Source organism: Falco cherrug, chromosome 2 (genome assembly GCF_023634085.1).
Source record: "Falco cherrug isolate bFalChe1 chromosome 2, bFalChe1.pri, whole genome shotgun sequence".
Classification (NCBI taxonomy): Eukaryota; Metazoa; Chordata; class Aves; order Falconiformes; family Falconidae; genus Falco; species Falco cherrug.
In genome coordinates, this window is record NC_073698.1 from 114,402,844 (window position 1) to 114,463,791 (window position 60,948).

The 60,948-nt window shown below is 43.8% G+C and overlaps 3 protein-coding genes across 3 annotated transcripts; 2 read left to right on the forward strand and 1 right to left on the reverse strand.

Moving 5' to 3' along the window:
• The first annotated feature begins 7,059 nt into the window (after nucleotides 1–7,059).
• On the forward strand, nucleotides 7,060–18,847 carry MAEL (maelstrom spermatogenic transposon silencer). The gene is given in 13 exon segments (XM_055702424.1): nucleotides 7,060–7,191; nucleotides 7,907–7,993; nucleotides 10,159–10,261; nucleotides 12,230–12,385; nucleotides 12,894–12,935; nucleotides 13,778–13,905; nucleotides 14,770–14,824; nucleotides 15,406–15,547; nucleotides 16,658–16,720; nucleotides 18,318–18,450; nucleotides 18,701–18,765; nucleotides 18,767–18,801; nucleotides 18,804–18,847. Coding segments are annotated over 13 exon segments (1,185 nt in total).
• Nucleotides 18,848–30,199: 11,352 nt separating this feature from the next.
• On the reverse strand, nucleotides 30,200–40,945 carry GPA33 (glycoprotein A33). Its single transcript, XM_027814328.2, has 7 exons — nucleotides 40,567–40,945; nucleotides 35,795–35,946; nucleotides 34,662–34,872; nucleotides 33,974–34,132; nucleotides 31,600–31,713; nucleotides 30,955–31,078; nucleotides 30,200–30,327 (listed from the first exon to the last, which is right to left on the reverse strand). The coding sequence occupies exons 1-7, from the start codon at nucleotides 40,613–40,615 to the stop codon at nucleotides 30,246–30,248; spliced, it is 891 nt and encodes a 296-aa protein (XP_027670129.1). The 5' UTR covers nucleotides 40,616–40,945; the 3' UTR covers nucleotides 30,200–30,245.
• A 7,204-nt stretch (nucleotides 40,946–48,149) lies between these two features.
• On the forward strand, nucleotides 48,150–60,343 carry STYXL2 (serine/threonine/tyrosine interacting like 2). Its single transcript, XM_005445462.3, has 5 exons — nucleotides 48,150–48,262; nucleotides 50,659–50,753; nucleotides 52,246–52,477; nucleotides 53,241–53,458; nucleotides 55,632–60,343. Exons 1-5 carry the CDS (start codon nucleotides 48,153–48,155, stop codon nucleotides 58,472–58,474), a joined length of 3,498 nt encoding a protein of 1,165 aa, XP_005445519.1. The 5' UTR covers nucleotides 48,150–48,152; the 3' UTR covers nucleotides 58,475–60,343.
• Nucleotides 60,344–60,948: the final 605 nt, after the last annotated feature.

Here is a 60,948-nt window from a genome sequence, read left to right on the forward strand (position 1 = left end):
TTCCTCGTTTGCTTTGTTACACTGGAATCTCTTATTAATCGCTGATAGCTTCACAGCAAGACACTGCTGAAATATATGCACTCTGTATATGTTGTTTTTTTCTGAGCTGCCTGGGCTACATCTGACAGCACAATAATACAGAGCTTTTATTTCCCATTAACGTCAAGAGTGAGTGATATGGATATATAAACTGCTTTTGTTCTTAACCGTGATGTTTGTACCAACAAATGTTCAGAATATTTAATGGAGAAATTTTACTTTCTCATTCCAATGAACCTTGAGTTCTGTAATATGAATTCAGCATCCCAAAACCCCCAAGAGAACAGCATTTTTCTATAGTACTCACTCCTCTGTATAAATTTCCTGTGCTGCTCCTGATTCTGTTTCAGACATCAAAAATCATAGTGTACCCTTGCTACACTTTCAGAGGGAAACAAATTTTCATGTAAGTAAAAATGCGTATCAGCAATAAGTCTGTGAAGTTACTATATAGGCACTCAGTTGTAAATGAATCATCCCAGCTCACAATCTTTTGTGTGTCATTGTGCAAAAATACACTGAATAGGAATAAGACAAACTCTGATTGCATATCTACAGATAACGAGCTGATAAACCCTCTATGGTTTTGGCTGCAGAGAAACTGTGGGCAGCACAAATACCTTCAGGGAGCTGGAGTTCACAAACTGGACTTTTGTGATTGTCTAATACAAGTTTCTTAATAAAAGGCCATATCACTTCACCACACTTCATCCTGTTTTAAACTACAGCATATTTGTTAGAAAAAGAATCACAAAACACTTCGGGTGGGAAGGGACCTCACACTGCCCCTAATTTCATCTAACTTCACTTTCTAGTACTGCCAAGCTAGATGGAAGGGCTGCCTTAAGGCATTTCTGAACAGAGGTAACAGACAGACGATGATCACAGCACCCTTAACATTCTCTCTGGAAGTTCAACAGACTGTTATTTTGCTATATTCTTGAGCTAACACCAGATCTGGAGAGAGCATCCCAGGCACAGTTGCTAAAAGCATGAAAGCAGAAGTACTACAGCATCATCACTCCTGCTTAATATTTTTGTTTATCCTTCCAGGGATCATGCTGTTAGTCCTTTTGATATTGCATCACATGGGGAGCTCCTCTTGGTGGAGATCCCACCACATTACTAACTATTCCCTCAATCTTTGTATCATTCGCAAGTATCTGTGATGACTGTGTTTCCTTCAAAGGTACCAACAAATATTTAGTAGTATGCAGCCAAAAAATTACCTAAGAAAGAACAAGGTTACTGAAAATGTGCAGTTACAATTCCTCATTTTAAATTACATTTTGAGACATCCTAAGCTAATGTTTTAACTGGGGTCTGGATGGTCTCTGTACCGTTGCATTTCTTTGATTTAGTGTTGTGTGGTCAAGTCACGTGCCTCACGTGTCTGAATGCATTACCTTTAGTAACCACACTTATTATCTTTTTGATGCAATTACAAACCAATGTGACAGGACCTATTCTCTGCAAACCCATGTTGATTGGCATTAATTATATTACTTTTCTTTAATACATTATTGAAGCAACTCCTGTATCAGTGATTCTATTCTTTCGCCTGGGATCCCTGTCAGTCTGACAAGTCTATAATTACCCAGGTCATCCTACTTAAGGCCAGATCCAAAACAAGACTTTGGAAAATTTTTGGTACCTAACATGTAGAAGAACAGCAATGTAAAAAACCCTCATTCAGCAACAACGTGAGACTGAAAATACACTGTCTGAAAATCAACTGTCAAAGCTGACTACATGCTTACAGTTTTGCTTCTCTGCATGCCCAGATAGTCCCAAGCACACAGATGTCTAACAAGTACCTAAGCTAAGGCTTACATACATCCAGGTTGTCCCAGCCAAATCCCTGTTTTCCACCTGAAAACCAAGCCTTATCAGATAGTAAAGATTTTCTAGTATTTGTCGAGGATACTGGAACAATGTGATGGTTTTATTGGAGCCACAGCATTAAAGATATTTGAAATTTATTGAATAGAGGGGATTCAGCTGTACCATACACAGGTAGCTGGTTGCCACTTACCTTTTAACAGGTTTAGTGGTTCTGGGACGTGCTGGTCAGCAGGGTTACACACTTGCCCAGCAAGTCCCATCCATCCCACAACCCCATGACCTGCTGTACTGCAACTCCCAGCACAAACACAACTGTTTCTGAAGAGCAAACAGAAGCACAGCAGCTGTCACTCAAGTTCCCCCAGAAACTTGGAAGAAACATGCTGATACCACCTGTGAGGCCTGATCCAGGACATTCACAATAAATCTAACACTCAGCAAAGCCTTGCAAAGATAGGCAAGGGAACAGGCAGGGGGATGTGGCTCACCTTTTATAAAAAGGCCTCCTGACTCCTAGGTGTTCAAAGTTTCAGCCTTAATCACACAGCTGAGAGGTAAGGCACTCCCCGCTCCTTTTGCAGTCGTGGCACTGTTCAGAAAGAAACCCAAGATTCATTAGGTGAAAAGGAGTGCAACCAAGAGAAAGCTGATGGCTATAGCTTAGTGGTTAAGTCATTCACCTAAGGAAGGGGAAGCCTGCAGGTTCTGATTCCTGAAATGGGTATGCGTTACATATGAAACAATAATAATTACTGGACTGGAAAGGCAAAGTTCCCACTTTGTATCACACTCCAGGGAAACCGTAGGTTTAAACCCTCTATAACCAGGCTGAGAAAGACATCAGCTGTGCAATTATGTGATAAAAGCCTGGTTACTCACCCTCAAAGGGGTGCAGAGAGACAATGGCATGGAGGTAGCCTAGATAATACCCTGCCCTGGCTCCTCCAACCTATCACAAGAGCCATTAGCCCACCAAAAGCCCATCTCCACAAGTCCAGAGGAGCACAGGGACACAATGACATACGGGAACCCAAACTAAGGACTCAGAGGAAGGGAAAACCTGTCCAGGCCCCTCCAAGGGCTGTCCCAGGAAAGCCTTAGCCCCAGCGTGCAGGTATGAAGCCCATCAAGATGAGTCAATACCACAGCAACTTTAGGACTGAGAGGGGCTGCAGCCTACAGATACAGGACATGTTACAGGACGTAAGGGAAGAGCATTTTGGGATTGCATAGGACTTCTTATGGGATGGTTAGGGTGGGAATCAAAGGCAAAGAAAGACAGAGATCTAGGTGATTTGGGAAGGAGCAAGTGTGGGAAAATAGAGGTATAAGGGGATAGAAAGGTCAAGTTGTATATGAACAGTTTGCTTGGTGATGTGCTTATCTGCCATGCCCTGCACCTGCTCAGCACAGCCTGTTCTTATCTTACTAAATTCATTTATAACTCTTCTTCTCAGTGAAGGACTCTCTACTTCAGGTGTATGTGTGTGTATGGGGATCTAAGCACCAGCCTCTAGTCAAGCCATGAGTTGGAGAGCCCATGTGCCTGGGTGACACTGACTGGAGAGACAGGAATGGGTCGACTTCAGTGCTAGCAACTGGAATGGGACTGCAGGTCACAGAGGGCTCCATGTATCCATGGGGCCAGCAACTGGAGTGAGAAGCTGGACTGGGACCACAGGCACCATGTCCCTGGGTGCCAGTGGTTGGAGAGACCCAAGTGAGTGACAAGAAGTGGTGTCCACTAGAGTGGACCAGGGGTCAGAAGCCCTTACATCAGTGGTGCCAGGGGGGAGTGCACATACAAGTGTGTTAGCATTAGTAATGATCAAGCTGGAGTAGCTGGTGAGAAGGTGATGTGCCCTGAAAGCCAGGGAGGGGGGTGCAGATGGTGCATCTCTAATGGAAAACCCACAAGAGGAGCTGGCACATTAGACTGGGAATACACAATCGACCTCCCTTCAGTTGGACCTGGGAGTGTGGATCTGCATCAGCCTCATGTCTCTTGGGCTGATGGATCTGGCCTGACTCCTCTAACGTAAACACTAAATATTTCACTTTGGGGGAAAGTGCTGTAGCCTTAGACCAGCAGATTAGCGGGTAGCAGCAGATGTAGTCGCTGCCATATTTTTAGAATAACTTTGCTCATTCTTTCTGACAAACAACTGTAAGACATACCTTGGAAAGATTATAGCCATGAGTCCTGAATGAAAATACGTTACTGGCAGAATAGTTCCAGACAGTTTTTCTCTCTACATAGTACTAGGGTGCATAGACCCTATTTTGAGATATCTGACAAACTCCATCCACAGGCCCCTAAATCTGGAGCTGGGTTTCCAAGGCCAGGTACCTAGGAGTTAAGTGTTGGCATATCGAGTCATTTAATTGAACTAAGTGCTTTAAAAAAAAAAAAAAAAAGTGATACATAAATACTGGCACAACACTTGCTTTTATCTGCTGGAATGGCCCCAGTGCTACAAAAGTTATTTACAAATCAGTATAAATGGTCCAAAGAACTCCTTTGCCAACTAAGTTAAACAATGGACAATCAAAGAGTTAAAACACAAGTTCCTTCAGAGATGCTGGGCTCTCCTCAGAGCCCTGGGGAAGAATACTGATGATGTGATGTGATGCTCTGAAGATGATCTGTTCCCTGTTGTTTCTCTGCCCCCCACCCAACATAGGAAAATCTTTTCTCTCTCCCCTGCTTACGAATTTTGTTTTCCAACCACACCTCTAGCCCTAGGAGAGCTATTAGTGGAGCCTTGTGTTTTTCAAACAGTTGAAGCACACATTATCTGAATTTCTTTAAAAGGAAGGGCTGCTAAAGGGTAGGTCCCAAAGCTGCACAGGAGAGAAAAGAACATGATGTGAAGTAAAACAACAGTGAACAGACACACTCCTAGCAACAGCTCTTACAGTAATAGAACAGTAAATACTCGCCTTTCTGCCTAAAAAACTAGGCTCTGTGCAGAAGTTTGTATTTACAAGATACAAGTTATTTGTTGCAGTCCCTCCTCAGAGATTAATTTATCAGGAACTAGACTGGAATATGAATGATTTTCCACAACAGTGAAAGTGACTTTAAAAATGCCCAGCTGTTCTCATTGAGTTTACATCACTATTTTATACATTTTTAACACTGTGATTGACTCCTTCTGTATGTTTAACAGCAAATTTAATAAGTGGTTCACAAACATAAAATGAGCTGTTTCACTGGATTTGATCAAGACAGAACAGCCTTCAGAAGACTAAACTGAGCTAGGGTTTAACCCTCAGAGAAACCAGCCACCAGTGAGATGCAAGAGCAGTCTGATCTGACCTTACCTGCCAGCAGTTCCAGCAGTGACAAACATAATCAGCTAGGCCAAAGATTTAAGCCTAAACAACAGTACCTCCTTTAGAGCTAAAGACGCTATCTAGAAGATGAAAAAAGCAGCTAGACTGAGGGGAAGAGGCAGAGTTTTCCAGTGATGTAGAAATACATGGCGGTGTTTTATTGCCATTTTTATCCTCATGTCTCATAGGTTTACAGTAAATTCTAGAGGACTCTGGGATAGACGATTGGAAAGAATTTTCCAAGTCAGGGCTACATGATTTGTTTCTATCGAGATTGTCTAGGTAACTCCATTGAAGATGGCTGCGTGAGAAGCAGCATGCTAGCTCTTGTTCTGCTGTACTACACAGAACTGCAACCACATGCAGGAGATCCCCCAAAAGACGAGGGGAACTGTGAGGAATGGGGGAGACATCACACAACTGGGACAAGCAAAACCTGGTCAGGATTTAATTAGGGCCTATGGCAACATTGCCAGTTCAGTAACCCTGTCTCGTGTCAAATGTAGGGTCCTCTGTTCCAGGCAACCAGATTTCACACTCCCTTCTCTAAACTGATTAAACTTTGTTTTAAAGGCAGTTGTGGTTATTGCCCTGCTAATTTCCTTTTATTTATTTATTTTTTTACTATGGCCAGTGAAGATCATTTGGTTTTTGAGAGAGATGAATGGAAAGCTTAAGGGAGGAAACAACTCATGTTGCTCATCAAGGTGATGCAGATGAGACTATTTCCAGCCTTTATCTTATCTGAACTGCTGCTCAGGATGCAAACTTTCAGTGAAGGAAGTGTCAGTTATGTCAATGAGATAGATGAAAGGGGAAAAAAAAACAACCCAAACTCAGAGTTTTGTATAACATGGGCTCCCAGTGTTTTTAGTAAGCAAGCCTGTCTTTCCAAGCACATGCATGCTTTTTTACCTCCTCTTTTCTACGACATATCTCAAAACCAGACCCAGGCCTATTAACTTAAGTCAGTCCTCACTTCCTCCCCCACTCCTTCCTGTATCTGCTGGGCCCCTACCCCCTTATCTGTCAGCTCCTGTTCTCACCCAGGTCCTGAGAGCGCTTTGAGTCCTACCAGAAGCTCGGAGTAGGCCCATCACCACGTGCCTTGTCTCACAGCTCCAGCCATCAGCGAGCAGCGGGGGCCAGGCCATTCCAGGAGAGCAAGGCCGGAGCCAAGGGGTCATGCAGGCAGCAGGGCCCCTCCGGCCTAGATGGAGTAGCTGTAAGCGATGATCTAAGTGTCTTCAGAAATCCTACATATATGGCACCTGTACATGTACTTCAGATATGGAATTCCAGCTGATCGCTGCTTCTATTCTTCTTGTTTGCTTATACATATGAACATATCTATTTGCATAAACGTAGGGACTCTTTGTAAGTATTTTACTAAATTGCATACATAACCTAATTCAGATTGAGAGGATATAGACCTCTCAAAAAGCATGATCCTTTTATTCTGAAAAATCTGTATATTACCAACTCGTGAGGGTGGCCAGCATGCATTTTGAAAAGCCTGCAAGAGCTTGCTTCAAGCCGCTGCTCCCATTACAGATTTCTTATCCCCCAGCACCCAAACAACTTGAAAAAATAAAAGAAACAAACCAAAGATGCGCCAAACAACAACCAACCCTGCCACGCTCTCCACGAGGTGGTAACACCCGGGGTGCCGGCGGGGCGCGAACCGCCCACCCGCGGTGCCGCCAGCGCCTCAGGCCGGGCAGCCATTAGGGCCGAGGGCGGTGCTCCCCGGCCCGCCAAAACGCGGCCCCGCCCCGCCCCGCCCCTGAGTGCAGCCCCCGCGCCCTGTCGGCCTGGCGAGGGGAGGCCGCCGCCATGGCGGGCCGCAGGGGCTCGCTCAGCCCCTACTGCCTCTTCGTCCGCGACCAGCTGCCCGAGCTGCAGCGGCGCGGCCTGCCCGTCAGCCGCGTGGTTGATGCCATCCCCTACTGCTCCCAGGCGTGGGCGGTGAGGGGAAGGGCCCTCTCGGCTCCCGCAGCCCCTCCGGCCTCCTGCGGGGGGGCGGAACGGCCTCGGGTTAACGCAGCTTAATGGTGGGGAGGGCAGCGGGGAGGCCCGCGGCCCGGGCCTGCACCTGCTCCAGCCGTGGCGTGCTGGGGCTGTGGGTTACGTAGCGGCTCAGCTGCTCGCTGGTGGGGAGCCAGCACCCACCTGGTGGATCTGTGTGGTGCCCCTGTGTAGTTTGTGTGGGGGAAAAAATGTCGGCTTGGCCTTTTTCAGAGGGTAAGGTAGCCGGTGGCTCAGCAGGCCTGGGTTGAGTGGTTCAGATGGGTAGCCTGAGTGGTCATAGCTGGCTCTAGATAAGAAGGGCAAGTTACATGGGCCTCCCCTCAGCTGTGGGGGTTAGCTCTGGCTTGTGTGTAATGGGCAGTGGTATCCCTGGTTGGCAAGAGTAGTTTCAGAAGACCTTGTTTGTGGTGGAGCGGTGCTAGTTTGTCTTTGCCTGAAGATGCTCAAGAGCATGTGTTTGCTAGGTGTTTTCAATCAAAGCTTCTGCCTTTGTTAGGGGGAAAGGTACTGAAAGTGTTCGAGTATGTTAGTTGCAGTTCTTGCCAAGTATTGATAACATCCTTTGGAAATGCACTCTTTAAGAGGTTGTTGGTTTGTGGGACTACTAGAAGGAAGCAGTAACCCCCCTTTTAACAATTTGCTTTCCTTCAAGTTATTGACTAAGGAAGAAAAGGGGGTGTATACAGAGAAGGTTCGTAAGTGGAATGAAAGGAAACGCTCTCAGAAGGCAGTAGAAGAGGTAAGTGCTGGTAAAGGAACACCCTTCTATGTAGCTACATAAGAGGGGGCGTAAGGGATGTTGGGGTTTGGTCAGTTATGATAGTGCGTTCTCCATAGTGTCCATCCTCTGGAGGTAACGGCTGCTGTCGTAGCCCATACCGTTACAAAGGCTATGCAGAAAATTGTTTTGGTTTGAACTGAGGGTGAGAATACTCTATACCATTTTAAAGCAGCGCAGGTTGTTCCTGCAGGCACTTTTACCATGTAAAATACAGTTTTCTAACAACTTAAGTTTCTGTTTAACAATACTTTACAGTGACTGACTTAACAATGGTTATTTCATTTCTAATACTGTAAATTGGTATTTCTGGTCATAGGTCCATGTTGCTTTTGCTTCGTGGATGTTCTTAATTTAGATGGCTCTTGTCTGATGGCCTGGAAACACATCTTACACACAGCTGACTTGACATTTGAGTGGCTGTGTGAGGAACCAGGTCAATGAAATGTTGCAACCTAGGCAAAAAAAGAATAATTATACCTTGCCATTATTTTTAGGTTCCTTTGATTATGGAGAGAATAGTAATGCTGTGGTAGAGGACAAAATCCCACAACACAGAAGTGTAAGCAGTTAGGTTAAACTGAATGTGGTGTGGTCAGAAATAGTGCTAAACAGATCCCTTCTACTGTTTACTGTCTTGAAAAGGTGTATGTATGTCCTTTTTGCTTTTGGGTTGTTGTTTTTTTTTCCCCTTCTGTCTGTGTCTCTGTCTCCCAGCAGTTCCTTGAAGCATAGTTTGCTTTGGAATTTGAATTATGTGAAGTGTCAGAAAGCTTATTTTATTCCAGTCTTGGATGGCAGTGTTAAAATTGGTGTGTCAAAGCAAAGAGCCTGATTGAGTAAATGGATAATACTTCATTTACTTCTTTATCCCGTATTACTAGATATTGACTGTGATCTACAGATTACTGGTGGGAGTAAATATTTAGGACTTCAAAACACATGATGCTAGAGCGAATGACAGGATGATCATAGTTTGGAGTAACTAGTAAATCTAGATTAGTTAATTTAGTTAATCTAGACTAGTAGGGAGATGTTAGGCAATTTTTTCTGATTCTGGGAGCCTGCCTGTATGGGAAAGAGCTGTGTAAAATGTGATCGTCGTCGTGTTATTTAGCAGGCTAGGGGTGTGTAATTAATGAAGCTCCATTTTCATGTGTAATGGAGAGCTACATGAAATGGCAATTAAGTCATAAATGGAGGCTTCTGTATTTCCTTCCACAAGTGGTAGCATTTTAGAAAGCTGTAATCAGGGAAAGGAATAATTGCTTTACCAAAATAAAAAGCATCATCCTCATTGCCTGTCAGTGGAAATAAGGAAGTGTGTATGTATGAGATTATATGTGATCTCAGTTTATTAATCATAGCCCTGTACACAGGCAACCACAGTTATTTTGTGTAGTGAAAGGTCTTGGTCATATTTTGGAGGTGACCTAAGCTTACTTGGATGGGACTAATTCCTCATTTCGTTTTAAATAGTTCAAACTGATAATCAATGAACTTTGGCTGTAGTAGTCACCTGGAATTAGTGTGCCTAGATGTGGATTGTTATTCCCAGTTTGGATCTTGAATGATTGAATTCTGTAAGCCTGCCAGATTTCTTTTCCTGTCCTCTTAAAAGCTAATTGTTCATGCATGGATTTGCAATGCTTAATGGCATACGCACCCCTCTTACTTGCTCTGTGCCAGAGCAATCTGATGACTTCCTTGAGGCTTTATCAGCTTTTTGTGAATTCAGCTCATAGTCAAAGGCAACTAATGTGTGCCAAACTTTACGAAAAAGTTTATGGAAAAAATTTTGAAACTCCAATTTGAAAAGTTCCTCACTTGTGACAAGTGGTTGAACCTAACAAATTATTTTTTTTTTCTTAAATTACATTTTGTAAATTTAGCTGCAGTTCTTTCCAGTTGTAGTGAGTTGATCAAGGTTCTAAGATATGTGTGTCTCTTTTTGTTAGAAGAGAAATCTCGCCTTCCTAGTCTGCAGGTACACAGGCACTTGTGTATGCACTGCAGACTTGTTCCACCTAACCATAACTGTTAGTGGGCGAGGAGTGAAGGACTTCACTGGGGGTAGTAGACTGTCTTGATTTTTTTTTTTTTTAAACTTTCTCCTCTTTTTCCAGATGTGTAATCTGGCTCATCCGGTTCCTTCTTGTGTGACCACAGAGATGCCCAGTGTTACTTCTTTTCCAGATGCCTCCTCTATGTCTTGGGAGAATGATCAGGGTATAGTAATCTTAAAGCACTTGATCCTGGTAGATTAAAGCTTGCCTTTTATAGATACTCTTGATGGTAGCTGTACAAAGGCAGTTTACATTTTGCTAATAGCTTTGTCAACTGTTTGGAACTAGTGGTCTACCGCTGTAAAAAGGTCTTTTGTAGTATAGAGGGAAGTCATTGCAACTTTCCCACCCCCCTCCAAAATAATTCTGTCCTCTGTTTTTTAGCTTGATGGGAGTATAGCCACTAATAGTTCTTTTCAATTCTTTCAAGAAATATTTCAAGGTTTAAGTAAAAGGTAATTCGTTAGCTCCTACGTTTATGACTTACAAGGCCTAATCCAAGTTCAGCATGAAAGAATACTTGTACCAATTTTAAAGGGTGAAGAGTTTTTAGACACTGAAGTTAAGAATTTGTGTGGTAGAGTTTTTAAATAAAATGATGATCTGGCTTCTGGGGGAATAAAGGAGGGGATACATTCTTTGTCAGTGCTTTTGTAACATCCTAGCTTACTTCCTTATTGAAAGAGCTCTTGAAAACTAAACCTTTCTTAGTTGTACCCCCTCTTCAAATGAATGTTTTAATTAGAATTGAATAATGAACACATCTCTCATATGTTCCCCAGTGAATATTAACCTGAAAAATGATAAATGGTAGTGCTTACAAGATAGTCAAGCAGCCAGTTCATATATAGCTCTATTTGCTGTGTTAAGTCTCAGCTCAAGCCTTTTACCCAGCAAGTCTTGAACTATTTTCATGTTGTTGTGGTTATGGAGGGACAAGAAAGAGTTGCTCTATGAGAAGTGTAATACCTGTTAGTGTCCTGCCTGCCAGAGGTCATGCTGCCCTGTCGCTGTGATGCAAATATGATGAGGTTGATCATGGTGGCTTGAGCTGACACAATTGATCTTTAAACTGAATGAGAGGGATAATGATAAAGGATAACTGAGATGCATTTTACGATGCTGCTCCTTAGTATTTCTCAGTAACTAAGTCCTGTATGGTTCCCTGTAGCTATATCCAGTTTTTCATAAGCAGAGCAGCTGAAACTCTGGTAGGAGGAAAGGTATCTTTCCTATGACCCTGCAGCTGGTAGAGCTTAAGACCCACGTAAGAGAGCATCAGCATTCAAGCTTAGGGCGGCTGATGTTAAATGCCATGAAGTCTGGCATGCAGCATGGTTTCTGTGTAAAAACAGTTATACATCTCTATTATTTACTAGAACAAGCAGGATTTTTTGATGAGGGGCAAAACTTGAGGATAAGGATAAAATAGCTACCTTTAAACTTCAGTGAGAACACTTTGACATTCGTGGAGGAAAGGATTAAGGTGTATTGTGAAATATTTTTCATAGTTGGATATGTTTTAAATTGGTAAACGATAAATTTATTTCTTAACACTTGCCTTGGGTATTCTTGCTGCCTTCTTGGGGAGCTCATTTAGCGGAGGAGAAGCAATCCTTTTAATTAGCAGACTTCTCGTCTCCTCTTACCCTAGAAGATTATTGCCAGCTCATTTAACTTGTGTAAATTACTGAACTGAGCTTGTGAGGCTGTTTTGCCGTTACTGATTTTTTTCTTCTCTTTTCTAACCTTATTTTCCTAAAGGCTAAGTAGTTCCTGTTGAATTCCAGGCCTCTTTAACATTCTTGTGGGTTTGGGGATTCATTTTTTTACAATTGTTTTTATTTTGGGTGTGTTTTGCCCTGATCTCTACACACAGTAGCAGCTGTGGAAGGCATACCAGAACTATAGGTATGACTGAACTGTTGCATAAGCATTAGTTACCTTGTCATCTCTGATGCAGAGAAAGAGCTTATGTTTTACTTGGTCATTACCCTACTTTAATCACTCGTATAATAAAGTGCACCAAAGCTTTCACTGGGTGAGGTGAGGCCAGGGGGACTTGCTGTAACGTCTGGTGGCTCTTCTGGAAGTGTGAGTTTTGTGGTTTGGTTTTTTGTTTTGCTTTCAGCTGTGGTCACAGACATCTTCTACTTCATGAACATTTACAGCCATGGCAAGCTGCCATCCCACTGTGAACAGCGCTTCCTTCCTTGTGAGATCGGGTGCGTCAGGTACTCCCTACAGGATGGTATAATGGCTGATTTCCACCACTTCATAGATCCAGGTGAGTTCCAAGGAGGGGAGACAAGTAGTAGTTCATCTTTTTTTGGGGTGAGAGGGAGGCTTTCTAGTGTCTACTTACTGCTGCCCAGATTAGATTTCTGGTATTAAGACAGGTTTATTTCTTTGACTGTATGTGGCTTGACTTCTTTAAATATTGGAGCAGTGCTGATTGTTTCTGAAGAGATGGGCTTGGGCATCAGAACTGCATGAAGCTTCAAAGAGGGGGAATAAATCTGGGAGGACCTTCAGATGTTTGTGCTTTATATTTTGTGCCAATAAATGTTCGTCTTGATTGGTCCTAAACACATCTATACAATATACTTGGTTTTTTAAAATACATATAACTGAAAATAACTTTTTAAGAAGTGGTTGTGGCACTTGTACAAGGCCACAAAGGAAAATAAAGCTGTTCCTATCTCTGCATGAAACTATGGTGTAGACTTAAAAATCTGTCATTGTGGATGTTGGATGATTGTTCTTTTTCTTCCGTCTCCCCTGCTCTTCTGCAGAAGTACCACCACGTGGTTTTCGGTACCACTGCCAGGCTGCTAGTGAGTATCAATGGAGAAAAATAATGGTATGCAGGTTGTACAGTTTTAGGTTCAGCTTATCTGATCTCTGTCCAAATGTTTTGTAAGTCTGCAGTTCCTTCTGTGAACTTGCCAAGTTTCAAGGACTAACAGACAGCTTGTCACAATCACCTTTTATGTTTCTTTTACCCACAAATGGCAGAGCACTTCACCCAAAATGGTTTTATCAATGGCAGAGTTATTTGTATTCTGTTTTCCTTCTTTAATTCAATAATAACTGCAGTATGTTCTTAAACAGGACATCTTTGTATAGCTTTAAATGCTTTCAGGCCCATATGGGCAGAGTGTCCTTCCCTTGACAGTCCTTGTGTATGTCTTTAGCATGAAGTGCTAGTTCATAATAGGGTAACTGAAAGATACTAGATTGTATTTAAAAGTGTTTTGTAGCTTTACATGTAACAACAAAGTTAAATTATTTATACGGTTGTTGTGTCTGGCTTGGCCTGCCTTGTTTCCCTTGTGACTCTTCAGTAGTGTTTATAGATTTCAGTTTGTTTCTATTAGGACACTTCCTCCCCTTGTGTACAGAGGGAACAAACTTGGCCCATGTTTTCCTATGTGAAATACTTAGATAATGGTCTTTTAAAAGGGGTAAGTGTGTGTGTTTGCTCACAGCCCGAACCCGCCAGTCTTCTGCTGAGGGAAGCAAGGTTTTGATAGCTTAATCACAGATGGTCCCTGTAGAGAAGAGGAAGTGTGTGTGTGTGTATATGAAAAAATACAAAGGAGGAGGGAATTCTGTCGTTTAAGGAAACAGGACTTCTCATGACTTTTTTTTTTTTTCTGCCTCCCTCCTTCATTAGGTGATGCTACTCATAAGATCCCTGTATCTGGATTTCATCTTTCACGTACTTGTTACACAGTTGTCTTACGGGAACTTCTTGAGTTTGCCCAGCCAGCCAGAGGTGTTTGGCCTCACTTTTACTGCAGGGTATGGTCAAGGTCAAAGATGCTCTAAATCAAAACGTCTGATTTCACTTCTGTTGGATATCTAAGGTGATACTTTACTTTAAAACCTAACCAGTGTGCAAATGAGTAGGAAAAGACACTTCCAAAGTTCCCCAGCTCTGTGCAGGAAGAAATGGCCCCTAAAAGCTAACCTTTTTGTAAAGCAGAGACCTAATTTTCTGCTTTCTTATTTTCATCCTGCATTTCTGGCTCTAGTCTACTGATGAACATTTAACTTTGTCTCTGACATTGTTTTGACTTAGGTTAAGGGCTTTTAAGATTGTCTTAGACTGATTGTGCTAAATAAGTCACACAATCCTGCTTTTTTAAGGGATGCTTTTACGACTCTTTCCCCATGAGAATACTGTCAATCTTAAATTTTGATCAAATTTCACTTGCCAGTGAGGAAAACAAAACTTTAGGATGCAGAGGCTTTTAAGCTTCGTGACAAGTATATTGCATTTTGATTCCACTCAAGCCTAATGTTAATTACTAAAAAGGTGGGAAGTGTCGAGATCTTGAGCTCCATCCATAAATACAGGGCTCTGAAGAAGTATGTGTAAAACAAACAAACAAAAAAACCCCTCAGGAGTGCTTAATGGAGGTACCTGCAGTATGGGTTAACCCATCCCCAAACATTAGTCCAGGATTTCTCCTGGGGTTTGGTTGGAAAGCCTCTGTGGCATTTCGTTCCTCATCAAGATAACTTTCGTGAAGGGTGTACGCTCAATCCCACAAACACTTGAGTTTTCTGTTGGAGGTGACTTTTTCAGACGTAGTCAGGAGTTGTGCACATGTGAGAATTATATACTGTACTTCAATGTGACAGAAACTTTCTTTCCCCTAGTCTAATGACAGATTCAGAATTAACTGGTGTCTCAATCGGATGGCTAGCCTCACAGGTGAGAAATGGATCATTTTTGGCCTCCTCCTGCCCCACAGGAAATAAGGGTTATGTAAGCATGGACAGCCGTATTTGTCTGAAAATTTTTGGGTCTCAAAGGTTTCATAAAAGCTGGTACTGGTAGCTAGAACTACTTTGTGTGCTTCTCCCTCTTCTTTTCCTTCCCATCAGTGACAGTAAAACAGCAGGATGATTAGCTGACTGGCTAATGAGCCCATCTGTAGTATAACATACACTGTTTCTTGCTCAGTCAGTTAAAGGAGCACTAGAGGCAGTGAGATCACTGTGAAAGCGAAAATATTATAACACATGGGAAAACAAACAGCTTCTGAGGAGAGATGGTCCACAACTAGAATACCTAATTACTGAAGTGGGGAAAATTATGGGAAGATAGGATGACCCTCTTGGCTAAGAAGCCAGGTTTTATTAAACCACTTGTGGAATAAATTGATAAGATTTATGAGAGCTTTGATGCTCTGGTAAGAGGCTGGGCAGTGAACAGGGACTGACTGAGAAGTGAGTTGAGCAGAATATTCACTGACTTTTGTTCTCCTGACCTGGATTTTCTCTGAGCTATAGGCATTGAGAGCCGTCTGGAGCTTCTTACTGTAGAAGACTTGCTAACAAAACTGTACCAGAAGAAATACCAAAAGATGCCATCCAAGAATTGGGTGTATGGAGAACTGGACGTCTTTCTGTGGAATTTCTCCAGTAATACCAGGTATGTTGGATTCTTCTTTGTGGAAACGTGTGTTAGCCTGATGAGTCTTCGTGCCCTACATAGAGCTTGCATGTTGCTAGGCTAGGATGTTTTACAAGCCTTCTAATCAGAAATGCTTCTTGTCACGTCATGAATACAACTGGAAATGAAAAATACTTTCCCAAAAGAAGTGTAAAGGTAGATGGCTTTTTAACACTGAGTCTAAGGCCTAATTTAAAAGAGAGGGTAAAGATGGGAATTAAATATATTTATGGTATTTAACTGGAAATCATAGAAGTGAGAAGATTCAGACTTGTAGGAATGTAATTTGGATGGGACCTGGCTGTTGCTGTACATCAAATGCCTTATGCTGCTATTGTGATGAGTGACAAGGATGTTTCCCAGTGGTGTAAATCAAGTCCCCAAGTGTAAGCATTAAGCTAGATCCTGTCTTTTTTCTTCTGGAACGAATGTTCTTTATTATACATCTGGAAGCCCATTTGTGTTGTGAACAGTAAAGCTTTGCCATTAACTTAAAAATACACTTTAGCTTTTCCTCTGCTACTGTTTTAAGAAAGAACCAATAATTTGATCTTAAATTTTAGTAGATTAAAAAAAAAAAGATTATTCTTGGAAGTCTGTTTATAGTATGTGTGGAATTTAAGATCCGTTGGGATAATTGGTGTCACTTTATCATTTTAGTCAGGTGTACTCGGTTTCCATGAGTATCCTCACACTAGAGGGAGACCTTAACAAGAATGGGAAAATGTACTTGAAACACACGTTTGGAAAGTGGGGATGCTTGTACTGAGAGCAACTGTTTTGCATGAATGGGAAACTTCAAATTGTTACCTTTAATTTCTGTTTTTCTCTTAGGATTTTCTTTTCTCCCTTCCCTACTTCAGCATGAAGCAGGTTGCCTGTTAAGTATGCCTTTTAACTCTGCATAAACCACTTAAAACTTAGTTATTGAATACTGATCCTCTGCAATTTTAAAGATACTGTATGGTCACTGAGACAAAAAGAGAACATCTTTAATATTTGTTCCTGTTCCTTCTGACCAGACCAATTATTAATGTTGATTAACAATGTAAAAGCTTCTGAAATAAGGCTGAGCTTCATTTCATGTAGATGCAAGTGGCATGAAGAGAATGATATACTCTGGTGTGCTTTGGCATCCTGTAAGAAAATTGCGTGAGTATTGCTAAGGAGTTATCTCCAGTATGATGACTTTTTTTGTTATAGATGCGCATTTCTGACTGCCTGGAGCACTGTAGCTCTAGATCTTGAGTTTTATTTATTCCCTTCCCGTGCCCCCCCCCCCCCCCCCAAGATTTGTTGTAATTGTACTTTTCATTGCTGTTTATGTGGCTTAGCACTATGCTGTAAGTTTTAGCACTTAGATGTAGTGTAATTTCTGTGGTATTGTATAGCTACCTTGGGTAACTTGTCTTCTCATGGGAGAAACCTGTGACCAAGGTTTCGTTTCCAGTGACCTGGTGATTCAACTATTAGAAGCTAATGAATTCTCCAGTTTGCTTACTCTTTTTGACAACAATAAAAATACAAAAGCAAATACAAACAATCATTCTTTAAGTGCTTACATTTTATGAGCAATTGTTCACTTTTCTCAGTCCTTAAGGAAGTAACTGTGCTAAGCATCCTTAGGCACAGGGGAGGAAAAGCCAGTTCACATCTTACACTGTCATGTTGGCCAGTCAGAGAGTTGGACCGAAGTTGCCGTTCTGTGTTTCTCGAGATGTTTCTTCCGGAGTTCTTTTCTTCTCTGGTCTGGTATCTTTAAAAGCTTCTATTTATATGCCAGTTAGGGACCTTCCAGAATTTTCTTTCCTTCTTTAGAGAATTTTTCAGGGTCTTAGTCACATGAAATATTTGAAATATTTTTTTTATTTATTATATTATATTTAAACATCAGATATTTTGCTGACCTTCTGTTTCTGGCACGACACGGTGCAGTCATTGGCACTTGTGGTTTCAGAAGTAGAACCAAGCAATCTTCAGTACCTCTCATACTGCCGTACTCCCACAGCCAAACCTGTGTTCAGTTGTTTCTGATTCCTCACTGGTAAAGGTCAGTTTCCACATTCATAAAGGTCAGTTTCAGTCAGTAATTTTCAGATAGTAATGGCCATCACTCTGTAGTCATCCTTTCACTACCTCCACTTACTATTGGAGAGTTGAGAGAAGTTAATTACATTAGAATTCACTGGTTTTGTTCAAAGACTTAGTATACCTGTATTTGGTGAGAAATTCCCAGTATATCTCTACTTTGGAAATTTTTTTTTACTGCCTTACATAGAATGTACATACATAAGTTTCTGTCATCTTTTTTGGTGTGGGGAAAGGGAAAGTAAATAGCTGGGAAAGAAGGAAGTACTGTTTAAGATCTCACTAAGTAGTAGTAGCACTTTGAGAGAGATAATAATGAATGGTCTTTCATTCAAAGAATCTTGTTATGGACTGCTATGCCTTGCAGGAAGAAATAGTGCTTTTCACACTTCTAGGTGTGACTGCATTTGATAGTGTGGAGAAGCAGTTGTTTTCACTTCATGTGTAGCTGTAGAATAAGTCTGGTGGTCTTGGAAGGATGCAGGGTAACTATTTAGCTGCTGCAATAATGTCCTTCTGCCCTCTGTCATCCGCTCTATGCATTTGAGTCTGTTGTTGCTTTTGTTTGCCAGTTGAAGAACTAAAAATGCTGTGCTTCCATACATAAACGTCACAGCCTTCTTAGTCAAACTTTTCTTGTTTTCTTTTTTTCTTGGTGAAGTTACTGCATCAGTAAATCTTTAGCTAGTATGTATGGAGTCTCACTGACAGCAGCTCACATGCCCCTTCAAGACTGTGATTATGGTGAAAGTGGAAATACCAAGATGGTGATGCTGGATGCTGGATGTTTTCAGGTCAGATTCTTTAAACTGATACCCTGTGTTATTTCTAGTTCCATAAGTTTTCAAACTTGCCAATTTCAGCTTAGTTCTTTTCTCTTTGGATACTGTCTTTTGTAACATATATTGGGCAGACTGATGAAAGAAAAATAATCACTAGCTGGGTAATTTCTTGTGATTTTTGACCATAATTTGTAGTTTCATGGATAGTTGTGTACTGCGTTTTAGAAGACATATTATTGTGAATGTTTATTTCTTTATACAGGAGGTGGAGGCTGAGGGTTCTGGATGCGACAGACATTTTGCTTCTCCAAGTCAGGATCAAGAGTTTTTCTTCTAACTGTGAGTTTGAAGCTTTCACATTTGTAAGGGTAAAGACATGTTGAAACTTAATCCAACTGCTGCTTTTTGAAATTTCTAGACTTAGATGTTGCATGTCAGGGGCATAAAGCTTAAACAGCTCTGCATCAGCTGCACTTATTACTGCGTATGGATTTCACCGAATTTCTGAAGACTTAAACATAAAGAGCTGCCCTTTTCTTACTGGCCACAATCTTATGGTCTAAAAGGTCTCTCAAAATCTGTTCTTTCTTACAAATGTTGCTCTCTAGTTTATATCCCCTCATTTTTTTTGTTATGTGAAGTCCATTCTCATATGCCTCAGTGCTTTGAGTCAGGGCTGTCTTTAAAATACTCTCCTTGCTCTTAAATCACATTTGCAGACTCAACTGGTACTTATTGCAAGTATTCTGTTATAACTTGGTTTATAAAGACTGCTCATTTAAAGTTGTCTTTTTGGAGATGGAATTTGTTTGATAGAAGGCATGTGAGCTCTGTTCATCTGGGCAGTTCATGACTAATCTTCAGAAGAACAGAATCAAGTTTGCAAGAGAGAACTTTAAGAATTCTGAGTTGGCAGCTTATTTTCTTGCATATGAAATGTGCTGAATTAAACTTCAAAACTGTTCCAGTTAAATCATGAGATCTTACGGTCTTGGTGTTTGTAGAAGACACAAGCCCTCTCTCTGACTTTGTATTAGAGCTGTTGAATAGGTTCAGCTGCACAGCATATGAAGAACAATTCCATTAATTTCTGCACACTTTAAAGGCTGATTTGATTTGCCAGCTGTGTTTAATAGGTGATTCTCCATGTGGTGTGAAGACTTCCCTTTATGGAATGAGTACCGCATGAGGAAGAGGAATTACTTGATTGCTGAAAAGTGCGTCTGATCTATCAGAGTCTTTCAATATTTGACAACCTTTTCTACATCCAGGACATCTGTACATTCTAATTTTCCTTGTTTCCCTAAGATAACTGGCAGTTTCTCCAGACTGCAGTTTTTCATCTTATGTGCAACCCTTGACAGTTCAAGTTCTTGTTAGAATGCTAAAGCTATCGATTGGATTTAAAGAAGACAAAAATCTTTATTTACTGTAAGACTTATTTTGAAGGGACCTGATGGTTGTGTGCTCTCTTTATAAATGCATGCTATGCTAGTTCTGTTTCTTAATGCATGGAGTCCAAATTCAGGATCGCTTAGTCAAGATCATTGGATTAGAAGAATGTTTTAGTGGCCAGTGTGACTTTAAACAAGTGCTTTATTTCTCCTTTAATAACCTCCTTCCCCTTTTCTGCATGTGGAAGATAAAATTTCAGTGTATAATAGTCTCTCCCCCAAAATGATGGGGGTGAGCATTGAAAGTATGAAGGGTTGCACTAGGGGAATTAAAGGTATAACCATCTCCAAAGGTTTGCTATAATGTCAGTTCTAGCCATGGAGAATTTGAGTGGTCATTCAAAGCCAAAAGCCAGACTTTTCTGTGAAATGTCTTGGAAGAAATGTGGCAAACTTACCCATCTATTAATGTTCTTTTAGAGGCACAGGCTATATAAATCAGGAACAGTTACAACATAATTTTTTTTTCCTTTGCATCAGTTTTCTGTTTAAAAAAATATATGTCCCTCAAACTTACAGAGTGCAGAGGAGTGTAGGTGTTTTGGGTTGGTTTTTTGGGTGTTTTTTTTGAGAGGACTATCAAACTCAAAGTGATATATTAATCTGCAGATCTAATTTTACAAGTTTAGTCACATTGGGGAGATAGCAGTAATAATTATTTGAGGGCATGTAAAAACTGGGAGACTGATGTATCACTATGAAGTTAGATAGACCTCCATAAAATGGAACAAGCCTTACACTAGTCCCCAAAAAGGTGTTTTCTGAGCCTTGTCCATGTGTCTTTAAGCAACTGATTCTCAGAAGTAAGAGCTTATCTGAGTTGTTTCTACATTTTGTTCCAACAAGATGTCCAGTTGTGAAATACTATTTCCATAGCAACTAACTGTGAGAAGATATTTATTTCATTCCTTGTAGGAACTGAAACTCAAAATGAGGTAGTTCATTCTTTTGGCTAACAAGAAGAAAAAACCCAGACCCAAAACCCAATCAAAATAAGAGGGCAGCATGTTTATGAACAAACTCAATCATGCTGACCAGTTTGTCAGAAAAGGCCAATTGCTGGTTTAGTTGGAAACGTGTTACAGTTGCTGCAAGGCCAGTTGGAGCCCTTCTTCCAGTATTGCAGGTTCACTGAACCATTTTGATGCCTGTTACCTAACAGTTTGCCTATATCACTGAATTTTCTTAAATTATTTTCTATTTCCTTTCTTTGACGCTGTTCTATGTGCTAAATTTCACCAGATAAGGGACAATAAACCTCTAAGACTGAGATTTAGCTGTGAAGCATTGGGTATGTTGTAATGGAATAAATGTGTCTATTTAGTAGTGGTAAAGGCTTCTCTGCATTGGAATAGTTGTTTGAGTTTAAAGTTTCTTAACTGACAGTCATTGCTGCGTTGACATTTCAAAACATACGGAACTGTAATCTTTGAATTATTTGCAGAGGTCATTGTTGCAACAAAAGTTTTGTGTTTCAGTTCTTATAAAGAGAATTCATTATTATTAAAATACTTATTCAGTATCAGTGTAAATACACAAACCTTAAAAGGATTTGTTGCTATGCTTGAAGTATTGTATTGCTTTAAGACCGAGGTAAAGTGTCTGAGTAGAAATGGAGAAATACAGAGTTAGGGTTCCGTGGCATGTCTGCTTCATCACCTGTAACTTAAAATATACATAAGCTGTAGAAGACCTAGTTATATGCTGTAGGCAGGGGGCTGTTAACTAGGGTAGTAACTGTGTTACTGGAATAAGCAACAGCCTGTGGCGTGGTTTGTAGTGAAAACTGTAACATCTATATAATGAGAATGAGTATGCTAACCTGATGTAGCCCCTTTGATACTGTTATTCTGCATGTATTGAGGGAGATCGCTAACAGCTGTTGGAGGGTGATAGAAAATTCTTTCCTTTTGGAGCTCTGTTCTGCAATTTGAAACTCCTGATTTCTTAAAAAATAAATTCCATTTAATAAGCACAATAAAGTAATGCTTCTCTTTAATGGAAGAGTAAAGATGAGGGAAAGACAGTGACTTAAAACCATAACACAATTTTTAAGTGCAAGGAATAGTACTGGTAAGGCACAAACTATGGGTCAAAATTGGAACAAAATTCTTCCTGCTTGCACGACAAAATTCTCAAGGGGAAATAAAACCAAACGAAGGCAGAATGGCTCTTGAGCAGAGTTGGAGTGATGCAGCTTGGGAGCTTTCCACATGGTAAAGAGTAACATACCTTAATCCTGCCTGCATATGGGTGTATAGGTACCATGCAAATTGAACTGACTGAAGAGTGGTTTCTGTAAAGCAGGCATCTCAAATTCTGGCAGACCTGACTTTCTGTCCTCCTGTTAGTGCAGCTTTCTGTCCTTTGTCAGTAATGGGTAAAAGTCATCCTGGTTTTGGATACACATTAGAAAGTTAATAAATATTTTTGTTCTTGTTATATGACTAGTAGATGAATTGTGTGTTACTCTACTATAAAGGCTTTGGCCAGAACAGTTGCCTGGGGGTCATGAAAACACAATGGACAGTGGTGGCAACATTGATCTTTAACCTGTAATTGCATATTCTTTTACATCCCATTCAAAGAGTATGTAACTGATGCTGAAAAATACAGCATGCTCATGTAGAGTAAGCAGCAGTTACAGCTTCTGTGTAGTAGAAACTGAATTTGATTGTTACGTGTGCATTTCTGGCTAGTCCACCTTCTTTCAATAAACCATAGAAACTAGGTATGCAGAAGATGTTCCTGATGATTGCTGTCTCCGCTCCAGCTAAGAATATTCTTAGCAGTACTTTGTATTCTGATTTAGCAGAAATTTTATCTAAAATATATACATATGTAATGTAGATGCAGTAATACCTGGTTTTGATGTCTTTAATTGAATTTGAAATCTGTTCTGAAAGGCTGATCTTACTGGTAAAGAAGGAGTTCAGTCACTCTACCTTCGTGTCTTTCATGACCAGGTCCCCGTTCCCCTTCTGATGCACCCACAGAAGTCCTCCTTGTTGCCCTTTGTGTGCTTCACCAGAATTAGTTTTGGGTGGGCTTTGGCTTTCCTAACCCCACACCTGCACGCTCACACAGCATCTCTGTACTTCTCCCAGATCCCTTGCCCCTGCTGCTACCTCCTGTATGTTTCCTTTTCCTGCCTGAGTTTTGTCAGGAGCTCTTTAGTCAACCTCTGCTTATTTTCCTGTTTGTCTTGGAGGAGGTGATGCTTGAAAAATAAACAAGCTCGCCTGGACCTCTCTTCAGGACCTTATGCCATGGGATTCTTCCAAGCAGATCTCCAGACAAGGCCAAAGGCTGCTCTGCTGAGGTGCAGGGTTGTGATCCTGCTCTTTTCTTTTAGGATCCCAAGTTCCGCTATCTCATGGTTTCTGAAACTGAGTTTGCCACTAGACCTTCATATCCCTGCCCAGTTATTTCTCATTTATAAGTCTGAGGTCCAGCAGAGCGCACTTCCCCTCCTTGGCTTCTCAGTCGGGCTTCTTCCAGTTTTCTGAAGAAGGCCTTGTGTACTTCCTCCTGGTAAGGCTGCCTACAGCGGACACCCACCGGAATGTCACCCGTGTTGGTCTGCCCTCTGTGTCTAACCCTGGCTCACTGTCTGTCCCCAGGTGGAGCTCTGTGCATTCCAGCTGCTCTGTCACACAGGGAGCAGCTCTCCTGTCTCACCTCGCCAGGGTGAGAAAACCAGCTGGACAGTAAGTGATATGTAGGACAGGGAGCCTAGTAACTTGATTTGCTCCTGAAACCTGTAGGCTCAACGCTTGTGCCAGTTTCAGGATCTGTATTACAACTAGTTAAACTAGCAGAGAGCGTTTGCTGTGTCTAAAATAAGATTAATCTTTATTAAATCGTTAGCGGTATGTCAGGCATCAAAATCTCGGAGGGCAGTAATTTGGTGAGGATTTGCTGGGTGGATGGTCTGTCAAATATTAAGTGTTGGATTTTGCTGTTGGGGTGCATGTCAAGCTGGAGGAAGCGGTGCTGTGATCCTTGATCAGATGGTGTGGTTGGTAATTTGTGACACTGGGTGTGTGCTTTGCCAGCTACCTAGAGCGAGGTCCACCCCATGTCATACCCAAATAAAAAAGTTGCTTCAGTTTTGGGGACACTGGGTCTTGAGCCATCGTGGTCAGATGGTGTTATGCTGAAGGTCACATTCTTCGGAATAAAAATTTGTGTTCGATGAAAGAAAACCTGTATTCAAGGAAGCCCTGTCTGCATTTTCTTGCAAAACAGCTATAGTTTTCTGTTCCTAATACCTTCTTAAAAACCTGCATGATTAACACAGGGACTGTGCTTTTTGAGCTGTTAGTTGAATTAAAAAGCACTAATCCTTTCCCCTAGCAAGAATGTCAGACTTTCCCCAGAAGCTGAGTGACTCAAGTTTATGTGTGAAACTGGGTTTTTAATTTCTGATTGATAGAGGTACATGCAGCTGACTCCAAAGACTTTAATGTCTTTCCATTTGGCAGAGTAAATGTACTGTAGCAGCGGGGCAGGGGAATAACAAGTTTGTTACCTGGTTTCTGCCCTCTTGATGTCTCCTGGAGGACTATCATCCCTCGCTTTCATCCTAGAATGAGCTGCCAATTAATTTTTATTGCAATGATTCAGTAAAATCAATAATGTGACAAACACTTTTGTTAGTCTAACCCTGTATTATCTCTGTACCCTCACTTTTCCTTGGTTCTGTCTTGGAAGCTCCTACAAGCTTCTCTAATTACCATTTTCAAATAATTCCCCTCACTCCCTAGTGAACAGGTGAAATGCAGGAGAGAAATGTTTCCAATTCAGTTATGTTGGGCTATAATAAATTTAGTACTAGTTCTAACACATCCAGAATTAATCTTGACAGTTTGCTCATTGTACTGTGAACTTTTTCAGATAGAAGACTGCCTCAGTGGCTTTCCTGGAACAGATGATACAAATAAATAGGAAAGTAGTGCTGTTACTCTAGCAACAAGAATTGTGAGATCATTAACTCTTGTCTGACTGATGAGTTCTGAATTGTGCGCTATACTGGATCTTGAAATAAGCAGCAGCAGCTTTTGGGTCTGTGTAATACTGGAAATACTTCTCACAATCCTGAGGAAAGGGAGGAAGGCAGTAAGAGCAGACCTTTGGGGTTATGTGGGAAATGGGTAGGGATGGAATCCGTGGGGGGCAGCTCTGAAGAATAAAGGAGTTCATTAAGGTTGGCAATTTGTAAAGAACAGCATCTTCTAAATGCAAGAACAGTCCAGGAGAGCAGACAGATCGATCACAGGACTGTCTTGTCTTTACAGGGAACTCATGGCTGCACCCTAGTCCTAGTGCAGTGTAAGGGAGGTAAAGCAGGTGTTTTCTATAAAGGAAGAATCCACACACTGGCCAGGCCTGTAGGGATGGTGTTTGGAAAGCCAAAGCTCACCTGGAGTTGATGGTTGCGAGGGATCAAGGTCAACAAGAAGAGCTTTTATGACTTTGTTAGGAGTAAAAGACTGAACAAGGGAAAAAGTGGTCCTGTTGCTGAGTAATGTGAGTGATTGAGTGACGTGACTGCAGTAATGCAGATAAAGCTGAGGTGCTCGGTGCCTTCCTTGTTTCAGTCTTCTCTAATAAGGCCTCTCAGGTCTCTGTACTCAGGAAGGGTTCGTGGAGGAGAGCACCAGCAGTGGATGAGAAGCGAGCTGGGCTTCGGCTGGCAGTTCTAGACCCATATACAAGTCCATAGACCCAGATGGACTGCGTCTGGGGATGCTAAGAAAGCTGCCTGATACCTTTGCAAGGCTCTTCTCTCACTGTTGAAAGGTCATAGAGAGCACAGAAAGTCCACAGCAGTGGGAGGCAACTATTCCACCCATCTTTCAAAAAGATGATTTAGGAAACCATAGGCTGCTCAGCTCCACTGGACTCCTTGGAAAAATCACGGAATGAGTCCTCTGGTTTTCGGGTACGTGAAGAAGGAGGAGACTGGAAACAGTCGGCATGGATTTGCCAAGGCCATGCCTGGCTAGCCTTATTGCTTTCCATGGTGGGTGTGTGAATTAAGGAAGAACAGTAGTGGTCAGTGGTGACTTCAGCAAGGCTTTCAGTACAGTCTGTCACAGCGTGCTCGTATCCAAGTTGGGATGTTACGGTCTGGGTGGGTGAACAGTCAGATGGGTAAAGATCTGGTCATACTGTACATGGAGGCCAGTAACAAGTCAGGTACTGGAGAATTCTATACTATGGCCTGTTTAGTGTCTTTAACAGTGATGTGGAGGTGATGGAGTGCACTCTTGCCTGCAGAACAGACTGAACTGGTATGCTTGAGGGCTAGGCTGTTATCCAGGGGGACGTAAACAGGCTGGAGGAGCGGGCTAATAGGAGTCTTATGAAATGCAGCAAAGTCCTGCACTTAGGAAGGAAGAACACTTGGCAATAGTACAGTCAGGACTAGCAGGAGAGCAACTTTGCCAAGAATAAAGCCCAAAACTATGACTGGAACAGGAAAAAAAAAAAAAGGAAGTTTGGAAGGTGAAATGGGAACAAAGGTGATGATCAGAATACTTGCCTGTGATGATCAGAATACTTGCCTTGCAGGGTGTATGAGAGGTCTGGGAATCCTGATTTGTCCTTATCTTCGTGCTTCTCCTGCATTGTGGTGATCTGCGTCTCCAGTCAGGTCCTTTAACTTTTATCCCGTCACTCTGTCACTCATAAATGATAGTGATTTGCTTGCAACATTCAGTAGTCATTTGAGTTCCTTGGATGAAAAGTGCCTAGATAAGAATAAATCTTAAAAGCTGAGTGACTGATATTAGGAACAAACAACTAACTTTTTTTTTCCCCCAGTAAGCCGTATAGTGTATTGCTTTCAGAATGTTGTAAGCAAGCAAAAAATGTTAATGTGAATGAAAACAATTAAAGCTGGGAAGTGAAGAGGCAGTTTCCCTTTAAACACAAGAGGGAAATATGGTATAGCCCTGGTTAATGTAACTGCTTTGAGCAGTGCAGGGTGAGCCCATTATTCAAACTGCACACAGGATTTCTGGCCTGCCTTTTTATTGGGTTGCTAGACTGATGAAGTGGACTTCTTTTCCTTCCTTTGTATACTTTGTGATAGGGTAAATGGCCTGTTGCAGGTTGCTGGGGTAGGGTCAGAAGGAAAACTAGGTAATCTTCAAATATCCTCTTGATATGCTTGCCAAAACACATATTACTATGTAATGATGTATCAAAATCTTACTGTGGTGGCTCTTCCTCTTGGGTTAACAGATCCCAACAGTCCTTCAGATGGGAAAATGATTTGGTGAGGGCTTAAATCCTGTGTTATGGTTCTTCCTGTTCATGTACAGGTAAAGCTTATATGTGCATATTCTTCCATGTGAAAGCTGAACATAACTAAACAGTAATTTTACTATAGGCTGTTGTGGTGTTTTGGCCCTGGCTGGATGCCCACCAGAGCTGCTCTGTGACTCCCCTCCTCAATGGGACAGGGGAGAAGAAATATAATGAAAGGCTTCTGGGTCGAGATAAGGGCAGGGGGATCACTCAGCAGTTACCCTCATGGGCAAACCAGAATCAACTTGGGGAAATTAGTGTAATTTATTAGAGTTCAAATCAGAAAACCCACCTTCCCCTCACCCCTCACTTTTTCGCAGGCTTAACTTAATTCCTGATTTCTCTATCTCCTCCCCACCGAGTGGTGCAGGGGGACAGGGAATAGGGCTGGGGTCAGTCCCTCCCACGGGAGACGCTCCAGAACTTCTCCAGTGTGAGCCTTTCTCAAGGGCTGCAGTTCTTTACACACTGCTCCAGCGTGGGTCCCTTCCATGTGGTGAAATTAATTAAAGGTAATTAATTTAGTTACAGGAAAACCTTGGAGTAAGATCGGGATTTGAATATGTGTATTTCTGGCTGGCTGAGTTTAACAAATTGGTTGAGAAAAAAATACATGTAGCATTCCGATAAATACACAACTTCAAAAATGCTAGTCTTATTAAAAGACAAAGGGAAAAAAATGATAAGCAACACTGAAATGTCTTAGCTGTCTCTCTATGTGCTATCACTTAGTTTATTTGCTGGTGTAGAACTGAACTTGCGTTGCAGAATGTAAGTAGTTCTGCTTTAACGGTTGTCAAGTTTGACTCTCTCGCTTTTTCCCCTGCTAGTTCCTACGGAACCTGCTTACAGAGAATTGGATCCATGGTTTTGGGGGAAATTACATCATCTCTTCTGTATTTTGTGGCTGGTTTCTTCAGATAACTTAATGCAGCTTTGTTAATCTGCATTTTTCTTTATGCTTAGAATGATCCACGTGCAAAAGTTACTCCAAGACTTCAGGTGACAAGCAGCAATTAAGCATTACATGTCCTAAAAGTGAAGAGTGTGGGATAGGCAGCGCAGTGTTAAAATAGTTTATAGAGGCCAGAGCCAGTTTCTGGTCATAAATACTTCTGGTAATTGTCCAATCCTTTTTCTGGTCTTTCCAGTTAAGATCTTTGAGAATCCACACGATTATCCCTCAGCAAAACCCTCTTCAGTCCCAGGGTATATAGGTGTTTGTGAGGGAGTGCTGACTAATGGCTGTAACATGTACAAAAGAGATAGCTTTTGTTTCACAGTTAAAACTTGTTACAATGCTAATTAGATAATTCATACTATACTTCCTTGTTACAAAAAAGAATAACATCCTTATCAGCTCTGTTTCTGAGCTATGTACCTGGGGTTTTATCTGCCTTTAGCTTCTGCGTGCGAATTTTTTTTTTTTTAGTCATCCATTTTTGCAATGTTTTGTCATGCATCTCAACTAAGCATGGGAACAGGTCCTCCGAATGTCTTGCCGAGCTGCATTTGAGGTGGTTCTTTGCCAGAGAGATTTGGGTTTGTATGGACATGGTAAAAGAACTCTGGTTGTTGGTCTTGGCAGTTGTTACCAGTACAAATGAATAATTTTAAGTATATTTTAAGAATATTTGTAATTTTAAGAATAATTGTAAAACAAAGGCAGCCAGAAAGCAAGCCAGAATAGCGATTCTGGTAGTCTGATTTGCATAGTTCAGAATCTAGAAAATGCTGCCCATGTGTAGGAGGCTTGCTGGTTCTTTTTTGAAGTTGTATTTTAGATTTTTGTTACAGATTTAAAAGTAACTGCTTGGGGGTAAAGGGTGTGTAGGAGGCGTTGCAGTAAGTTTCTGAAACTCCTGAAGTCGAAGATGCAATAGAGAGCTTTGAAAGGGTAAATACTGTAGTGTAAGAAATTTATTGACCATGTCTTAAAAATAATAAAACAACAAAACAAAAGCCACACCCTCCCCCCCAACAATGACCTTTAATGCCAACCACATTAACAGTCTTTGGGACAGACAGTCCATTCTCTTCCAAAGATAAGATACTAGTGATAGAAGTTCTCTCCACATTTGCACACATTTTGCACATACAGCACTTCTGATTGAATTGTTACAACTTTGAATAAAAAGCTTTTTTCCTCTTTCCCCCCTCTTTTCTTTTTTTTTCCCCTTCTTTTTATTAAAGAGGTACTTGCCACGTATGTGTTCTCATGCTGTCACTTTTTCAGAAGCAGCAGCAGGAGCAATGGACTATTTCTGGTTTGCCCATGCAACAGTGAGGAGAAAAGGATAATGTAGTAAAAATCAATATTTAGGAGCTTTCTGAGCTGGAACTCATAAGTTCAGGAATCTGACAGTATGTAGGCTAGTAGACTGTTTCTAGATTTTACCAGCTGCCAGTTACAAATCCATATAACTTCTTACCTTATCCCTTCTATCCAGTATGCATTGCTGCCCCAAACAGGAGACTTTCATCGGTCACGTGAATTTTTTCGGGTTTTTTATTTATATGTTCATGTATAATATATACAAAGAACACATTTAATAAAATATCCTTAAAGATCAGCTTTCTTCAGTTTGCATAAAATAACTTCTGTACTGGACCATGCACAGCTTACGTCTTTGTGTAACACCATAAACAAGACCACCCTTCCTCGATGGTGACCTTGAAACCTTCTGTGGATCTGGAGATACAGCAGCAACTCTGTTCTCCAAACAGATCTGCCTGGCTTCTTTTTTCAGAAAATGGGAAGTCTAGAAGAATGGTTATTTTTGGATGACTGGGTGAAACAGTGCTTCGTGTCCACGTTTCTGCTATGAGGTTGTATTAGTGCTCATCGTAGGTTAAGTACTTCTTTCCAGGGAGGCAAGGATATTCTCTCCCAGAACTTGAAGGCAGAGCCATTAGTTTTCATCATATTATTCAAAAAAACCTTGCAGTAAGAAAGAGGGATTGATTTCTTTTCTACAGCGGTTCTGTGCCTCAGCAGATCCTGAAGATGGCATTGGACTCCTGCTTCTTTCTTCATTCATCTTCAAAACCATCCTCTGCTCTCTGATTCCTTGTAGGCATATCCATGGAGGGTTCATTTCTATCTTCTTGCTCCCTGAAACATTGTTCAGGAGTAGAGGTATTAATTAAAACCAGCTAGAAATTTTACTGAAGAGCTTTTGTGTTAGGATGGCTTTAGACTGCTCTAAGCTGGCGTGCGGTTTTACTGAATCGCTCTAGAGAGAGTCTTGCTGGTGATGCAAGAGAAAGGGTGACTGGTGTATCTTTTCTCATCTCACTTTTCTTCCAGTGGTCTGTTTCTATCATGAGAATAAACAAAAAGTTTCTGTCTTGGAGCCGTAATTCTGAGTACAGAACCTCATGGTGATTTAGACTAGCAAGGACAGAAACAGCTACTACAGGGATTTGGAGAAATGAGAAACAGCCTGTGCTTTGCTTATCAAGTAGCTGTGCACGCTTGACTGACTTGGGCTTGCTAATTCAGTGCCAGGGTTTGAATGTTTGGCTTCTACCCCAGAGACCACAAAGGTGTCTGGTAATACTGGTCATATTCCATGAGAAGAGATGGGAGCCACTTGGGTAGAAACTGAAAGGAAAAAGCAGTGCACGCTTTCCTTGATTTCTTTTTTTCTCCTGTGCTTTCCACTACATATGTTGATGCCAGAGGGGGAACATGAACCCTTCATATATCCTGTTCACTTTTCTAGAGAAAGGTACTTACGTCATCTCATAGTCCTTGTCCTTGTCCGCCCGACAGCAGCAGCAATAGGCTAAAATACCAATAACTAAAACTGCAGCAAGAGCTCCACCAGCGATGCCAGCGTAAAGAGCTATGTTCATGGATGCTGTACAGGAAGAAAAGAATTAGCCCTTTGCAGTGAGATGCGTACCACATGCAGCCAGCACAACCACTGGACTTCAAATCCCACCGCCGGGAGTCAGATCTCACTGCCGGGGCCAGGCTGAGTGGGAGCCACCTGTGTCTGACTGCAGCAACTGGAACGAATTCTGCACTGGGTGTCTGGTAAGTGTGCAGGAGCAACTGGTTGGACCGTGATAGGGAGGAGCCTGTGGAGCTGAACAACAACTGTCGATACAGTTCGCTTTCAGACTTTAGGGACTTTGTTTTATCTTACTCTACGCTTTTTTTGTCATCTGTGAAGTACTCTATGAGTTAGTGAGTACTCTATTAGCATGTAAACCAATGCAGAGTATCTCTCCTAAAGGTAGAAAAAGCGCGCTATTTTTTTTTTGCGAGAAAGCAGAATTTTATACTTGTGTGTGCGTTTCCTCCATTAATCCTTGGCCACGCAGCCAGAATGCTTTCTCTGGTACCACCCTTCCAGTAAGCAACCCCGTCTCTTACGTGGCACAACGCTGACCGTCATGTTGCAAAATTCCTTCCCCACAATGTTGGTTGAAGTGCAGATGTAAAAGCCAGAGGTATCCGCTGAGATGTTCTTCAGCGTTATTTGTTCCCCTGTTGTGAAGCACAAATCCAGTTGAAAAAAAAGAAAAGAATTAAAGCAGGGAAGGAAGTGGGGACAGCAGCCCTTCAATTCCAGCCCAGGGTAGCTGGAGCCATGAGAAGTTATTAAAACTGATGGATTGCTCCGCCTTGCTCGGGAGCTGCTGTGCTTTCCCTAGCTTTGGGTGTGATTTGTGGGAGGACAAACGCAAGCGTGCCGTTGTGATTACAGGGAACATGTGGCACTTGAACGTTCCTTTTAGAAAGAAAATTGTAGGTGGAGGGTGAAGAAGAATTTGTGCTTAGCGAGAGCTTTTTTACATTGGATTTTGCTGAGAAATGTGAGATGGCCCAAACCAGCATCTGGCTTTGAGAACTGGCCATCTGATGAATTAACTCGTGGAACAACAAAATGCTTTTCAGTCCTCCAGCTCTTAGGACGTCAGGTCTGAATTATTTAGCAGTGGGGGAAATAGTTTTCTAGTCTGGGAGTGGCCAAGCAGGCTGTGAAAAAAAATGAGGAAAGAAAATGCAGTGACATGGAATTGCTGTGATACAGCAGTGTTTTCTGTCCAGCCTAACAGAACATACGGTAAAGCTCAGCTCTGTCATTTCTATTTGTTAGTCTCCAGCTGACATTTATACGCGTAGTCCATGCTTTTTGCTTGTGATGTACTGATAAAGGTCCAGATTCCTACTCTAAAAGCAAAAAACTCTGAATACTTGACAGTGACTTCCTTGTATTTTCCCTGTGATCTCACTGCTTTCCAGCCTACTTGTGGGACTGGGATTCTGTTTAGTCTCTGCTGGTGCCTACCGCTGGACAGTAAAAGAGCATGCAAACCAAGAAATAACAGCCTGCATGCTTGATTTTAATTTTTTGTTTGTTTTTTTAGTGTCTACATACTGTCCATGCTTGCTTCTCTCTCTCTATATATATATTTACACACACACACACACTTTCCTTCCAGGGGGCTGTTTCTAGCTTTCAGAGTTGCAGTCTATAAGTGGACTGCAAATCCTCCTATATTAAATCAAAAGTAATTGACTGGTGAATCAAACTGGGAAAAATGCAGGTCAGATACTATCAATTTTGGAGCAGCTCCTAAGAGGATTCTGCACACTCTGCAGAGCTGGGACTTGCTTAGCACAGAAGGAAATTGCTTGTAGTGACAGCAGGTGTCCAGCCAGGTTGGGGCAGAAAGGGACAGTCGGCACGCTGCTTGGGCATGGATGCTCTGATGGGAACAGGACGGAGGTGGAAATGGATCAGAAGAGACCCCTGCCCAGGGAAGACCAGGATTCCAGCAGGCACCTGCTGCTGGAAGAGCACAAATCCCGGGACGTTCAGGGCTGTGCGTGATGCGTTGGCACCACTTAGTGGCCAGTCAGACGAATGAATAAGGCTTGTGCCCCTGCTGGTGATGTCTCTGGCATAATTTACGCAAGAATCGGCTAATGAGTTGCGAATATCCCTGTCGAGTCTGATCGTATTTAGTTTATCTCTATAGCGATGCTATAACAGTACCTGAACCTGCCCTTCCTGGTTTAACTTACTCAGTCTTTCTGGAGTTGAACGTGCCAGGAAGAAACAAAGTTGTTTAAAGGAATAAATCTGAGTCCTCTTGTCACTACTGCACTTCAGAGAATACGAAACCCAACTTTCTGTGCAAATAGTTCTACCGAGGTCCTGCCGTGGAAATTCAGTTCAATTTTTTCCCAGATTCTGACTTAAAGTAAATAAAATACTGGGGGCTTGTGTGGCAGTCTTAAAGAACCAGAAGTCTCATTTATGCTCAACGCAGGCATGGCATAACTGTTTCTCATACCACCTTCCTCTAGGTGAGGAGTCACCTCTGGAAGGAGAGTTGCTGCCAGAGCCAGCTTTTCTGTGCCTTCACCCCAGAAAGCAACCTGGTCAGTGTCGAGCAAGCTGGGATATAAAGACACACCAGTTAGAAACTTCGGTGCTATTCCTCATGTTACACCCAGCAACTGAAAAGTAATGATTTCTGTCTGGTGAGCCAGCTTTCTTGCCCGGTGAGAGCTGAAGTGAAAATCTTACTGACCATTGTTACTTTAGGTCACAGTCCTTTTCCCCTGGCTAAGTTACTCAGGAGTGTGTCTTGTATCAAAAAGACAGCTTTTCAAAATTGTGGTCAAAGAACTTTCTAGAAAAAGCCTTTAAGTGTGTTTTTGTATTTGCATCTCAAAATCTTTCCAACCCTGATCTAGAGAGAGCTCAAAGACTTGACATCTGAATTTCACATACCTTCTGTTGTTCTTAGTACACGGGGCTCATTTTGTACGTTGAAGCTTTGCCAAGTGTACCTGGGCTTTGGGGAGCCCTCGTGAGAAACACAGGTCAGATTGATTGTATGACCGTATTCTGCTGTCCCCAAAATCTTGCATTCTGGCTTGGATGGTGCAACTGAAGGAAGAAAAAAGGAAGGAATTGTATTAATCAGAAGTAGTTTTTTGTTTCAACCCATCTTCTTCACCAGTGCTTTTTATTCCTGCTAAACAGAGGGTGGTCTTGCACCTGCCATCTTCTTCTGAAAGGAACTGGAGTGAACTTGTCTCTAATTTGTTTCTCCCTTCTTGGCACTGGTCAGCCAAGAAGGAATTGTAAAATGCTTTTTGGGATACGTCTAATAGTGTTGGGTAACTCACCTTTTGGTAACTGGAGTATGGCAAGCCACAGGGGGAATGAGGAATGCCATGTCATGGGGCAGGAGTTACTAGGAAAGTGAACTATAAAGACTATTTTCTACAGTCAGGTTATCTAAGGGAGGTGGGTGCTCTAAGCCCTCCAACCTGCTTCCATAGTAGTAGGAAAAGACCAGATGGAATTGTGGATGATGACTTCCTGGGCAAGATTTTTTCTGTTAGAAGATCCGTTGTCAACAAATAAAAGAGTTTTGTCTTAAGGGATCGGGTGTTGCCTCCATCATGCTTACCAAGGACAAAAAGCGACAAGGTTGCGGTATGCCTGGGGGGGTCATTCCTCAGACGAACGCTGCATACATATGTCCCGTTGTCTTCCATGGTCACTGCATTGATGGTGATGCTGATGTCCCCTTTGCTTACATCACCGCTAAACTGTATACGGTTTTCATAGCCCTTGCCATACTGTACAAGTCCATCAAAATACCTAGTGACAGCATCATCCTGATAGGGAGGGAGGGAAAATGATCAGTCGCAGTGTCTTCTGTGTAAGTCTACAACCTAACTTGATGGTTTATCCCACTCTTAAAAGAAGAGCAGCTTGGAAAAGAGGGCCTGAAACTGCCTGAGTTTGCCAAAAAGCCAAGAAAAACAGAAATTCAAAAGGGGCGGGGTTTCTGTTTGGAGTCTCCTTCTCCCACCTTATCTGAAGTCAGACACAACTGGTTTCTTTTGCTGAGGCTTATCCACCTTTCCTCTCCGTGACGGAACACTGTGACACTTGCCTGAGGTCCACATGTTGATCGAATTCCCCTATGATTACACAAACTCCCTTGCTTTTTTCCAGCAAGGATCTTCAGAGAAGAGACCCTTGGCAGTTACTGCAAGGAGATACCCAAAGGCTGGTTCCCCTCTCACTAATTCCCAAGAATTAGTCGAGAGAACTTCAGAGGTCTCTTTACATTCAAATACTCTCTATGAAGGTAGGAGACCTCAAGAATCTCTCCATGTACTATTATCATCAAAACTTTTTATATAGCATAGTATCCGATATATGTGTATATATATAAATATGTATATGATACATATACTTAAATAGATACATCTTTTTATAAAATATCTGAGTATTTCACATATTTTAATAGGTGTAAACCCACAGCATATACAGTGATGTATCCTCAATACATAGTTGCAAGACCAAGAGAGGAAAGAGAATGGTGGGGGCTTGCCTAGTATCATGCAATAGGTCTGGGATAAATTGCATCTAGAACCAGAGTTTCTGTTTGCATAGTTCTGAGATTAAAGGAAGTTTTGAAGGAATCTTTTTCTTCCAGCATACATTCCTGCCCACAGCCCTGCTTCCACCTCTCCTCCCACTCCCCTCTTGGATATCCTACCATACGTTTTGTTATGCAACTTGATTTACCTCGCTATTGATTTTCCTCCAGACAACAACATCTCCTGAGACAACAGAAGCCTCAGTTTTAAAATGACAGTGGAGAGTAACGTTGTTCCCTCGTGCCACCTGTATTTCCTTGTCAGGTGCTTCCACAGTGAGGGCATGAGCAGTCACCAGAACTAGGAAGAGAATGAATTCTGTACTCAGCAAAATTAATGACATCTGGATTCCATGTTTTGTCTCTTTGGCTTTTGGAATAACCCCACATCCCCTCCATCATTCCTGGCATTCCCCACTGAGCAAGAGGTGATGCACGCTGTGGCTGGTTGACTATAGGAGGCTGCTGCGTAGGGTGCCTGGGAGCTAAACTCTGCTTTCTGTTCCTCGTTTCTGTTCTTCTTTACCTGGACATACATTGCCATGGAATTTATGAAGATGTTTGGTTTTTTGTTCTGAGCCCTCTTTGAGTGTGACTGACATCCTTTGACAGGTCTAAATGTACAGAGTGAGACAGATAAACAGATAATACAAGTGCATCAGCGGTCTTAAGGATTCAGGCTAACCTAACAAATTGATATTGTCAAATTTCAGGGATCAGGAACACTATCAAATAACTTGCCTCGATCCAAGTCCATAGAGAAGTGACATTTTGTGCTAGGGAATCAAAACCTGTTCATGTAATGCCCTGAAAAAGAGAAAAACCTAGAAAAGCAAAGAGACCTTGAAACAAACAAGAGAAGAATAGCAATTTGTTTTTAAGAATTAGTAGGGTAGTAGTCACCTTTCTCCAAGAACTGTAGCTCCTGCCTGTGGAACACAGGAATAGCTGAGCATTGAATAAAACAGCAATTCTTCTATGCCCTGGTGAAGCACGCAGGGCACAGGGTAGGTGTTTCTTGTATGCTGGATGCTGTTTGACTTGATGCTTAATTCATCATACCTGAGCTTTAACTAGTGGCAGGTTTTAGTTCTCTCAGGACTGAGCTGGAGGTTTACCTCTGCCCTGCCATAGCTGACCTTCATGCCTGCGGCAACCTATGTTTAAAACCCACCTGCTTTCTCCTTAAAGTTTGTGGGTTGGGTTTGGTTTATGGCACCAAACTAAATCAGTCAAGAAAAATCTTAAGTCTGAAACAAGTTAGAGAGAGGGCAAGAAGGTAAGGAATGGAGTGCTGTAGAGGAATGCAGCTGGGTTAATTAACGATATACGGCTGTGGGCTGGCTTAAGGGGTGGCAGGTTGGTTGATGTGGATAAGGTGCAGCTGTGGCTGGTTCCTGCTAAGTAGTTAAATAGCTCTAAGGACCGTATGGAAGAGGAGCAGCCAATGAAGAGAGATGTGGAAGAAGTAGAGGGAGGAGTGAGAGTGCCCTGGATGTAGGAGAGGCAAGGAGAAGCATGCAGCAGAGGGATTAGCCTGAAGAGTATGAAGGTACAGCACAGACAGTAGAATCTGACCGATGGTAAAAGCCTTGCTGCAGCCTACTAGTTTGCTTGTGCTGTGGCAGAGTGCTGCTCAGAGGCACTCCCATGGCAGAGAGGAACGTGGTCCAGTAAGGAGGAAAGTGGAGGAGGGCAGAGATGTCCCCCAGAGGAACTTGCTGTGTTTAGTGGTGAAGGTTTGCTTCTGAACAAACCAGGCTGAGTCAGTGTTCCCCCAGAGAGGATTTGCCTGCCAAGTTGCCCTCCAGCAAGCTTTGGGTCCTCAGTCTGCCACATCTCTGTCCAGGGTAGGCCTATGTGGGAGCGTGATGTGTAAGGGAGAGAGCAAAGGCCATCTGGATTCCACCTTGAGTTGCGAACCGATGGTGAATACATGCTTTGTTAGGCAGGAAAAGGCCGCAGCCACACGTATTATCCCAGTCAGAGCAAGCCACTGGCGAGCTGAGCATGACCAGAGCTTTTAAGAGATCCTTAACAGCACTGTTCAATTCACAGCAGTGAACGCCAGTGTCCCCTAGGATAACAGCACAGGGACCCAAAAGGTTCTGTTGTCCCTGTGCTGGAACCCTGCTGGTAGCGATTCCAGCAATTGCACAGGGTTACACGGAACAGCTGGCGCAGGGATCTGCTTTTTAGCCAAAGTTCCCATCTTTCTGCATTCCCTGACCCATCACAGAGTTGTTCTGTGGTCTGGCACAGTTAATTAGCTAAGCGTGCATTTTAGTCTCTTCCTCTGTGTCGTGGTGGTAGTGGTTTCTGTTCTTTCGGGGATTAATTCATTTACAGCCACTGACAGCTATGAGAAGGAACCCAGCAGGGCAAAGTATTTCTAACGTGGTTTTATTGCAGCCACTCCCAGGTCCTTCCCTGCTCTGGAGCATCCAGTGCAAGGCCCGTGTTTGTGTAGCCCTGCCAGTCTTTCTGAATGTTGTTTTCATCGTATCTCTGTATGAGACACCTATGAAAGCTTTCCCGTTGCCTGTTGTGACTGGATAGAGATGCTTTCCTGCATTTAAGTAGCAGGACCACTGACTGTACTAGGAGATGGAGCAAACCCCATTTCTTGATCCTTTTGTGGCTCAGAAACTGGTTCCACCAGGGCAGGGTTCACTGACGGGTCATAAACTCAGCCCTGAGGCAGGGCAGAGACTGCCCAGCCCTAAGGCTTCCTTTCACGGGTGATTTTCCTTCTTCCAGGTGGGTGACTCAAATCCTACGACAAATATGTTTGGTTTTTTTTCCCAAACGTCTTTGGTGCAGACTAGGGGAACAGCTGAAGCAAACACTGCATACAAGAGACACAGTCCGTAACAAGCGAGACCGCTTCTTCATCTGTTGCTATCGCCCCAGCGCCCAGCTTCTGATGCTCTCCCATTTTTCACCCACGACATCCCTTTCTGGCTCCCACTCCTCCTCTTAAGGCCTTCTTCTGGCTCTCAGGGAAGCTGCAGGGTTTCATTCTAGATGCCATTGACTCACGCCAGTTTCCTCCTTCCCTGTCTTCACCTTGTTTCACTTATTTACAGTCACCCACAGGCAGCTGGCCATAGGCAACATGTCTAAAAACTGGGGGTTATTCTTCAGGGGTTGGCTGTTTTTTTTCTGAGAGAAAACAGAATCTATTCAAAGTACAGCCGAAGGGAGGGGAGGGCCGATTCTGAGAGAACTTCAAGAAGGGAGAGAGGATGAATAGCCTATATAGTATAGAGGGGTGGCATCACATCGATTTAAGCCTTAGAATTATGCTTGTGTGTGCTATCAATTACTATGTTTATAACATTTTAAGAAATTGAGAAGGTTTTTATCTCCTGCTGCTCAGGTTCAACATTTGTACTTGTGCAAAGGAAGAAGCAAATCAAAGTGACGGGTCTACTTTCACATTCCTTACTAAGTATTAATCAAAACAGACTGAAGGGCAATTAATAGGGCTGGAAACAATTAGAGGAATATTCTGTTTGCTGAAAACATTGAGATTCTGATCAAGCAAAATTATTATTGCTGATTTCCCTTGGTAGATTTGGCTAGTAAGAAAAGCAGGAAAAGTGGAAATGTTTTATTTAGTCTCCTAATGCTCTGACTTTTAATTCAATACTTGACCTCAGAATTTAGCTGAAACTTAATTCCAAAGTGGGAGAGGGGAAACCTATTAAACATGAAATTTCCAGTAAAAGTAAAAGGTTTGTTTGATTCAGAATGACCATTCGGGGCTTTTCCTTCAGCAAGACGTTTGCAGTACCAGTTATTTGCACAACTGCAGTGAAAAGCTGTGCAGCAGAAGTCGCCAGCCTGTGCTGAGATCCTGATGCAGCTCGTTCAGGGCAGCTCCGGCATCCCAACACTGCCGTGTGCTGTGCAATTTCTCCACTCCAGCGAAATGCAGGAATCTACTAGACCTTTTCAAAAATTTTTTTCACAGGCCAGTATTTTAACACTGAATTATTACCATTAGAGTCCTGCCCAAACAGGCAAGAAGGGCTTCACCCAACATACATATTTCTGCTCTGAAGTGTTTCCCATCTGTGATTCCAATAGCATGAAAGTGAGAATAATGAAAAAGGAGAATGAATACCAATTGACACAATTTACATAATGGTCATCAACTCATGAGAAGTCACATCTGTTGCACATGGAGCACATCCACTTTTTCTAATTATGTTAAACTTTGTGGATTTCTTTTTCTTGTGGGTCTTATTGTTGAAGTGAGGTTTTTCAGGATTTTTGGTAAAAACCCTAAGCTATTTTCATGTACATAGCTTTCTTTGAAGCCTGGAAGGAGGTGTAGGAGCATCAGTATGAGGCGATGAGACAGGTTAAAAAGCAGTAGAACTGAGACTGCAGTCTCCACAAGGTGGGATGAGAAAGGGCAAGCTGGCTGATTTATATGCGTTAGTAGGGATTGTTGTGCATCCCCTTGATGCAAATAATAGAGAGAGATCGCAAGTTCTATCAAAGTACACATAAACAGTAGGATTTAGGCGACGGAGACCTACAGCACATGCAGATTTATGTATAAAAGTATAAAACCCAAAGACTTTTCTAATTCCAGCTGAGGAAGTTCTTCAGAGATAAACATTGTATGTAATGGAAGCCATTGAAACTGGTTTTAAAACAAATATTTTCCAGCCTCATAAAGAACAGCATTCTTCTCTTGTTCCCAACACTGCCTTGTGGCTTTAGGAGTTGCCTGTGAGTCTGGACATTCAGCACAGAGATGGTAAACACACCTGCCCGATCATAAACATGAAGGAACTTTTACTAAACAAGAAAAGAAATACACAGAGTCCGTTGGAGTACTTGGACCTTGTAGTGCTGTTTCCTTCTACCCAACCCTTGAGGACATAACCAAATTAGTACTCACTGGCACTGAAAACCAATGGCCAAAGTCTTTCCATTGCTGTCCTCCTCATCTCTCCTTTGTGTCACCTCCAGGTGCTCTTCCTTGTAATCCCTAGGTGGCTGAATAAGCGATTGGCTTTAGGGGAAGGGCTCCTTCACATAGCCGTCACGGGTTCACTTTCTCGGTCTCTTTTATAGCGCTTCTCCAGTCTGCCGCTCCCCACAGCCAGATCACCAGTCGGCTTCGGCGCTGCTTGCTGCTCTCTGCCTAGGGGCAGAGAGGAGACCTGTGGACTCCTTCCCCAGCTGTGAACTTTCTTCCCCAGTTAAACTGCCTTTCCCTGTTCCTCCTAACACCCAGGTACATAAAGCAAGAGAGGAGCCAAACCGAAGGGTGCGGTGGCTGGGAGTGTACAATACAACAACTGAACTGAAGTCATGCTTGTGGTGACATGTAACTAGGGGAGGGTAAGCCTCGTTCATCTTAAATATTTATTACGGGAGCCTGGGGCCAGAGTTAAGGCATTGAAATGTTTCACAATGCAGGCAGCTGCCCACTTCCAGGCTTTAAGGAACCAAGGTGCTGAACTCCACTTACTTTAAATACCTATAAGAATATGTCATTTAGGAGAATTCGATGACTACTGGGCTATCTAAATATAGGGAAGATGCATCTCAGCCAGGTTCTTATGCTTGCTGCTCAACTGTCCCAGCGTGTGGCTTGCACAACAGCCATAGGTACCAAAGGTCCTTTCTACCTGTCCGCTGAAAAAGGCTGTTAGATAAACAGAGTGGCTCGTGGCGTGTTAGCTGTGTACCCGGTGAAGTCCAGCCACTGCTCACAAGTTCTGGATGGGCACTTGGGAAGGACAACTAACTGCTGCTCTGATTGACCAAAGAATAAAAGGACTGACAGCAGCTCAGGCAAACATCTGATGTGACATTTAATTGAGTGCAGCTGGCTAGCATGTCTTTTAAATGCCTCACTGCCGACAGGCAGCAAGGGATGTCTCCATGTGGGATAGTTGTCTATGCTCTATGTCTTAGCCGTTTGAGAGGCAAAGTCACTTTTAGGGCGTGAGTGATCATTTTAGGCATCTTGGATGGGGACTTCATGCCTTTAGGCACCACTGTGAGTATGATTCATTTCATCTGACAATACATTGATAATAGTGATAAACTCTGTTTTTATTTTTGAAGGAGGCCACCTCAAAAAGTGGATGCCTACGCCAGATATATCTGTATTTAGTCCATTAAAGCAGTTCTGGATCTTGATCTTGTGCTGACCGCATACTTGCATGGTAAACCTGCCCAAAGCCATGCTCGAGACTGCCCCTTGGTCTGTGTAGCAGCTGTTCAAAACACCTCCGAGACAATGGAGCTTACGAGTGACTGGAAATGTAATCCCTCTGATAGAAAGGACAGTCTGTACTTCTGTGCTTGATACATAACCTTTGTTCTCTTCAAAGAAACTGTTAGCACAAAGCAAATTAAAAGCACATAAGAGTACAGAAGTAGTATTTGGCAATCTTCCAAATGAGAACAGCCAATGGAAAAATCCATCTTGCTATATGCACCTCATCTTTGAGGGGCTGCAGGCGTTAGGAGATGGCAAGGACTCTGCAAAGAGAGGAGAGCCTTTTCCCAAAAGCAGTTTGCTATAACCTCTAAATGACTTAAGATGTAAACAAAACTGGACCAAGGTCAGTAGTTTCCTTCCCCTTCTTCAGAGCCCACAAGGATGAGGTTCCTCACAAGGATGAATTTCTTAAATATTTACCTCCTTTAAAGACTTTACGATCTTTGTGACTGTCCTACAGCCTTCAGGGAGAGACATGTAGGATTCTACTCTAGCATCCACACTCTATTTTGCTCCTAATTAATATTTAATAATGTCTGATGAACAGAGGTAGTGACAGAAATGCCATCACCGTACACCATCTGCCCATACTTCCTCTGTTGATTCTCAGCTCTCTACATAACAGGTTTGAGTTTTCACCAAAATAACTTGGTTACAGCCCTTGACAGACACTGGACCAACTTGGTAAGCTTGCCGTTATCCTCTTTACAGAAATAAGACTTCCACTATCATTTATACAACCTCTCTTTCTTCTCTTCTCCCCAATAATTTGAAAATCCACTTGACAGCTAAATTTGACAGATAGATAGTAATCTTAAAGACGGGAAGTTCCTTTCAGTCTCATAAAAATCAGCAATCCCAGTCAGTTGGGATAAGAGAGAAATCTAGATTAATGGTACCTCTTGGGCATTAATCATTGTCTTCTACTCCAAGAATCTGTGGTTGTGCAACCAGTGCACCTAAGCATGGTCTGGCTCATCTTTTGTGCAGCCAGGAAGGTAGGGAAATAGCAAGCAGTCACAGAGGGCAAGAGCTGATGGCCCGTGAGGGATGTTTATTGTGCTGGGGCTCTTGGACTGCAGGACACACTTCCATTGGGAATCAGGCTTGGTAATCCCACTGCTTGTGGAAATACATGGGGTTTCATCTGGTTTTTTTTCTTAACTTCAGCAACTGGCTAGTAAAAAACCCACAACAAAGAGAATTTGCAAAGTTAAGCTGCAAACAGTGCTTCTAACAGTAGTTCTTCAAATAACTAAAGCAGGTCTGCTCTTAGTAACCTTACTGTCTAAAAGGTATTATGTAGATAGGGGGTCCTCAAACTATGGCCCGCAGGCCGGGTACGGCCCCCCAGGGTCCTCAATCCAGCCCCTGGTATTTACAGAACCCCCACCCCCCCCACCGGGGGTTGGGGGGGGAAACCAAGCAGCCGCAGATGACTGCCTGCCACTTCATCCACGTGTTGGCCCCCTGTTTAAAAAGTTTGAGGACCGCTGATGTAGATCAAGCAGTGCACGAGTGCATGGTGACTCTGAAACAAATGCACTATTTTCACATAAATTTGTCCTTTATCTGTAAAAGCAACAAGGTTTTTACAGTTTAACAGCAGCAACTTCTCCAAGCATATTGGCACGTGTCTAATTCCACTCTGCTGGGAAGGAGGGACAGGCACTGGATCTCGCCTCACTGTCCGTTCCTTGGACAGGCTGCCTTATCTGGTGTCCGCGCCAGAACATTGGTGTGGAAACAATTCACTGTGGGAATAGCTTTACCCTGCCTCTACCAGCCACCCTGTTGCGTTGGAAGTAAATAAGCTGGCGCTGAGATTGATAACGTTCTGTTGAAACCAGCGAAGTAAGACTGGTTTCCTGGGTATCATGGAGAGCGTATGCTCCAACACCTGATACTTAGATAGATCTGATGTTAAGACTTGTGTTTAGATGCACTTTATTTATTGCTGGTTATTTAGGCCTGGATTGGAAAGAGTATTTAGGCACTTACACCCTGTCCCTTTTCCCTAGCAGTTCTCGTTGAGGGCCACAGGAGCTGTGGATAAACGCAAGAAGGAAACGTACAATTTACCCATAAGAAGTCCATAAAGCTGCCCAAAGAGAAAGACTTCAGCAGCTGGCGATATTAAGAGATTTTGATTTTGTTTCTAGGTTGACTTTCTTTCCCTGTCTAGTGTGAGCTGCCAAAACTTACGGGCATTGGCACCTCAGCCAAAAGAGCTGCCACAGGTACCGGCAACACTGCCAGAGCTTTGCCATGGCCCTACTTAGGCTAACGCAGGCCTATGTCTTGGCATAGGCTGACACACATCGACTTCTTCATCACTGACCCATGGGCGATGCAAGCCCTTAGTCTTATTTTTCCTGATGGCTGCATCTCTGGGGAATGTTTTTGCTGATATATAGGATTTTTAAGGGGTATTATTAGCTTATTTAAATGAAACTGCCATTGACATGAAAAGCTTTAATATGAAACTAGGGTGGCTTTGCTGTCTTGCCAAAAATATATACTCTGATAAGGCTCACCTATAGAAGCCAATGAAGATCAATGGATACATAGCATAGTGCTAACACTGTTAATGATCGTAACTCCTGTTAGAGAAAGAGGAACCTTCCATCAAGATCCCATCTTTCCCACCTAAGAGGACAGCACCTGGCCATCTTCAGTTTGGGTTCGTCTATGAATGGATACATTAATCACCAATGACAGATGCCCAACCGCTTATAGCTTGCTAGTTTTTGCTGTGTTTGCATGTGTATACGTTCGTTAGCAAACATTTCTAGCATCCTTGCCTCTGTTCTGCATGGGCATCTTGATTCCACAAAGCAACAACTTGTAACAAGCAGCGAGGAAGAGCTGCCGGTGTATTCTCCACAATCCCACGACATATGCGATCCTATCTGCATCTCTACATGGGAGCAGAGCAGTGGGCATTTTGGGTCTAGCCATCATCCCCTGCTGCAGTTGTATCCTTAAAGATTCATGAACAGGTATTTTCAGAAACAGCTCAGTGACTTGAAAGCATCAGTTTTTATTGGATGTCAATGGCGTATGTGATCCCACAACATTTAGGTCCTTTGACAACTCTGTTCTCCCATAATAAGGGAGTCCATAGGCAGACGCCTTTAGATCGCTTCCTGCCTCAGTCAGCGGTAATTAACAAGAACACATGTGGTACTGCATTGCAGAAGCAGCTAAAAATGGCATTGCCCAGAGGAGGCAGCTGTAGGATCAACACAATTGATCCTCTTTTTGTATAATAAACCATTGAGATCTCTTCAAACCTGAAATTAGTAATCCATTTCTCCCCTTGATATCACACCCTCGATTCAAGACAACAATTTCTCTGGTTACTAGTTGCCCGCCCCTGTAACTGTGTTAACTCAAGTCTGGGCTATGAGCACACAAAGACCTGAGTGCCTGTTTCACTGCTCCTCCGTGCCATGATGTGGCATCCCTACAGTTGTGGCCCCATCCCCGTGTGGCGATGCGGTGCTCAGGTCAGAAGGAAGGGGTGTGCGCAGGCCCGGCCAGGCACTGTGCAGCAGCAAGGGTTCCTGTGGTATGAGATGGGTCGGGTCTTTTTTCTGCTTCCTTTCTTGTTTGTTTGCAAAAGGAATCAACAGTGGGATGTCATTGCATGACTCAGAACTGGAGCCCTCAGTATGGGTGAGTAGCTTTTAGGCGTTCATCTGGTTCTGCCTTGGACCACCCTGGCCCATGAGCTTTGCTGAGTAGTCAAGTGATGGGAAGTGGAGGTTTCCTCTTTGAAAAGACATTGCAGAAAACACAGTGTACCTCATTCCTAGCTCTTCCAAGAACAAAAATCAGCTAATCATACAATGGTTTGTGTCAGAAGGGGCCTTTAAAGATCATGTAGTCCAACCTCCCTGCCATAAACAGGAACATTTTTCACTAGATAAGGTTGCTCAAAAGCCCACCCAAACTGGTCTTGAACACTTTAATGATGGGGCATCCACAATTTCTCTGGACAACCTGTTCCAGTGTCTTACCACCCTTAATAGTAAAAGATTTCTTCCTTATATCTAATGTACATCTACACTCTTATTATAAAACTATTGCCCCTTGTCCTGTCACTATAGACCCTGGTAAAAAGTGTCTCTCCATCTTATGCCATCCCCTTTAAGTACTGAAGGGCTGCGGTAGGGTCTCCCTAGGACCTTCCCCAGGCTGAATAGCTCCGACTCTCTCAGCCTTTCTTCATGGGAGAGGTGCTCCAGCCCTCTGATCATCTTGGTGGCCCTCTGGACTCACTCCAACAGGTCCATGTCTTGTGCTGGTTACTCCAGAGCTGGATGCAGGACTCCAGATAGGGTCTCACGAAAGCTGAGTAGAAGGGGGAGAATCGCCTCCCTTGACCTGCTGGCCATGCTTCTTCTGATGCAGCCCAGGGTAAGGCTGGCTTTCTGAGCTGCATGCGCACATTGCTGGCTCACATCCAGTTTTTCATGCACTGGTACCCTCAAGTCCTCCTCTGCAGGGCTGCTCTGAATCCATTCATTCCCCAGCCTGTATCGATATTGGGGATTGTCCCACCCTGGCCCAGGTGTAGGACCTTGTACTTGGCCTTGTTGAACCTCATGAGGTTCACATGGGCCTGCTCCTCCAGCCTGTCAGTGTTCTCCTGGATGCCACCCAGGATGTATCCCTTTCCTCTACCAAATCGACTGCACCGCTCAGCTTGGTGTCATCCACAGAATTTCTGAGGGTGCGCTCAGTCTATGCCCGCTGTCTATGTCATTAATAAAGATATTGAACAGTACTGGTCCCAGTACGGAACCCTCAGGGGCGCCACTTGTTACTGATCTCCGTTTGGACACCGAGCCACTGACTGTAACTGGATGTAGCCATGGAGCCATATCCTTATCCATCGAATAGTCCATCCATCACATCCATCTCTCCAAATTAGAGGTAAGAAAGTTGTGGTGGACAGTATCAAAGACGTTACAGAAGCCCAGGTAGTTGGCAGGTAGCTTACTTCTAGTAAGCTTGGAGTAGCTCACCCTGCACTGTGTTTCCCAAGGACATCAGAGGTCATACCAACATTTCAGGTTGTGCCTGATGGGATCCCACTTGCCTGGAGGTTCCCTGCAGGCAAAGGTCCAGCTGAATTCACTGTCTCTGGGCTCCTCCTACAACTGGGAGATGTCAGAGGAACCAGCCCACAGCGGGGAAGGAGTTAAGTGCTTGACCAGCTGCCATCTATGAGGCACTGAATTCTTTCCCTGTGCAATCCAGCAGCCAGCATTAGGACAACGCTATATTTAGAAAGCTGATAAAGGTTTGGTGCTGACAGTTGTCCTGCCCCTTGGTGAAGAAGCCGCAGAGCAAGCGAGAGGGGGCAGCTGATTTCTCTCCCCCTGTTACCATTCCCTGCCAGGGTTCCTGCCCTACTCACCGGACTCCACGCCGTGCCTCCAGCAAGGACCCCTGGTGAAGTCGTCCAGGCACAGGGGGTAAGTGCCCTTCCCTTGCTCCCCTGCCTGCCCTGCCAGCAGCAGCCACCTCTCAGCCCCGCCGGTGGCACACGGCTGCCGTGCTCCCGCCTGAGGCTGGCTGCTGGGGCCCTCCGGAGCCGCCATCGGCTGCCACGGCACGGCGAGGCTGGCATCCCTCTGGCCGGCGCTGGGGAAGCGTTGGTTGCGTGTTTTCATGTTCCTGACAGCGCTATGGCCCCCCTGCTCTCCCACACCTGGGGGAGGCACGGCAGCCTCCCCACAAAGGGTTATAAGGACAAAATCCTAAGGCTTAAAGCGCCTTTGGCCTTGAGCTTTAGGAGTGTTTCATTTTGGAGAGGCGATGTCTCATGTTTCTTGTTCCTTCCAGTCCGGCCCTGGCTGTGTATAGCTCCTTCCAGCCACCGCAAGGGCTGAGCTGGCCAGGGAGGGGATAGAGTTTCTGCCCCACCACCCCTTCCTTCCTGGCCTTCCTGCACGCTTACTCACAGGCAAGAAGGGCATGGGCGCTCGCTGGGGAGCAGCCAGGGAGCTGCACGAGGCCTGGGGAACGGCAGGCACCCTGGCAGAGGAGCCAGTGCAGCTGGCTTGCCGCAGGGGCTCCTTGCAGGGTTTGGGGAGCAAGATGTGGGAGCCCCTTCTGCTGTGCGCCCCCTGCCACCACCACCCCGTGGCCGAGGGATGGGCTCCCACGTGGACCTCTGTAACGGCCCTCTCTCCTGCCGTGCTCCCCTCATAGCGGATCCTCTCACAGCCGCCATGGCCAGCGGCAGAGATTTGGACAGCGAGCAGGCGGTGCCCGACGAGGAGAAGGGACCAGACGTGAAGGCTGTGCAAGCCCACTATCTCCGCAGCCCCTCACCCAGCTTGTGAGTATGCTTGCGGCGGGCACTGCCATGGCCTCCTGCTAGCAGGCGGTAGAGCAGCTTGCCCTCCCTCCTCTTCCGCCACCTCCTCTCCGCACAGGCGTTTGGATGGAGACGCTTCCCTGAGGCAGGGGTTAGCATACGAGCAGGGAGACAGGCGGGAGAGACAGGGCTCCTGCACTAATTCATCCATCCCGCTGAGAGAGTACACACACGCAGTGGGGATTAATTGCAGAAGGCGTTCCTATGGGGTGGTGTCGTTGCTCTTCCCTGTCTCATCCTCTCGCGTCCACCCGCGCGCTGAAACTTCTGATCCAGATTTCAACTCTTCCCAAATTCAGCTTTGTCTTCCTGTCCGTTATAAGGACCTGTGGATTTTTTAATGTTGATATTAACCTTTCCCAGCCCCAGAGAGACTGAGGAACTTCAAATCTGGGTTTGGGTCAGCGCATCTTTGGCTACTGGCTTCAGGCACTGAACAGGAGGCTGTCACAGTGCAAGCAAAAATTGAGTTACCTCAAGCAAACCAAGCATGATTAGATGTGTTTTCACCTAATATAAGGAAAAATGCATCCCTTAGTACTCTTTTCCTAAAGCAAAATGCTCTTCAGGGCTTTGTGTACACTTTGAGATGCTTTAGCTGAAGGCAGGGAGTAAGGATCGAGTTTAAAAACAACCTGCCCCAGTGGCCCTTCAGCAAGTAGGAGGTTATGAAATGTTTCCCATTAACTGTGGAGCACTGCAGAAAAATGAAGATAGAGTGCTTATTTCATTTAACTACATGCTTTTTAAAATTGTTTAGGAAGTTCACTGAGCTCACATAAAGTAAAATTATGTATTGAACTTGGTAAATCACTCTCCTACTGTTCATCAGTCACTCAAAATGAATAGAAGCACCTCTCCAGTTTATTTTCTTCCCTTCCCTTCCCTTCCCCCTTCCCCTCCCCTTTTTTCCTTGCTGTCAATGCTGAGAGCAATGATGAAAACGCCAAGGTCCTTCCCAACCAGAGCGAAACCCTTGGAGCATCCAGGCTGGGGCAGTTTGCACCTGTGTGTTTCATGGCTGCTTGGGGCAGCCCCAGGTGAAAGTGCTGAGGCTGTGGGGGCGGATGACTACCAGCTGTTATCTTTTGATTGAGCTTGGAGGCAACCTTTACAGCAAAGTGAATTAAAGGCAGGGCATAGTTGCAAATGTGTGTCATGTCCTGTAAATGAGGCTGAGAGTCCCCTTGCTCACCTCATAAACTCCTTTGAAGAGCTAGAAAGGGATTACTTTCCGTCATGGTTGACAAGTGCTGGAACACCACTAAATAACGAGACCATTAACTGGTTTCCGATGGCGGTGCCTTCCATTTTGATTCTGGAGAATGAAAGCAGTTTAACTCTCCAGACACTTTGCTGCACCTTGACTGCACATTAATTGCCCTCCCTCCCCTGCGTTAATTAAACAAAACATGTTGCAAGTACCGCGAGCCTGCATTGCCAAGTATCTTTTGTGATGGCAGCAAACTTGTCCCGATGATCTGTACCATCTATCTGGAAGGAAATGTAGAGGGTGTGCATCAGGGAAAAAGCTCTGTAAAATATTTTAAGATAGTCTGAGGAAGAAGAGAAGATTTGCTTGGACTGTGCAGGTGGACCCAGATGAAAATAATGTTTTCAAGATTGTGGCCCTTTTTTGCTTAACAAAAACTTAGGTAAATCATACTGTGTGTCGAAGAACTCCCTTCAGAGGTGTTTGTGGGTTTCATAGTTGTTTCTGAGCTGCAGTTAGACACCATCATGTGAGTGGAGAGACTGACCACAGATTCAGGCTAATGAAGTGACCAATGTACTGAGTGTTGAGGGAGAGATTCACAGCTTCAATCTTAATGCTTGCCTTACAGCTTGTGAGAACTCAAAGGATGCTCGTAGGCAGTTAGCTAACAGAAAAAAAAAAAAAAACCAAACCAAAAAACCCAACACCCTTCTAGCATCATTGTTTTGAATTGTTCAATAAATTCTAGTTAGGACAATGTTTATGTATGTCTGTCTTAAGTGAGAGCTACTTGCGAGACTGTTCCTTGTGATCCATCCCCCTCCCAGTCTCAGACCAGACACTGATCTTCTCTACCCTGAAACTTCACCACTCCATTGTCCTGCGCTCCCAGCCCACTGCAGCTCCTCCCCATGGGAGGTATCCTGCAAACACTGGATAGCAAGGCATATTTGAAGCCTGTAGTGCCATCCTGGAGAGCAGAGTGGGGGTGAGGGGTGGGAGAAGAGCTGGAGCTTCAAAAGATCCTCACTGCTCCAGTTCTCTGCTGCTTTCTTCTGGAATGGGTGAAAAGGGCTGAAGTCCTGGAGATGGGGTCCCAGTAGAGGACATTTGCCTGACAGGCGGCATGGTTGGTTGGCAGGTATTCAGTGATATCGGACACCGATACCGAGAGCATCTTCATGGAGCCAATCCACCTGTCATCTGCTGTGGCTGCCAAACAAATAATCAATGAAGGTAAGAAGAGGAAGGGTAAAAGAACTGTCTAAGTAACAGAGTCTTGAGTTGCACTTGTTTTGCCTTTCTCATCCAGAGATCCTAAAATGATAAAAAAGCCTTTATGAGAAAACTCCACATGAGGTAGAGGTGAAACCCACAAAGAAATAACAATTTACAGAAAGGTTTGGTGGCTTCCTTTGAAGTTGTGCACTGAACCTGGCAGAATCATGGACCACAGTGGTGAATACAGTTTGACTGCTGGTTGCTTGCTGCCACAAGCTGGATAGAATAAAATAGAACAGAACAGATTAAACCAGAATCTTTCAGTTGGAAGGGACCTACAACGATCACCTAGTCCAACCGCTTGACTAATTCAGGGTGACCAAAAGCTAAAGCACGGTATTAAGGGCATTGTCCAAATGCCTCTCAAACACTGACAGGCTTGGGGCATCAACCACGTCTCTGGGAAGCCTGTTCCAGTGTTTGACCACCTCTCGGTGCAGAAATGCTTCCTAATGGCCAGTCTAAACCTCCCCCAGCACAGCTGTGAACCATTCCCACAGGTCCTGTCACTGGATATGAGGCAGAAGACATCAGCACCTCCGTCTCCAGTTCCCCAGCTGGGGAAGTTTTAGGGAGCGGCCACCTTCTTCTGGGGCTGGAGCAAGCGTGCACGTAACTCCCAGGCCTTTGGCCGGTGTGGGTCTCTGGGCTGAGAGGACAGTGCAATATGCTCTTCCCATTGCTAACTACCTTGAGGCTGCTAGAAAAGCATGTGCAGGCACACACTGCAGACGGGATGGTGTGATGTTACTGGGAAAAAAAGCAGGCCACAGGGCTTGTCCCAGGAACAAAGAATGACAGGTGCTGCGGTTTAACCCTGGCCGGCAACCCAGGGTCATGGTCGCTCGCTGCCCCTCACGCAGAGGGATGGGGAGGAGGATCGGGAAGGAACGTAAAACTCAAGGGCTGAGATAAGAACAATGTAATAGGCAAAGCAAAAGCCGCGCACGCAAGCAAAGCAAAGCAAACCCAGGGATTCGTTCCCCACTCCCCACGGGCAGGCAGGGCTCGGCCATCCCCGGGACAGCGGGGCTCTAGCACACAGAACAGTGACTCGGGAAGACAAACGCCATAATGCTGGATGTCCCCATCTTCCTTCTTCCCCCAGTTTATATAGCCAGCATGACGTCCCATGGTAAGGAATACCGCTTTGGCCAGTTGGGGTCAGCTGTCCTGGCTGTGTCCCCTCCCAGTGTCCCGTGCCCCTCCAGCCCCCTCGCTGGCAGGGCCCGAGAAACTGAAAAGTCCTTGATTTAGTATAAACATTCCCTAGGAACAACTGAAACCATCAGTGACTATCAACACTGTTCTCACACCACATACGAAACACAGCCCTGCACCAGCTACTGAGAAGAAAATTCCATCTATCCCAGCTGAAACGAGGACAACAGGTCATATATTTGCATTGGTTTTACATACTCTTAGTTACAATGTCAGTTTATTCCAGAACTGAAGACAACGGACACCAAGGTAGATTCAGTGTGTCCCAGCATGTTAGAGTCTGCGCGGCAGCTGATGGTGGAAGACCTGTACAACCGAGTTAAGGAAAAGATTGATGACACCAGCTTGTTTAACACACCATGTGTGATGGACTTGCAGAGGGCACTTGTGAAGGACAGGCTGGAGACCCCCAGGGATGCTGTGGATGAAGTCTGGCCTAATGTCTTCATAGCAGAAAAGTGAGTGCCAGCTTTTGTCATGAAGTTGCATGAGATTCCCAGTGATGGGAAGGGTCAGATGGAACCACTGAAGGCATAACATATATTACATGCATCTAATACCCTGCATCCCTAGAGAGCCCCACAGTGTTTTTCAGATACGCTCACAAAAACCTCTGTGTGCTGAAAAGTAAATACTTCTGGAATAGAATCAGCAGCTTTCCTGTGCTATTTTGTTGCTTCCACAATTTAGGAGAGGAAAAGGCAAATGAGCCCAAATTACACTGTTCTGGTGGGAGTTTGGTCCTGAAATGGGGACTAAAGTCTTCGTTATGTAAAAGAGAGTGAAAAAAAGAAATACCGTAGCAACTATGAAGTGGAAACGGTTAGGTCTTCTGTACCATGGCTCAGCTGTCTGAGACAACTGTGCAAGTGGCCAGACAATTAGAAAGGGATATAGTGTAAAGCATCAATTACAGAGTGATAAAAATTGAGAAATAAGTAAACAGCCAGAACCTAGGATGGCAGGATGAGTTTAAAATCAAGCTGCAGTGGAAACTGAGCATGCAAGTCTACTGTTGAGTGCAGGTTTCTCATTTTCTTTTCCCAGTGAGTACTGGGAAGGAATACCTGTAGAACTCTGAAAGGACATTAAGGTCTGAGTGGAGCTGTGTGTTGGATGAGTAACACAGACTGGGAGCTCTGCAGACCTTGTAGCAGACAGCTGCTCCCCTACCCAAAATAGGAGCACTGGTATCTAACATCTGTTTTTTCTTTTCTGAAGAAGCGTTGCAGTGAATAAAAGCCGTTTGAAGAGACTGGGGATCACACATGTCTTGAACGCAGCTCATGGTACAGGTGTATACACAGGACCAGGTTTCTACAATGGTCTGAATATCCAATACATGGGCATTGAAGTGGACGATTTTCCAGATATGGATATCTCCAAACACTTCCGCCCAGCTGCGGAGTTCCTTGACGAAGCACTGCTGACTTACAGGGGTAAGAGGAGAAGATTGTGGTGGTTCCAGACTGCTTGGGAATTAATGGGTGGAAGCGTTACGCTGATAACCAGCCGATGCCGCATTTGTAATTGGGTAGAAGGCAGATACGTTGTCCTCTGCATCCATTACGGTGAACAGTTCTTGCCCGTTTCTGCCAAGCCTCATTCAAAACAGGAGGGGGCAAACGAGTGAGAGGGGGCAGCTCAGCAGCCCCTGCTGCAAGCCCCATGCCTTGGGACTCAAACTGGCTGCAAGCCACTTCCCTCAGCTGTTTTGAAAGTACCCTGCCATTGCAAAGAGGTGAAGCCCTGCTCCAATAAATGTTATTTTTTATACTGATATTAGCTAATATTACATGTATTGATATATTCCTGCACACCATGAGTTTCAGTTTTGCCAGCATGCTTGCTACAATAGAACAGGCTGATTTACTAGAACCATCCAAACAGCTGGGCTGAGCCTCTGGATGTCTACACCCAGGCTACTGTATAATTTGCCGGACTCCAATTCGATGGCAACTGTTATTCTGTGGAGCTCCAGCACATACTGGTCATTTTGTTGCATCTTCAATGGATACACATCTTTATGGAATTCAATATGAAAATGAACACCACAACCAGTGATATCACTGGTATTCTTCATATATGTATTCAATGCATTTAATTTTTGTAGAAGCACAACAGGTTACCTCTTAGTAGAAGCGACAGTGAGAAAAGTGGTAAGTTTTGTTAGCACACAAGAAAAGTTGAACCGATTTTAATAGCTCACCAACAACGTGTGGAGGGACACTCTACCCACCTATGTTCTTCATCATAACTCCCGTTGTTACCCTTGGCATAGGACAGATGCTTACTGCTGCTGGCATTCATCGACCCTTCAGCTTACTAACCCAGCAAAAATGACAGCCCAGCAGGGAAGAGATGGTTTTCCGTTGGATTAGTGAGCTGAACTGGCTCATTAAAGGGCCAGGTGAGTACCAGAGCCCACACATGGAGGGAGGCACTGAGGCAAAAGAGCCTTGAAAAAAAGCAGAGGAATGAGATCTCCCCCTTTTGATGAGCTGTTAGATAGGCTTTACGGGCTGTTAAAACACTTGGAAGGCAACTGAGACTCTAGATACTAAGAAAGGTGTAAAAGACGCTTTGAGATTGTAGGTATAGGTACCTTAGGTAAATACTTGCAGTACCATACCAGCAGTCAGAAAGGCGGTGTTTAAACTGGCTTCATAAAGCTTCAGTGCAAACAGTTTGATTAAACTGGAGTTAATCACACATGTAGAAACAGTAATTTCAGTTATTTGCAAGCTAGGAAAGCATCATTTACATTCTCTTCATATTTACAAGCTTTTCTTTAACTGTAGTTTGCTATAAAAGTAACTTTAAAGAATGATTCCTCTTTGCCAAAGCTGTTTTCTGCAGGAGGTGGTTTCTGTGTAAATGCCAGGAAACAAAGCAGATCCTCAGCTTTGATTCTAGCTCTTGCAGCCACTGTTTACAGAACAGCGGGTCCCAGCAGTTTGAAGCAGCTGTATCAGTTTGTCAGAGTCAAAATCAGCTCTCTTCCGCTAGCTGCTTGCTTCTCCTATTCCCAGGTATACTGTGACTCTGGCCTCCAGCCAGTCTACATGTAGCTGAGTGTACCTTGCAAAACAGCAGATCTGGATTCTGGCAAAAATGTAATTAGATGAATATGAAATTGTATTTAAGTCCTATAATGCGCCTTATAAAAAAATTATTTGCTTATCCTCCCAATACCTTCTTGGAGGCTAATGCTAATATCTCCCTTTCTACGTATGTGGAAGCTGAAGCCTGGAAAGCTTAAATGTCGTCCCCTAAGTCAGCCAGCAGGTCAAGAACACTGTATCACTTGTCCTTCTAATGCCTATTATAAGCTTTTCGTTTATCTGGGGAAGTGAAGAGTATAGGTGAAAATACAAATATTATTTAGATTGTTGTAAAAAGTGACTGCTCACAGATTTCGAAACGAATGTGCTTTTTATTCATACCTATCTAGATTTTTATTAAGATAAAGTTAACAAATATTTAGTATTGGTTTCAGGCACTGAAACATATAATCTAACACCGTTCAGAGAATGCTTTTGTGCTACGTATCGGAGCAAGATCTCTGTGTTCCTGGAAATAGCTAATTACTTTTGTATTCAATGTCTGTAGGCAAAATCCTGGTCAGCAGTGAAATGGGAATCAGTCGCTCAGCTGTGCTGGTGGCTGCTTATCTGATGATCTACCACCATATGACCATCCTAGAGGCTCTGATGACTCTGAGAAAGAAGCGTGCCATTTATCCCAACGATGGCTTTCTGAAACAGCTAAGGGAGCTCAACGAACAGTTACTGGAGGAACGAGAGCTGGAGCATACTGGAGATGAAGAAGTCACTCCTAGTCAAAGTCCTGTTGTCCCTGCAGGGACTTCTTCCCAGCTGTCTGGAGCTGGGGACTCAGAAAGCATCACGGGAGCCAAAGCCCACTCCATCACAGTAGAAGAAGAGGACACCAGCAGCCTGCTGGATAGCCTTATGAACTCTTCATCAGTGGGAAAAACTAGCTGGGCTTCCAAACACTCCACCCTCATCAGCGAGGAGGAAGAAGAACAGTTGTATGAGGAATGGAGGAAGAAGCATGGCCTGCCTGCAAAGGAGCCAGGAGTTAACCGTGGAAGAAGAACATCTCCAAAGCTTCCAGATCAGGAAGGGGAACAACCTGAGGAGGATGTGGAACAGAGGATCCATGACTGGCAGCGCAGAAATGAGAAATACCAAATGGAGGGTCCACCCAGGGAGGAGGATGGAGATTTCAACATGGGAGGAAGACCTCACCCATCAGGAGAATTCAGTGACGTTGAGAGCGTGAGCAGTTTTGAGATTCGAACCCTAAAACAACAGCTGGAAGCCAGTAGCTTTAGCAGCATGAGGAGGAGCCGCACAGGCTCTATGTCTTCAGAGAGCACTTGGGACATGTGGAACCAGAGGCTTCTGGAGATCGAGAAGGAAGCTGCACAGAGGTATCGTTCTAAGAACAGAAACTGTGGGGAGAGACATTCCCCAGAAACAGGAAAAAAGGAGAGGGATGTGGATGAGGAGAGTGTGTTTTCAGACAGTAGCTCCTTTTACAATTTCTGCCAAAAGAACAAAGACAAGTTGACCCCTCTAGAAAGGTGGAAGATCAAGAGGATCCAGTTTGGCTTTCACAAGAAGGATCTAGAACCATCATCATCATCTGCACCGTCTCCAGCAGAAGATGGCAGCCAAGCAGATGGGGAGGGGGCAGAAGGGAAGAGTTTGTCAGATATTAACCTGACAGCTTACCAGGCGTGGAAGATGAAGCGGCAGAAGAAGGTGGGCAATGAAAACAAGGAGGAATTTGTGGAGTTTGCCAAAATTGAGGATTCTGCTTCAGCTAAAAAGAAGCAGAGGCGTGTGGAGCTCCTTGAACGTTCAAAGAAAGTTTTAGAAGAAAGCCAGTCCATGTGCAGCTGGGAGACAGACAGTACGATGAGTGGGAGTATCCCACTGTCAGCTTTCTGGCCCTCAGCACCTTCTGCAAGTGGTGCCGAGGATGCAGCTTCTGCACTGAGCGTGCAGACAAACAATTCATCGTTATCACAGACCAGGAGCAGCACGGGGGCAATCCAGCCTCAGACGCCAAGTATACCCCTGCCCAATCTCGCAGTTGGCCCAGGAGACACAATCTCCATGGCAAGCATTCAGAACTGGATCGCTAACGTGGTCAGTGAAACCATTGCTCAAAAGCAAAATGAGATCATGATGCTGTCCCGTCCATCATCTGCCATGGCCTCCAGCGTGATGTCAGGAGACATCGGCAGGCGTGTAGATGATGATAAGGTTTCTCTTCTCAGTGCTCAGAGTGGTTCATCTTTTGTTACCTCTCAGCTTCGCCAGCAGGACACGCACAGGGCTGAGTCGCAGTCTGTCCTGTCTTGCAGTACCTCAGCAAGCGCAAGGACAGAAGGGACTAGTTCAAACCTGAAGACAACACAGACAAGCAAGCCACTGTACAGCCTCTTTGCAGATCATGTTGACCTAAAGAAACTCAGGAGGAAGGAGAAGGAGATGCAAATGGAAATGAGAGAGAAAATGTCAGATTATCAAATTGAAAAGGTGATCAGAGACAATAAACGCAGCACTTTATTTAAAAAGAAGGTGACCAAAGGAGAGGAAAACGAAGTAGAAGATGACAGAGAGAGTACAGCAAGCAGCCACAGGCGGCCCTGGCAAGCAGATGTTGACAGAACTGATACAGGCTTCGATCTGTCCAGTCAACCTGCAAACACAGGTGCACCAAAGTCAGAGACAGAGAACGATATTACTAGGTGGCTCAGTGGCCTGAGAGCAGAAAGAGAACCGCCATCATATTATGATCAAAGTGAGAAGGCTAGAGAGAAATACAGCAGATCATCCAAAGTTAGAGAGATGGATTCTGAAACATCCAGTTACAGGTTCTCCAGATCCCAAAGAGAAGAGCTAGACAGCTGTTCTTCCTACGAGTCAAAAGGAGATTCACTGAGAACCATGTCAAAATTTTCCTCTGCTTCTGCCAAAGAGGACAAAAAGATGTATAAGTTCACAAGGTCAAGGGTCAGTGAGACAACAAGTTCCAGAGAAAAGAGCCCAGAGCTGCCTGTTTTCAGCCAAACACCTGAACCGTCCTTTGACTCTGGATCACCTGAGTCATCTACACAGAGTCGAGTTAGATCTCATCATGTGGAGGCGTGTGAAGAGGAGGCCAGGTCGGACATATCAGAATTTGGAGCTAAGAGGAAGTTCACCCAGAGCTTTTCAAAGTCTGAAGAGGATGGAAAGAAGGAGGCAAAAGTGGAACAAAGTGAGGAAAGATTTGCATCTAGACAGTTCTCTCAGTACAGGCGAAGCGTGCGTAAAGAAGAGGAAGAAGAGATGGATGATGATGCCATTATCGCTGCTTGGAGAAGCCGACTAGAAGAAACTACGGCAAAGCTCCGGCGGCGAAGGGAAGAGTGACCAAGATCAGATTATAGGAACGCAAGCAGAGCCACAGAGTCCCTGAATCACTCATCATTATATTTCTGATAATCCTTTGTGGTTTGTAGGGCATTTCCTGCAGATAGTTCTCTTCTTAATCAAAAGCGATAAAGGGAAGAGGTCAAGTTTTGGAAGTGTTTGTGGTTTGTCAGAAAGAAGATGCTAGTGTTAAATGATCAATGTAGGTAGGAACACAATGTTAGAAGCCATTAGGAGCCAGACGATGTTTCAGCAGCAAAAGCAAGTAATGGTGGCACCTCAATTCAAAAGACCAATCACATCCCATTTTGGTTATTTCAATTTCCTAGTCTCGTTAAAGACTGGACATATTTTTTTCTAGGATCTTTTTGATCATAAATGGAAGAAGCCAACAGCCTTTTCTAGGAACTTGAATGTTCCTCTCTTAATCAGTGTTACTTTATACCGCTAAGAAGATACTGCCAGGTAAGCTCCATTTTCTGCACCGGTCTTACAAATGTCTACAGAAGTAACAGTTCAGGAGAATACATGTACTGTTTTTACCTCAATAAGTAGCAGAAGCAAAGTGAAATGCTAGAAAAAAGAAGATGCCTCCTTCTTTTTAGAAGTTCAATGCAGTAACGAATGTATTCCTGTGGTACCATTGTTTTCTGTTAGGTGGAGTCACCTCTGCTCCGGCATGGTTGGTTCCTGCTAATAACTTTGGGTCAACAAAGGACAAACGCGGTAATATTATCAGCCAGCTAAAAATTATGTTCTAATGTAGTTAAAGCGATGGCATTGGAGTTAGGGTTAGGGTTAGTGTTAGGTTAGGCTGGGTTTCTGAAGTACTGGCTTTAGTTTGTTTTACGTATGCAGCTCAGCCTATAGTCATGTATTAATTTTCAACATGATTGCCTTAAAAGAATAAGAGTGATACACAAACTGACCTCATAATAGAATGATGTATAAGTAAAGCATTGGTATAAGGCACCACGTGCCTAAGGACAAAGTGTGCGTCTGTTGAAGGTGGCACTTGGACGCTGGTTTTTAGGAGACGGCAGGTTAGGCTGGTGTGTTACAGGTACCGTGGTGTTTGTATGTGAGCCGCAGAGCCTGCTTTTCGGAATGGGCGGAGGGGGCACAGCCTCCATGTTAACGGAGTACACCAGGCTCTGAGCCGCAGGTCCTGCCGTGCCCTGCAGAGCCTTGTGAGCTTGTGTGACACGACCTGCCAAGCCTGCCACAGCTTCACTGCCTGGCTGGTGCGACGCTGTGTCTTTGATGCATCCAAGTGCCCCAGCTCCCTGTCACCAGTCAACATCCTCCACCCCTCTCCTATAAACACCGAGGCCAGTTTATCCTGATTTCTACTCTGCAATTATCTGCTCCCTCTTCTGTACAGGCTGTATTTTGAAATAACAAAGCCCTCTGGCAGAGCTGAGTGTAAAACGACAATGGAGGGATGATGCAGTATTGCTCCCTCACAGGAAGTTTTGTCTTTCTTTTTCTTGTCATCCCTTCTCCCTCCCACTGCGATGCTTCGAGCTCACCATTATTATTACGTTAGTACCTCTCCCTATTTTATTTCTGTAATATAGACAGTAAGCTCCACAGGGCAAGGGCCTGGTCTTTGTCCTGGTCTGTGTGAGGCCAGGCACATCAGCAATGCTATCTAAATAATGATTACTGATAACAAAATGCAGCTGCCAATTTTCCTAAAGTTAGACTCATTTCTCTCAACTATAACTCACTGATTAGACATTATCTCCGCTTCTCTGAAGGTAAAGATGACTCTTTCTGACAGCCAGGACTAGGGTAAATGATAGCTACTTATTGTCAGGTGAATGGAGTCTCAAAATCCGTTGATTGAACAATAATAGGGGTACAAAAATAAGAGAAAGAACAGATTTTACTGCTGTGGGGTGGGGTTTGGTTTGGGTTTTTTGTTGGGTTTTTTTTTTTTGGCGTAAACTCAGATTACATTTCTGACGTACACAAGGAACATGGTCTTGTTAATGTTTCAGGCATTCAGAGATGCTATAAGGCTTATAATGCACTTCTACCACAATATAGTATGTAACACAATACATCCCTTATTTCTGCATACTTTTGTGAGGTGTATTTTTTTGAAGTAGTGGAGTTTCAGGCTTTGTCACCACGCTGAGATTTCATACTGAATTTGTGCAGTGCGTGTTAGGATAGGCGTTTTCCTCTTCAGCCCTGGTAAAGGCGCTCTGTGGAAAACAACTCTGCTTATGCATATTTGGAGCATGCTTTAATTTCAGTCTGGAAAAGCTCTTCCGTTTCGATGGATCAAAGCGGAAGTGTGCAATACCTTCTGGCACTGACTTTACCTTTTTACCAAAGGCTGGTTCCCTCTGAAAAACCTCTCTCCTGCTTTCTGTGCCTGGCTGCTGTTCTCAACAGAAAGGTCTGTCCTCTGCGGTACTGTAGGGGGCATCTTACACTGTAGAAGATGAGCGTTATATGAT

What these genes read in the sequence shown, in the direction of transcription:
- GPA33 (XM_027814328.2), bottom strand. Translation starts at nt 40,615, where the DNA reads ATGAGGAGGACAGCAATGGAAAGACTTTGGCCATTGGTTTTCAGTGCC. An exon ending in GCCATTGGTTTTCAGTGCCA is followed by an intron (nt 35,947 to 40,566) that starts GTGAGTACTAAT and finishes TTCTCTTCCTAG; the next exon opens with TTCTGGTGACTGCTCATGCC. An exon ending in TGTACTAAGAACAACAGAAG is followed by an intron (nt 31,714 to 33,973) that starts GTATGTGAAATT and finishes GCTTCACAACAG; the next exon opens with GGGAACAAATAACGCTGAAG.
- STYXL2 (XM_005445462.3), top strand. Translation starts at nt 48,153, where the DNA reads ATGGCCAGCGGCAGAGATTTGGACAGCGAGCAGGCGGTGCCCGACGAG. An exon ending in CGCAGCCCCTCACCCAGCTT is followed by an intron (nt 48,263 to 50,658) that starts GTGAGTATGCTT and finishes GTTGGTTGGCAG; the next exon opens with GTATTCAGTGATATCGGACA. An exon ending in AGCACTGCTGACTTACAGGG is followed by an intron (nt 53,459 to 55,631) that starts GTAAGAGGAGAA and finishes CAATGTCTGTAG; the next exon opens with GCAAAATCCTGGTCAGCAGT.